A 72,089-nucleotide genomic window follows, 5' to 3' on the forward strand; every position below is an offset into this window, starting at 1 on the left:
TCCTCAACATATTACTCTTGAGCTTTGGTATCCTAGGGCTCCATGGATGAGGTGATGGGTAGACCTCTTGTCTTGATATGTAGGTCCTTACTCCATGAGTTTCACTCATGTTTTCTTCTGATGGTTGCATATGTAGTTCATCATGATTGATGACTAACCATATGTCAGAGCTCATTTTCATGTAGACCTAGAACTCGTGCTATCTAAAGGTGGGAAAATGGGTGACATAGATAAAAAAATCATTTTGAATGACTTTTTATTTTTGGGTTTTACAAGTTTTATTTTTATTTTTTCATGTATCCAAGACTAACTATTGATTTCACATGCAAATATTAGACCTGTTTGACTAGTGGGATCATCCTATCTTCAGTGACGTGAAAAGTTACTACTTGCATAGATTGGAGCACAGTAGATGCAGGAGCAGAGGAGGAGATGTAGGATCTCAACGTAGCTGAGACTCTTGCAGAATTTGAGCATCACGTTGAGGGATTAACCCATAGCATATTAGATACTAGTGTTAATCAGATTTCGATGAGCTTGATGTGCTACACCATTGGAGTGCTAGACCGCATTAGTCAGTTATTGTACAATATTTCTTGAGCGGTTGTTTGTTACCATGATCACCATCTAGACTAGTCTATTAGGAGGCCTTAGACCCATATTTTGACTAGATGTATTTTTTCTATGGTAGTTCATGTGGCCATATGTGTCTCAAACACATATTTTTATAAAACCAAACCTTATATACAATTATCTATCTCTTGGTGTTAGTTATTTTCTCTATTATCTTGTTCAATCAATGTATGATATGGATTGAATTTTATTTACATGTGTCAAAAATGTTTGTCTAAAACATGATTCACTAATGCATCAGGTAATGTGTTTAGACTTCTAGGAATGTGTTGATATTAGATGTAATCAAAATTTATTTCCAGAAGGAAAAAATTTAAAAACATATGAAGCATGGTTGGACTTCTTACTGAATAGACTTTTCTCAAATGTAATACTACAAGTTGTGATTCAAGTCTGACTACCATATTATGTATGCCACAAGAAATAACATTAGACAATAGCTCGATCACTGTGCTATACTGAACGATGTTATCGGTAGAGCAACCAATACAAATCCCTCGCAGACTCACTAACTCACCACTTGGAGCATAAATAGCCCATACTGCAGAAGAAAGGTTCCAAGTACTGTGACTACTACCATCAACATAAGCAACATATGGTTGAGGGAACATTGAGATCTACAAACCATATATAAAGCAAGATTAAAAAACACAGTAGGAAACTTCAAACACAATGCAAACATACTCAACACACATATAGACATTATGTACACAGTGACCATGTAGATATGACCTAAGCATATTATTTTTTGGGGTACAACCCATTTTTTGGCTGTAAGTGAATTGGACTTGTTTGCATTATGGTATAGGTGTTGTCCTTGATGGAAACTCATATATATGATACCCAAAAATGATTCAATGATGTATGATAGTAGTTCATAGTGCAACATGTCAATTCATAGGTAACAATGTTTTAAGAAGTATACAATGTTTATCCTAGGCCAAGTCGTCTATACACATGGGTACACAAAACAAAAGAAGCGTATATGTATGCACATGCTTCCACAAGAGGGAAAGCACGTATGGAATGAAAATTAAGGTTAAATAATACCAAGGGTCCATACCATGGTATTAGTCCACAATACTGAGTGGAGTAACAGTGACTTGATCTCGTCTAAGAATACCACAAGTTCTAAGCGTTGTTTTGGTCCGAGGTATTGAAAAAGGCTCTAAGTATATAAGGAATAGAAGATCAAAGGGCTAAATGTGAAAGTGAAAGGGTTTTTCATGAATACTTCTATTTGAAGTATATTTTTGGTTGTAATGGCTGTGGTTATGATATAGATTTGAAATATATTGTGCACCCTTGTATACAATGTTGGATCAAGATCATGAGACCTGAAATGACTTATCATTGTATGATCTGATAATGGATAGTCTAGATCTGATTGCTAACACATGTTTTATCCTTTACATGATATGATCTGGGTATATCTAAAGTCTGGAATAGTTGCGAAGTTAAAATTTATTATCTGCAGATCTATATGCTGGTTCGCCTTAGTGAAGGTATGTAAACACACTGGTTAGACACTTCTAAGTAGCGTATACATTCTGGCATATGAATTTTGAAGTGCAGTTGGTTTTGGTTGTTGATGCAGAGTTCTAGGTTCATCTTTGTGTTCTAGTGACAATGATCTCATTATTCAGATAGTTTGATTGTGATTTTCTTTAGAGTTGATGGATTTAAGTGATTGGTTGTATTGCAGTGGTGATTAGTTTTGAGCTTCAATGTTATTGATGGCTCTAGTATGAAAATTTGATGAAACATGGCCTACATATTGTGGTGTTGTGTACCAGGAGTATTTAGTCTAAAACTTTATGAAATGTGGTCATTGGAGGAAGAGTGAAGGTTGTAGCCTTCTATAGGCCAGCGCCTACATACTGGTAAGCATAACAACTAGTAAAAGATCTACGGGGTTGTAGCTCCTTTCCAGTAGCAGCTGGAGCACAAGTGAAGGTTGTAGCCTTTTGTAGTGTTTTGGGAAGTTTTAGTGTCTATGGATAAACGCCTAAACCCCTAGACTAGTAGCTAAGTCTAGAACAATAGTGCAAAGCATTCTCTACTTTTTGTATAACCAATAGATTAAATAAGATGGTAAAGAAGCCTGCCTGAAGCTTTAGCTTACTCCTTATCTCCCTTGACCAATTCTGTCGCTCCTTTCTGTACTAAATCTGCTTGAAAAGTACCTGCACACAGACAAAAGACAAATACCGATCAAAGCGTATGATAATGATCTATTGATTAAACATAAAATTGAATCATGTGCATAATACACATATGAAAGCATCAATAAACAATACAAACATATGGAAAAAGCTTTGAACACTTTATTAGTAAAAGGAAGAGTTACAACCCAATTTTCTTGATTCAGTGCCACTCCTCCAGTTCAATCCCATCCTCTCCTCATAACAAACAAGACATTTCAACATCATTAAAATACTTGAAACCAACACAAGTCTCATATTATCAACATCTCCATATAATTCAATGAATCCCAACCCCTGATCATTTAGATGAGTGGTATTTTTATAGGTGAATGAATGAAGTTATGCCATAAATGGTGAAAATTAATGCCCTCCCAAACTTAGGATTTAGTTCCAAGGATGAAGGGATAAAGGGATTGATGTTCCTTAACTTCCTCCCTCATATAATTTTGAACCCAAAGGAGTGGATAGCCTAGAGAAACTTTTAGAAGCATACTATGGATAAGAATATTCCAAACCCCAACGCATATTTCGCTCAAATTTGCCCAGCGTAGGCCAAAACGGGCTCAAGTGTGCTGCAATGCACCCTAGCAATGTACTGGGCTGCACTGTAGTGCACCCTGATAAAGGCCTGCCTGCGCTGATCTTCTTAGAGGTAGTTTTTGGATGATTTCAATCATGGAATCTCTTGGGAAGGAGGCATTCTGATGGTTGACTTCATTAGGGCATGTAACAACTGAATTAGGGTTTGATGGGCCCTAATAGTATTGATCTGTAAGTCAGGGTTGATGTGCCCAAATGGATCTGTAACAGTTGCCCCCTAAAGCATGAAGTCATAAATATGTATGTCGAGTGAAATACTTTACTATGTGGAGAGGAGGTTTCGAAGTGGAAGGTGACCTGCATCAATTACAATACATATATCATGATAATTTGATTTTTTCTCATGAACTTGCTGAGGGAAGGCATACCCATGCTCAGCTTATAAACTTTCATTACATGTACAAATATAGTCATCTATAGATATAGACCCATGAATGGATGACCATGAATGTAAGGCCATTGTACATTTGATTTAGTACTTCTAAAAATATCACAACCCGGATGGATGAAACTAGATCCAGGGTCTTCAATCTCGTTCAAGCATTCGGTCAAGTACAAGTCTAACCATATGACTAGATGATTTGAAGTTGAACATGGGAAGACATCATCTGATTACCAGCCAATGATGTAAGCCATTAACAGACACGAGAGGAATCACTGATAATGATAATGACCCTCAAGGTACTATAGTACATTTTGCATGGTGTGAATAAATGATTTGATGTCGAACACCATAAAAGGTCTTTTGGTTGAAGGTTAGTGATGTCAACCTATTGCCGGAAGCAAGAAATCTTCCATTGATGTATGCAAGCCTCAAGGTACTGAAGGGGTGTTTCTAATTCAACTTCTTGGATAATGTACTGATGTCGAAAAGAAGCGACTCATCACAAGAGGGCCTTTATGTATCGCACATCAATGACACGAAACAAGGTAAATGATTTTTGAGATGAAAATCGACTAACGACAGAACGTTCAGGAATGACGGTCATGAAAATGAAGGTTTACGATATTGCAAAAGATGAAGTTTGAATAGAACAACTTCTGTTGAACATGTCGGCGACACTAAAATGAATTGGTAGCATTGACCCAAAACAAAGTAATGGATGGTATGATAGATCAACGGTGTGATAACCATCAAGCTGAATGACCCAGACCACATAGTCACAGTGATGAGGTGAAAGTGTCATGTTCAAGAGCGACTTGCTACCATAAAGTGTTCTCCCTTTTTCCCATTTTCCCCAGTCATTTCTGACCAGTACCTCTTTATTTTTATCAAGCTTGAGGAGAATAACATATGCTTGTTGTATAATTTGACCCTTAGGGTGAATCCATCGCTATTTGATGCTTTAACAAGTATAGCGAAGGTGAAACTCTGTCTTGTCTAGATGGACAAGTTTGTCACTATTTGATGTTTTGAACGAGTCTAACAACAAAGATAACTTGGTCCTTTTCATGTTTAGAGAGTTTGAAAAGGGATGAAAAGGAAACTCCAAAACTTCTTTTTCGTAAAATTGTCTCTCAAGTCCGAAAAAGCATTAAACAATACGAGAGAGAACCTATTGACCATGTTTGATCAACGTATTCCTTTTCATAGTTAATCTATCTCAGCCCGAAAAAAGGTTAAACTTATACTGAGTAGATATAAATTCCAAGTCATTAACGATTTGGAAATGACAAGCGATCAACAATCTTTTCATGTTTAGAGAGTCTGAAAAGAGCTTAAAGAGGACTCCATTTTGACGAACGAGTGGTGTCTAGAGTAGAAATTGGTTTTGGTGGCGTTGGAGCTTCTAAAAACATGTTAATTTATGTGAAGAGGCTGGCCAATAAGACCACTCATTGCAATTGTTCCTCAAAAAGGTAAAATAACCAAGACGTATGGTCAGCCAAAGAAATGGTGGCGATGGGATGAAAACAACCAAGGCTCATATGATAAAAAAGGCTGATAGAATGGAAATCATGAGGGTTAAAAATGGGAATGGGTTCATTTTTACACAAGCTTGAACCATAGGGAACTATGCTTGGATTCAGTTTCATGTTTAACAAGCTTGAAACAAAAAACTATGCTTGAATTCAGTTTCATTTTTACACAAGCTTGAAACGAAAACTATGCTTGGGATTGGTTTACATGCCCCCCAACATGATGAAAGGGAGAGTCTCTTGTAACTAGATGGAAGTCACTGCGGTGAAGTAGGATGGTTATCCAACACCTTTTTGGCTTCGTCCAGATAGGGACAAAGGTGAATGGGGTGATTCCCTTTACATAACCTATAGGAAAACTTAACTTTACCATTAGGTGCATGCCCCACAAGCTTCATTATATTCACCTAAGTAGACTACTCGTGGCTATCAGGTGGATGGAATAAAGGTTCTTTTATGAGACCAAGTGAAATATCTACTCAAAGACTGGGATTTTACGAGATCTACTCAAAGTCCGGACTTGGAACTTTGCTCCAGGGGACCTTGTTTCATTTTTTAACAAGGTTGACATAAGACAAGGAACTATCATCCAGGACCTGTTTCATTTTTTTAACAAGGTTGACATAGTACAAGAACTATCCTAATGTCCTTGGTTTCATTTTTTAACGAGGTTGACACAAGACAACGAACTATCCTCGTGGACCTGTTTCATTTTTTAATGAGGTTGACACAGTAAAAGAACTATCCTCATTCCCTTTGTTTCATTTTTTAACGAGGTTGACACAAGACAGGGAACTATCCTCATAGACCCTTATTTCATTTTTTAATGAGGTTGACACAAGACCAAGAACTATCCTCATGGGAGCTGTTTCATTTTTTAACGAGGTTGACATAGTAAAAGAACTATCCTCATTGGCTTGTTTTATTTTTAACGAGGTTGACACAGTAAAAAAACTATCCTCATAGAGTTGTTTCATTTTTTAATGAGGTTGACACAATAAAAGAACTATCCTCATGTTCCTTGGATCACAACTCATAAGAGGTCACGAAGGAGAGATCTCATTCCAATGCCCCTAGTACATGATGTACAACATCATTGAATTGATCGTCAGTTGATGTAGGTATGGAACAGTTTGCCACATAATTAACCCGTGGCTGGGATGATACCATTGGTACAAAAGGACCATTTAGGGAAGATGGTTGACTGGGAGCCATATTTGGACTGAGAAATGAAAGCTAGTCAACAGTGACAATTCTACCTTCATGCAGGAAACAAATCACTCGAAAGAGTGTTGAAACAATAGCTCCCATGTCATAAACATAGCTTCGCCCAGGAAGTTATAATCTAAAGTGCCTAGGACTACCATCATGATTAGATAAACTTTTTCCTCCCAATATAATAGGTAACTGAGGGAGGATCCATAATGGTTGACTGGTTCTTCTATTAAAAGCCAACAGATTCTGGGTAACTGGCACAAGTGGCCATGAACCGAGTTCTTGCTAAGCAGTTGAGGAAAGGATGCTCATTGATGCACCTTCATCTATAATAGTGCCAGATACAATCATATTACAAACATGTACTATGATCTCGAAAGGAACATAAGAAGGAAGACAGAAACCTGCCAATCAATTCCAATCAAAGGAAGTGGCGAGAATACTTGGAGGGGGTCCTGTAGAAACGAGAGAATTAACCCCTTGAGTTATGAGAGTGGGAGGATTTTCCTCCTGACTTGATGGAATAAGAGGATTTCCCCCGAGCTCATTTGAATCTGAAGAAACAAAAAGAACTTGAGTGGCACCATATTCACTCTCTTCGAGAAAGGTATGATTTATAGAAGGTGAAATCGTGTCAACTGTTACCTTGACCTATATAGACTCATAGGATTCACTTTCAGAGAGAGTGGGTTTTACCGATGGTTGATTTTGGTCATTCAATTCATCAACTAGTGAAGGATTTATGGAGAGTTTCCTCTAACCAGATGGAAATCGCTACGGTGAAGCAGGATGGTTATCCAACACTCTTTTGGCTTCATCTAGATAGGGACAAAGGTGAATGGGATGATTCCCTTCACATAACCTACATGGAAACTTAACTTTACCCTTTTTTCCATGAACTTTACTACCACTTGTTGATGGTGTGTCACAAGCATGATCTCCAAACGTTGATGACATTGGATGATGTGAATGAGAAGCCCATTCTTCTAAGATTTGAGGAATATTAGGAAAATTTTGAAGAAGATGGTCTCCCGCACAAATTTTGCATGGATATCGAACTTTGTCAGGCTTGATGGACAGTTTCTCATTAGATGTTGCATTCAAAGCAATGGTTGCTTGATTGCCCTTATGCTGAATTTGCTTCTTCTTCTTCTTCTTCCCTTTATTTTTCTTCTTAGCCACCTAGTTACTAGTGCCAATACTTTCACCAGGTGAAGAGGAAGAAGGGGAGGAAGAAACAACCAAAGAAGAAGGAAAAGATCAACTTTAGGGTCAACTGGAGGTTGATTTTGTCCAACTGGAGGTGTACTCGATTGTTCACGACATTTTGAACCAAGGAGGTTGAAAAAAACCATACTGGCAACCCAATGGTAAATCCCAGAAGGGACAATGTAGCCATATAAGGAGCACCAATATTTTTGAAAGAAGTTAAAGGACTAGGATTCCCATCAAAAGGAATTCCTTGATTGGTGGACTCTAGATTTGTCCTGATATGTTTCAACCTAATATCAAATAAGGAGTGACCATGGAGGATGCTATCTGCGGTCAATTAATTTTATTTTAATCATAGTAACATAACAAAACAAAAGAGGGATAATCTAGGCAAAAGTTTTACCAAGCAACTGTGAACTGTAGAATACCTCCTGGCAAACCAAGAAGTATGGGCAAGCAATCTCCCCGAATGCCGTGTTCGGTGTATCACAGTGTACAAGGTGGCCAAATCGGTTACATAAGGATGGATATCAACCTAGGGTTATCCTCCCATATATACTAGTAAGTATGTGGAGGCCCAGTCCATATAAGTGCTATCTAATGCAAAACGCACAGTGAGAGCATTCCCATATACTTTACATATTGTAACACTGCCCTATATACCCGATGGTACGTGGATGGGATATGATATAATCACATACCTGGAATGAGGTATACCCTTGGGATGTATTGTAGACAAGTTAGCAATAGCTGCTTTGTTTTACGACATCGGAACACGTCTCTATCCTAGGCCTCTAAATGTTTTTCGTTAGGTAACAATGCTCCATTAGGTAAATTTAGATAAATTTTAAGTTGATCTTCTTTAGAATTTTCCTTTCAAGTTTCACCACATGATGTATGTTTGCAATTCATAAAATGAAATTAATATGATAATCATGCTTTCCATTCAATTTAACAATGAAAATCCTTAGCTAGTAGGGATAGATCAATCAGATCTTTGACAAAGAGCAAAGAGCACAACTAATGTAATTTCCCTAGCTATTCCTTTCAGGCATTCACAAACTACCAATGAAAAATGCAAGTTTTTCTTTTCGAATCTCTTAATGTTATGATGAACAAAAAGAAATATTAATGCACAATCGATCAATAAACTCTTTTCATAAAAATGACATTTTTGAGACAATTTATTTTCAAGGAAAGGAAGACTTTACGACACTTTCGTTTTCAAAGAAATGAGGAATTACAAAAAAGAATAATCATATGCACACATCAATCAATCAATCTTTCATGAATCAAGACTTTACGACATTTCAATTTTTGAAGGAAAAGATGGTTTTACAACACTTTTTTTCGACAAAGATCAATTGATGATATTCTAACTTTGACTATAGATTGATAATGACAAAAAAAAGATTAAAGAAACATTAATCAATCAAATCAAAGTAGGGCTAGCTAAGGATATGAAAAACTATTTTCAGAGACAATACATCATTGACATTCAAAAAATCATTCAAACATGAGAAAATTGGTAAAAAACTTCAGCTCCTAGATGGGAAACTGACCCTCAAGGGATCAACGCAGGCTGCAATGAGAGATAGTGCACTTCAGTGCACTAGCTCTATGCAGGAAGTGCATTGTAGTGCACTGTGTCCCTCACTGGGCTACATTGGTGACAATAAGCCATTTTTGAAGGAAATTTGACACAGTTTTGACTCAATTTTCAATAAAATAAGATTGGAATTCAATCAACAACCAAAAGTACAGTATGTAAAAATATCTTAAGAGGCTAGTAAGCTACTAAGATGGATAATCGATCCCCAGCGGAGTCACCAATTTGTTTTGGGAAGTTTTAGTGTCTATGGATAAACGCCTAAACCCCTAGACTAGTAGCTAAGTCTAGAACAATAGTGCAAAGCATTCTCTACTTTTTCTATAACCAATAGATTAAATAAGATAGTAAAGAAGCCTACCTAAAGCTTTTGCTTACTCCTTATCTCCCTTGACCAATTCTGTTGCTCCTTTCCGTACTTAATCCGCTTGAAAAGCACCTACACATAGACAAAAGAGAAATACTAATCAAAGCATATGATAATGATCTATTGATTAAACATAAAATGGAATCAAGTGCATAATAAACATATGAAAGCATCAATAAACAATACAAACATATTGAAAAATCTTTGAACACTTTATTAGTAAAAGGAAGAGTTACAACCCAATTTGGTTGATTCAGTGCCACTCCTCCAGTTCAATCCCATCCTCTCCTCATAACAAGCAAGACATTTCCACATCAATATAATACTTGAAACCAACTCAAGTCTCATACTAAAAACATCTCCCTATAGTTCAATGATTTCTAGCCCCTGATCACATATATGAGTGATCTTTTTATAGGTTAATGAATGAAGTTATGCCATAAATGGTGATAATGAATGCCCTCCCAAAGTTAGGATTTAGTTCCATGGAGGAAGGGATAAAGGGATTGATGTTCCTTAACTTCCTCCCTCATCCAATTTTGAGCCCAAAGGAGTGGATAGCCTTGGGAAACTTATAGAAGCATCCTATGGATAAGAATATTCCAAACCGCAATGCATATTTCACTCAAATTCGCCCAGCATAGGCCAAAGAGGGCTCAAGTGCACTACAATGCACCCTGGCAGTGTACTGGGCTGCACTGCAGTGCACCCTGATAAAGGCCTACTTGCGCTGATCTTCTTAGAGGCAGGTTTTGGATGATTCCAATCGTGGAATCTCTTGGGAAGGAGGCATTCTGATGGTTGACTTCATTAGGGCATGTAACAATTGAACTAGGGTTTGATGGGCCCTAATAGTACTAATCTGTAAGTCAACGTTGATGTGCGCAAATGGATCTATAACATGTAGGTGGGCACCTATGTATTTATAAACATATTAGCCAGTACAAGAGTGAGGGAGTTGTATCTCCCTTCCAGTAGAAGTTGGAGAATGAGAGAAGGTTGTAGCCTTCTGCAGGTGGGTTCCTACATACTAGTATTAGTATGCACCAATCCAAGATTGTAATTTTTTTTTCTTTATATTAAAAGAAGATACTGATGATAGGGGCAAGTGGTTTTTCTCCTGCATTGGGTTTCCACCTTAAACTTGGTGTTCATGTGTGCTACTTATGTGTGTTGATTTATTCTATTCTTACTGCATCTGTTTATTTCCTAGTAAAAGCATCACACTCTAGTTTAAGATCAACATAAAATGAATTGACTATTTTATAAGTTTATTATCTATATGCTGGTTTCATTCATTGTAGTCGCAGATATATGCTATTTGGATTATGTAAAATAGTGTATATAGTTTGAAAAAGAAAAAGTTAAAATACTGATTCGCCCCCCTCGCTCTTAGTATTTTTCCCAACAATTGGTATCAGAGCAGGTCCTTCAGAAGAGGCTGGTCGCTTGAAGGAAGATCTATCAAGATGAGCAATCACAATGGAATGGCATCTATTAGACCACCTGGCTTCAACATAGATAACTTAGTATATTGGAAACCAAGAATTAGAGCCTATCTTCAGTCACTTGGAGCTGATGTTTGGGAAATTGTTGAAAGAGGAACCAATATCTAACAGCAGTCCCCATGGGTCTAGCAGAAAATAAATCATATGAAACAAATGCCAAAACCATCAATGCTTTATTGTGAAGTCTATCAGAATCAGAATTCGTCAAAGTCATGCAGTTCAACACAGCCATAGAAATATGGGACAGAATCATTCAGAGCTATGAAGGAGACTCCAAAGTAAAACATGTTAAACTAAAAACTCTCAGAATTCAGTATGAAACTCTCAAGATGCATAGTGATGAAAGTATTGCTAGTTATTTTTTACGAGTAGATGAGATTGCAAATCATATGAGGAATCTGGGTTAAGAAATAAAGGAGGCTACTATAGTTGAGAAAATTTTTAGATCTCTATCTTCTAAATTTGAGTCAAAAGTATTTTCCATTGAAGAAAAGCAACATCTACAATATGTTACTATTGTTCAACTTCATGGAATTTTAACTGCCTTTGAAGTGAGGAAGGTCCATTAGAAATCAGAGAAGCCACCTTCAAATCTTCTACAAAATGAAAAGGAAAGGAAGATCTCAAAGAATCAGGATATATATCAGAAGAAGATGAGGTAAACTTTGTGAAGAAACTTTAGCGGGGTTCCGGAAGCTTCAGAGGTATGCTTCCCTTAAAATGTTTTTCTTGTGGAAGAGTTGGTAATTTTGCTACTAAATGTCCACATAAATACAACCATGACAAAGGAAAGATTTATGCATAAGGTAATAAAAGAAGTTATTAAACTCATGAAGATAGTGATGGTCTGTCTAATAGTGATGAATATGATCAAGATTTTAAACTTCTCATGGCATATTAAAATGATACCTTAGAAGAAGAAGATTCTCTTAAAGAAATCACTCATCTCAAAATCTGTTTGAAAGGAAAGGATATAGTCATAGGTACAGTGACACATCAAATCATGGAAAAGGACAAGCAAAATGAAAAATTAGAGTGTGAAGTAGTAAGTCTAAGAAAAGAACTTGAGAAGACAAGAACTTTGAATCTTAGAGTTTCTAAAGGATTAGAAACCTTAGATGAAATCATCAAAGTTCAGCGTTCTCCACTTATAAAGATTGGTCTTGGTTTTCATGAAACTATTAAAGGTGAATTTGGCTCACAAACTGAGGCAAGGAATTCTAATGCAAAATTTGAAATGCTCAACAAGGAGATAAGAGGTCAACCCCGTCAACAAGCAAGGAAGGAAAGTCTTCAAAGAAAATCATTTACTCCTAACTATGGAAGTGATAATCAATTCTTTCCTCAGATGAATAATGTCGAATGTTATATCTGTCATAATTTTGGACTTGTTGCAGTCATGTGCAGAAGTAAAACGTTTCAAGCTAATAACTGTCACACAGAAAGATCATCAACTTCCAGGTACTTTAAGGGATATTTTTTTTCTTGAAATATGTTTGGTCACAAAGCCATTGATTTCTATAGAAGGAATATGAAACATATAAGATGTTATGCTTGTAACAAGTTTGGGAATGTAGAAAAAGAATGCAGGAACAAGTCTATGCATCATCGTAGACAATATGGTAAGCAATTAAATAAGCATATTCATATCATAAAATCAGAAAAATATGAATCCAACAAGAATCAAGAAAAGGAAGATTAGATAAGGTGTGATATGATGAAGAAATATCATGGGAATGATGTTCTAGTTCAGTATACAGACATAATAGACTTAGAGGGAGATGAAAGTGTGAAACCTTAGTATTCCAATTCTCACATGCAATTATTATGAATATAGGTCGCATATATACGCGAGTTAGAAACTCCATGTTGGGCTAATTTATTAACACAAATTAACACAAGTATTTATTATCAATCTAGGTTCGTAAAACTTGGAGGCAAGTCCATAGTGTATGGATATCAGATGTAGCCAAGCTTAGAAGATAAAATTTGAAGAGTTAAGGAAGTACATATTACAAATATAAACCTATTTTAAGAATTTCTAATTCACTTATGTAATATGTGAGGGATGAGGCTTCTAACTTAGGAGAACCAGGTTGTCCTTCCCTACAACACTACTTTCATGAAGATAAGTCCAAATTACTAATTAACAATGGTTTATGATGCAGAAGATGTAAAAGAAGAGGCCCCTAATTAAGAAGGACCAGATTGTCCTCCTTCACAATTCTACTATATCATAATCACCATTTCTTCAAACCAGAAATGCAGAAATAACTTCAAATAAGAAAAGGAGAATGAAATTCAGTTTTAGTCCAAGATCAAATAGAAGGGGAATTTAACTTAAATTCCTGTGTGTCCATTCATATGTAGATTAGAATTAAACCAATATTCATTCAGCAATCATCACATATCTAAATACATTTGAAACAAGAACTAATTTATGAAAACTATGAAAATTGAACCAAGAAGTGCACTTAGCTTGGTGTGGGGGTCCTCCACCCTTGCCTTGCACACTTGAAGAAATCTCAGCTATAGTAACATGAGTAGATCAACCAGGCATGAACAAAAAAATGAAATGGAACAAGTTCTTCAATTATCTTTGAGTCTGTAAAGAGTCTCAAAATCAAATTACATAAATTCTACATAAATTCTACATTACATAAACCTTAAAAGTTTTGGCTTAAATAGAAGATCATGAAACAAACTAATCTAAAGTATCTCTAACAACTATATCTATCCATATCCACCTATCCAAGTCGAATCCATCCAATCTATCACTAAAAATATGGAAAATCCCATGAACTCATAAAACTGCCCTATTTCCTAGGGATTTTCTAGATGACTAGTCATGTTTGACCAACCTTGACCAAGCCTGATTTAGCTTGCTTTGACTGAATCAATTGGAAGTAGTTTAGTCCTAGTTCCCAAGCTTTCCATTCATGTATCTAGCTTGAGCCCAAGTGTCCTACAAATATGTCATCCACATAGCCATTACGGGAATTTTTGATTCTGTCCAAAAATACTCTTAAAACCCAATTTTTGCAAAAATATCTAAAAATTGAAAAACATAATTTTTTTGCTTGAATATGCATAATAAGGTCAAAATAAGGTGTATATGGATTGTATAGGGTGGAAAATGATGGAAATTCGGTGGATTTTAATAAGCAAAATTTGATCAAATACGAGGGCCAACACTCCACAGTCGCATATATGTTAGTTTGATGAAGAAGCAGTGGAAGAGAATCAAGAAAAGGTGTCTGATATGGTTCAGTTAATTATCAATTGTCTTTTATGTTCTCATTGATGATGATTACAGTTTTTTGATGATATAGAAGTGCTTTTGGCCCTCATAAGTTGTTGATGACTTGATGAATAACTGGTTGATGATGATGCTTTGATGATTCTTACTGATGAATGAAATGATCAGATTTGATAGTGAACAATTGGCATAGGTCCAGGAGGATCATATGTTATGCTTCTAATAATGCATTGTTGGCATTATGTTTTTGCTTTAGAAGACCTTGGTACATAATGCTACTTATGTTGCTGAAATGATGCATCATACGATGCTGCAGGCATAGGTGGCATATGATGAAATCTTAGATAATGCTTATATTGCTTGAGCCACATAGTTGGTTTGATTCAGATGACTCTTTTGATGATGGACATATACAGGTTGTTGTTCTTGATGCTTATGGTGCAAATCATATATGATGAGCCCAGGAGTCATACAGGAGTCTTTGCCGAGGATAGCCTATGCTGGGAGGAGTCGTTGCCACGGGGTCACCGCCATACAGACAACTGCCAGTCATACCGGGAATGGGCTCAAAGGCAAGTCCCACAGATACAGCCTTCTTACGTTGATATGCAATGAGAGGATCATAGTGCTGCTAATGCTGATGGTGCAACATGATAAGTCGCTTAGCTTATTGTCTCGTATAATTACGTATATAACGCAAGCTTAGAGATATATTCTCAGATATTGATTTTTCAACAGCCTACCGGGATCGGTCCAGATGATAATTGTTGATAACTATCATGGTCTTGTCTAAGTCCTTGGTATTTGATGTCATGAATATCATTTTATGTAAATGTCATGTAAAGACCTATGATGTAATTTGTAACCCAACTATGCATGGGAAGGATAATCTAATAATTGTCATATTCAATCATGTATGGACATTTAAGATCATGTCAAATATGTAATCCCACTTGGTTGGGTTGTTGAGTCAAATATTTATCCCCACTTGATTGGGTGATTGATGTATGTATGAGTCATTGATGTTAGGAAGGTCATAATCACATAGTTGAGTTATAGAGTCATATTATTCCTTTTCAAAAAATATTTCTCCAGACTCTGCATGTGATCAGGGGAGCATGGACAACATAGTGTATCTCTAAGGGGGAGAATACCTTTGTCCGCCCTTTGCCCTTGATGTCAAAGGGGGAGAGTATCTTGGTGTGTTTGATATATCTAACAGGTTCTACAACTTGATGTAATAAACACCAATATGTTTGCCATCAAGGCCTCAAGGGGAGATTGTTGGAATTATGGTACAAGTGTTGTCCTTGATGGAAACTCACATATATGACACGCAAAAATGATTCAGTGATGTATGATAGAAGTTCATAGTGCAACATGTCAATTCATAGGTAACTATGTTTTAAGAAGTATACATTGTTTATCCTAGGCCAAGTCACATATACATGCGGGTACATAGAACAAAAGAAGCGTATACATATGCATGCACTTTTGCAAGAGGGAAAGTGCATAAGGGATGAAAATTAAGGTTAAATAATACCAAGGGTCCATACTGTTATCACCAAAATATGACCTTGATAGGCTGCTCATTAAGTCAATCTCAGTGTAACTATATCAAACCAATATTTTGGCTGAAGCTTAGCCTCCTCAGCCTGAGAGGGCTCTCTCAAGGGTTAGTGATATTGATTAAAGATATAGATAGATGGCTAACTATATGGTTTGTGATTTTATATGTTTATAGGTTGAAAGATGGAGACTTGCTACCATTGGTTATTCATGCTACCATTGGGCTATGGAGTCAGTGACAGAGATAAAGATAACAAATAGCTCTTCTTATGAAACTAAGGCTTGTATATACTTCAATGAAAGAGTAACACATTCAGGAAAGTCTCAATAACTTGAAGTTCATAGAAGTTAGAGCATGTGGGCATGAATTCTGAGTAATGATACATCAAGGTATTCAAAAGGAAAGTATTAAAAGTTATCCCTCAAAGTTTAATACTTAAAGGAAGTCAGAGCATGAATAACCATGAATTCTGAGTAATAAGTATTAAAACATTGAAGAAAAACATCCAAAGATAGGACCCAAGAACTCAATTCACCATAGTTTAACACTTAAAGGAAGTCAGAGCATGTTCCTCCATGAATTCTGAGTAATAAGCATTAATACTATGGAAGTAAAACATATCAAAGATAAAAGATAAAGCTCACTGAAGTACACTAAGAATCTCAGCTTCAAAAAAGTTAAACTACCTTTGTATATATCAGTCTCTTCCTAGAATTTACATAAAAAAGGACACAAATGTATAACTGGTTGAATTATAGATTAGCAAACATCTATTGGGCCATGGAGTCAAACTAGTCTTCAAAAAAACATCATAATCAGCTAAACATGGAAGTCAAGGCACTTGGAGTTTAGGTTTATAAGTGAAATAGTAACATAATGAATAAACACAGTCTACAAGCATGTGAAAGAAGTTAGAGCATTTTCCAATGAATTCTAAGTAACACATGCTCATACTACTACAAATAAGTAATTGGAAAAGGCCATAGAAACATCTAACACATAAACCCCTTGTGAATATTGAGTAGTAAAACTGATCTCTGTATTAAGTTGAAAAACACACAATCTGCTCCCATAACACAGCTTCTTTTGCTAATACAAATGCCAACCTTGAGAAATTCGACCTCATGATTCATATGGAGTCTTTACAACCTTGGATTTTATGATCCATCCTTAGGAGAATCCAAATTTCTAAAATTTTCACCTATCTACTCATAAAACAAACTCTTAATTACAAAATGACAGCTAACTGTCTTTTAGGAGTCCTAATACAAATAGGCGTGAAACTCCTAAAACATGTTTCAACAACCTTATCTAAGAATTAAATACATTATTTGATAGCTGCTAATCCATGTCTTCGACCTTTATGATGCCTCCAACATTGTTACCAACCTTGTTGATCCATGACTTAACTATCCAGAAACTGTCTTTGAACAACATGTGTAAAACTGGAAAATTCTGATTTCTGAAAATATGGCTTCAAAGAAAGACTTGTTTCTCTCAACTGGTAACACTTTTGAGGAAAGTGAGAGAGGTTATTGTAGCTGGAGATTTTATGAAGAGAAACCTATTTCATAATTCTAATAGACGTTTTAATTTGGCCAGAAAGTGATCATGAAGTGAACTACTAAAAGCAGACAAGAAAGTTTTTCTCTCAATGACTTTCAACAGTTTCGTAGCACAAGTGGGGTCATCAATTTCTCCCACATCATAATGAATTTAAAGAAATTGAGAGAGGTTTTTGAGTATTTTAGGAAGAAAAAACTCTTTCAGTTTTCAAAGATGAGTTTTCAATTGCTCAAGAACCCCCTTGGAAGTTGACTACTAAAAACAAAAAAAATAGGGTTTTTGCCTCATAGTGCTCTATGAAATTAGCTTGTTTTCGTAGCACAAATCACCCTTTTTTTTGAACTAGATGTGCTATGAAACTATGGATTTTTGTATGATTGCAAAAATTTAACGCTAAAATTAAAGGAATGACTTCTAAATGGAAAATGTGACCTATTTGACCATGAAGTGAACCTAAAGGACTTTACTTGGAAATGAAAGATGACATTTTAAGACTTCAAACCCTATCACTTACCCTTTTATCAAGACTAAAATGACCTTTAGACCTCCTTGAAATCATGACCAAAATCAGAGTTGACACAATGATGTTTTGAGAATTTTTGAGTGATAACAGTGGCTCCACTAGGGATAGTGTGCCCCAGTGGTACACTAAGAACCGGTAGCTCCAGTGCTGCTATCCATCCTTTAGAATAAAACTTTGAAATTTTGCCAAGCTTCTCCTTAAGATTTAATGGCCTTCACCTCGGGCTCAAGCTTGATGATCATTGCAGAAGAAACAAATCTATATCTAATAAAAAGATGCACAGTCAACTTTGAGCTTATTCACACACTCCTACCTACCCTATGAGCTGCAATCTCCATTTGTAGCTCAAGGAACATGAAACTTCCAATGAAGTTAGTCATTGATCTGATTTGACACTTGAATCTCTTGACTATGCTTGAAGCAAAAGAAAACATGATACTGAAATAACCAAGGTAGCATAAGATGTAACTGATCTTCAAGATGAAAATATAACTAGAAATCTGAATAGTAAATCTTTTCCATGTAATCAGCTATAGGGTCAAAAAACACATTATTAGTTTGATGATTCTCATAACATTCTAGCTATTCAAACTAATCTTCAAAAACAATGTATTCTTCCTCAATCACAAAAGAGAAAGGAAACAACACCCTCTCTTTGTGTTCTGCCATAGAAAGCTTTTGAAAAGAATGATCATGATCATGAAGACTATATGATTGAATTTGACCTTGTAAACCTTCAATGTCTTTCTCAATGTTCTTAGCAACTTCATCCAAAAATTTCATTTTATCTTCTGTCTTGCACTCAAATGTTTTTAGATAAGAAGATAATGACAAAGAAAAATTTTCATCTATTTTCTCATTAATATGATCATCATTCCATTGTTCGAAACCTTGAATTGAAGGAGAGATTGCCACCAACTCTGTTATGTCTATCCATTCCTCCAAAAACATAAGCCAAAAGTCTGCAAATGATTTAATAGATTTGACAGGAAAACTTTCAATCCACTATTTACATTTCCCTTGAAATGAATCATAGAACAAAATAATGCAAACATCCTCATGTTTTACTCTAAGAAGCTCGGTAAATTCACAGAAATATGATATGTGCTTCAAAGTTAAACTCAAATCTTCTCCATTGAATTTTGGACCATTCCTTAAAAAATATGCATCCTTGGAAAATGATTTGGGAAACCATGAATTTCTGAAAAATTTATACATGCATACCTTGAAACAATAATAGCAACATCTGAGTTCTTCATAAGTTCAGTAGAATCACCATAAATGTATGAAATTTGAATTCTTCAACAATAGAGTCGCCAAGGTAGTTTTGTAGCCTTGAAAAGATTCCTGAGCTCCTGCTACCTTCAGAAGTTCAACTTCTTGATTTCTGGAATGAGTAATCTTCAGAATCCTGGCAGACGCACCAAAATAAGACCCTGATAGGCTGCTCATCAAGTCAATCTCAGTGTAATTATTTCAAACCAATCTTTTGGGTGAAGCTTAGCCTCCTCAGCTTGAGAGGGCTCTCTCAAGGTTTAATGATATTGATTAAAGATATAGATAGATGGCTAATTCTATGGTTTGTGATTTTATATGTTTATAGGTTGAAAGATGGAGACTTTCTACCATTGGTTATTCATGCTACCATTGGGCTATGGAGTCAGTGACAGAGATAAAGATAATAAATAGCTCTTCTTATAAAACTGAGGCTTGTATATACTTCAATGAAAGAGTAACACATTAAGGAAAGTCTCAATAACTTGAATTTCATAGAAGTCAGAGCATGTGTGCATGAATTCTGAGTAATGATACATCAAGGTATTCAAAAGGAAAGTATTAAAGGTGATTCATCAAATTTTAATACTTAAAGGAAGTCAGAGCATGAATAACCATGAATTCTGACTAATAAGTATTAAAACATTGAAGAAAAACATCCAAAGATAGGACCCAAGAACTCAATTCACCATAGTTTAACACTTAAAGGAAGTCAGAGCATGTTCCTCCATGAATTCTAAGTAATAAGAGTTAAGACTATGGGAGTAAAACATATCAAAGAAAAAAGATAAAGCTCACTGAAGTACACTAAGAATCTCAACTTCAAAAAAGTTAAGCCGCCTCTGTATATATCAGTCTCTTCCTAGCATTTACATCAAAATGGACAAAAATATATAACTAGTTGAATTACAGATTAGAAAACATCTATTGGGCCATGGAGTCAAAGTAGTCTTCAACAAAACATCATACTCAGCTAAACATGGAAGTCAAGGCACTTGGAGTTTAGGTTTGTAAGTGAAACAATAACACAGTGAGTAAACACAGTCTACAAGCATGTGAAGGAAGTTATAGCATTTTCCAATGAATTCTAAGTAACACATGCTCATGCCACTACAAGTAAGTAATTGGAAAAGGCCATAGAAACATCTAACACATAAACCCCTTATGAATCTTGAGTAGTAAAACTAATCTCTGTATTAAGTTGAAAAACACGCAGTCTGCTCCAATAACACAACTTCTTTTGCTAATACAAATGAAAACCTTGAGAAATTCAACCTCATGCTTCATATAGAGTCTTTACAACCTTGGATTCTATGGTCCATCCTTAGGAGAATTTGAATTTCTAAAATTGACACCTATCTACTCATAAAACAAACTCTTAATTACAAATTGACAGCTAACTATCTTTTAGGAGTCCTAATACAAATAGGAGTGAAACTCCTAAAACATGTTTTAACAACCTTATATAAGAATTAAATACATTCTTTGACAGCTGTTAATCCATGTCTTCGACCTTTATGATGCCTCCAACACTGTTACCAACCCTGGTGATCGATGACCTAACTGTCCAGAAACTGTCTTTGAACAACATGTCTAAAACTGGAAAATTCTGATTTATGAAAATATGGCTTCAAAGAAAGCCTTGTTTCTCTCAACTGGTAACACGTTTGAGGAAAGTGAGAGAGTTTATTGTAGTGAGATATCTTTTGAAGAGAAACCTCTTTCCGAATTCTAAAATTATTTTGCATTTGGCCAGAAATAGATCATGAAGTAAACTACTAAAACCAGAAAACATAGTTTTTCTCTCATAATGACTTTTAGCAGTTTCGTAGTGCAAGTTGGGTCATTAATTTCTCCCACCTCATATTGAATTTAAAGAAATAGAGAGAGGTGTTTGTAGTTAGGTATGTTATGAAGAAAAACCTCTTTCAATTTTCAAGAATTAGTTTTCAATTGCTCAAGAACCCCCTTGGAACTTGACTATTAAAAACAAGAAAAAACAGGGTTTTTGCCTCATAGTGCTCTACGAAATTAGCTTATTTTCATAGCACAAAGCACCCTTTTTTGTTTGAACTAGCTGCGCTACGAAACTGTGTATTTATGTATGATTGCAAAAATTTAACCCTAAAATTAAAGGAATGACTTCTAAATGGAAAATGTGACCTATTTGACCATGAAGTGAACCTAAAAGACTTTATTTGGAAATGAAAGATGACATTTTAAGACTTCAAACCCTATCACTTACCCTTTTATCAAGACTAAAATGACCATTAGACCTACTTGAAATCATTACCAAAATTAGAGTTGACACAATGATGTTTTGAGAATTTTTGGGTGATAACACATACCATGGTATTAGCCCACAATATTGAGCGGAGTAACGGTTACTTGATCCCGTCTAAGAATACCACAGGTTCTAAGTGTTGTTTTGGTCTGAGGTAGTGAAAAAGGCTCTAAGTATATAAGGAGGAGAAGATCAAAGGGCTACATGTGTAAGTGAAAGGGTTTTTCATGAATACTTCTATCTGAAGTATGTTTTGGGTTGAAAGGGCTACGGTTATGATATAGATCTGAAATATCTTATGTGCCTTGGATATAATGTTGGATTAGGATCATGAGAACTGAAATGAATTATCATTGTATGATCTGATAATGGATAGTCTAGATCTAATTGCTAACACATGTTTTATCCTTTATATGATGTGATTTGGGTATATATGAAGTCTGGAATAGTTGCAAAGTTAAAAGTTATTATCTGCAGATCTATATGCTAGTTCACGTTGGTGAAGGTGTGTATACACGCTGGTTGGGCACTTCTAAGTAGCGTATACATTCTGACATATGAATTTTGAAGTGTATTTGGTTCTGGTTGTTGATGCAGAGTTTTGGGTTCAGCTCTGTGTTCTGGTGACACTAATTTGATTGTTTAGATTGATTGATTGTGATTTTGTTCAGAGTTGATGGGTTTCAATGATTGGTTGCATGGCATTGGTGATTGATTTTGAGCTTCAACATTACTAATGGGTCCAGTATAAAAATTTCATGAAACATGGCCTACATATTGTGTTGCTGTGTACCGGGAGTACCCAGTCTAAAAATTTATGAAATGTGGTCCTTGGAGCAAGAGTGAAGGTTGTAGCCTTCTATAGGTCAGTGCCTACATGGTGGTAAACATAGCAGCCAGTACAAGAGCTAGGGGGTTGTAGCTCCCTTCCAGAAGTAGTTGGAGAACGAGTGAAGGTTGAAGCCTTTTGTAGGCTGATGCCTACGTATTGGTAAGCATATCCAGTACAAGAGCCAGGGGTTTTAGCTCCCTTTCAGTAGAAGTTGGAGAATGAGAGAAGGTTGTAGCCTTCTTTAGTTGGGTGCCTGCATACTAGTATGAGTCTGTACCAATATAAGATTGTATACAATTTTTGTTTATATTAAAAGAAGACAAAGATGACAACAATAGGTGGTTTTTCTATCGTATTGGGTTTCCACCTTAAATCTTGGTGTTCATGTGTGCTACTTATGTGTGTTGATTTATTCTATTCTTACTGCATCTATTGACTTCCTAGTAAAAGTATGACACTCTGGTTTAAGATCAACAGATAATGAATTAACTATTTTATAAGTTTATTATCTATACACTAGTTTCATTCATTATAGTCACGGTTATACGCTGGTTGGCTTCTGTAAAACAGAATGTGCAGTTTGAAAAATAAAAAGTTAAAATACTGATTCAGTCCCCCTTCAATATTTTTCCCAACACCATCAAAATCAAACTTTCCAGACCCTAACTTATCAAATTCCTGATCATATAATAGGACTAGGTCACCTTCCAAGAAGGCACGAGGTTTAACATTCTTGTCATATTGTGCTTTAACATGTTACTTGTGGGACTCATTGATTATTGTGACATCGTGTTGAGTTTCATCTGAGTGTGCTATATATAAGAGACATTCTTCTCACATGGAAGTGATCGAGAGAAGATCGATGAAAAGCTTCGACAATGGAATCTCACATTTGATTGGAAGTGTTGCCTCTAGACCACACACAAATAAAAAGGGTGTGAATCTAGTTGTAGTTTGGACAAAGGTTTGATACTCCCAAAAAGCTACATAAAGGATGAGATGCGAATATGTTTTGTGAATCCATATCATGTGATGTGGCATTTTTTCAAAACTTTGTTAATAAATTCTACTTGCCCATTTTCCTATGGGTAATAGGGAGTTGAGCTTTCATGTTGAAGACCCAACTTGGAAGTAAGCTTAGACATCTTGTGATTTCAAAAATGTTTCCCATGGTTTGTAAATATAACTTGCCGTACACCAAACATAGCAATGAAAAGATTAAAGAGGAACAAAGAAGCTATTTCACTAGTGTTATTATATGTAGACATCGCTTCGGTTCACTTGGTAAAATAATATACTGCCACAATAATGTAGCCTTGCCCCTCAGCCGAATGAGGGTTGTAACATGTCATAATGTCAAAGCCCCATTTTACCGAGGGTCCAACAATGATAACATGATGTAAAAGAGAAGGTGGAGCACGATTTTTACGATCATAAATCTAGCAAGTGTGATACTTTTGGACAACGAGGATGTAATTGTGAAACATAATATGGAAAAGGTAACAACCACTAAAATATTTTGTGTTGTGGAATAGCCAGATATATGTCCACCATATGCTCTAGCATGGAATTTGTTTTGAGCTTTCTTGTCCTCGTCATGTGTGAGGCACCATCTAAATATGGTATAGATATCGCGATGATAAAGTGTGTCACCAACTATAATATAATTTTTAACTTGATATTGAATACGTCTCTGGTTAGAGGGAGAGGTATTGGGATGGAAATTCTATTTTTGGAGATAGATGATGATATATCCATACCACGAATCATATGAATTGATTAGAAACAGTGACTCATTAGGAATGGAATCATTAGATGTAGACTCAATTTCAGATGAGGGAAGGTCGCAGATCAGTACGAGAAAGACTAAGGATTTCTTGGATTTGAACTTCATGAATTCCAAATCGAACTCTAGGAGAATAATAGGCCAGTTGGAGTACTTCCCCACCAATAATTTTCGTGACAAATGTATGTCATGGGGTTGCAAATAGAAACAATCATCGTCTTATTAAGCGAAATGTAGTGGCTAAAGTTTTGGACAACTTGCACAACTTCCAAAGCTAATTTTTCAACGTGAGTATATTTTATTTCTATTTCATTCAAATTTTGACTCAAATAATAAATGGGATGTTTGTCCCCAACATCATCCTCTTGGACTGATACCACAGAAATTATAGTAACTATAGTAGCAAGATACAAGAAATAATCACGTTGATAAACGGGGGGATACAACAATGATGCTCAAACTAGAACATCTTTCAAAGCATAAAACACCTTTTGGGAAATGTCATCTGAATGGAAGGGAACCTATTTCTTCAATAATCAAGTAAATCCTTTGGTTAATTCAACATAGTTGGGAACAAATCTCTGTAGCAAGTTAGCCTTCCCTTGGAGGTGTTGTAATTGAACAAGTGAGGAAGGAGCATATAGATTTCAGATCGCATGGACATTAAATGAATCAATACAAATTCCTTGCTTCAACACAAAGTCGATAAGTATACTAGATTGAATGCAAAACACACATTTTTATGGATTTACCTTGACATTATAATGTCAACAATGTAAGAAAATAACCCTGAGATGCATGGGATGATCTGAAAAATGTTTCAAGTGGGCGGGTAAGTCATCCAAATAAGTTTTTACAATGTGCTTAATGTCGTGAAAGGCATAATTCATAGCCATCTAAAAAGTTTCCCAACATTTTTGAAACTGAAAGGGGGCTTTTTATAGGAAAACATGCCCCATGGACAAATAAATGTGGTTTTATGTTGGTCTCATGACAGGATTTTGATTTGGTTGTAGCTGGAAGAACCATCCATAAATGAAAAAACTTCGTTTTTATCACAATCATCAAAAATATGGTTGATGAATAGGGTGTAGTAGTTGTCCTTGGGGCAAGCACAGTTGATATCCCAATAATCGACATAGACATGAATCAGGCCTTATTTTTTCATTATAGGAAAAATGTTTAGAACCAAATTAGTAAGAGGAATTGGGTAAATGAAACCATCACGTAGATTTTTTTCAACCTCTCCCTTAATAGAAACATCTTTCTTAGCATGGAGCAGATGTAAGTGATACCGAACATTCTTAGAATCCATATACATTTTGATATCATGTACAATAAAATTTGGATCAATACCTAACATTGTTTCACTTTACCAAACAAAAACATCTCAGATTTCTTGGAAAAGGGATTTGTAGATCTTTACTTCGTTGGGAGAGCAAGATGCACCAATATGCACATTCTTGACAATTCTGGGTTTAATAAAAATATCAAGAGGAATAGTCTCTTCAGTATTCAATAAATTATTCTCAGAATCAATGTCATGAATATATAGGGAATTTATAGATATCTCAATGATATTGGGTGAATAAATATCACTAAGATTATCCTCAGAGGTATCAGGTAAGGAGGAAAGATGATGATTAAGTTCCCATGGTGCATCACCTGACATCATGATTTCCATGATACTTTCATTAGTAGAGAATGTACTAGAGAAAGGATCAAAATATGAACCATAATCTTCAGAATGATCAACAAAATCTATCGTGGAGGAGAAATTAAAATGTGCCAAACAGGCTGAATAGATGACTTCATATTGAAGCCAAAGAGGATAGAGTAACATGCGGTCACCTAATATATCAATATTATAAGTGTCTAGTATTATCTAGGGATCATATGGAATAGTACAAGACAAGACCATGTTAATAAAGGAAATTGGGTAAGGGTTGTTAAGAGGAGGAAGGGAAAAAGTTCCCATCAAAGTGGAATCCTTAAGTTATCCAAGTCCAACATGTTGATAATGTGGGGATTTTCCCACAAGAGGGATGCTTCCACTAACTTGAGAATTATTGGAAAAAAAAGGTGAACTGATTAATGGCCATGATGCCCCCTAGGTGAGGGAAAGTGATAATTCTAAAATAGGCTGAAAAAATAAGGGGCCATGGCGTAAATCTATGTACGAACTAGTAAAGGGTTATAATTCAATGGTTCGTTTATAAATTAATCTTCTACTGAAACCAGTTTTCCAACTAATTCTATGTGTAATGAACTCAAAATTCTATAAGGGTTGAAGACTCTATCAAAGGCTTTGAAAGTATTAGGTGATTGATTGAGTTGAGGAGAACCAATAGCCTTCCAACAAGAAACTGACATGATACAAGTCAAAGCTCCCTAATCCATAATATTCTGATGGATGGTATTACTTCGAACAACAACCTGAATCATAAAGGCTAGTTGTGGTGGAATATTGCATTTATGATTATCATGATTAAAGACTACAAGACTAGAATCTAAAGGAACGATGCCCCTAGTTATGACAAGTAAACCCTTCTTTCAGCAAGGACATTTCTAAAAAACCTCGAGAGTTGACATAACTGAAGAAGCTTGAAATAGGTCCTCAACTATGTTATATTTCTGTGCAACTCTCACACGAGGATTGAATGATGATTTTTGAATAATGCCATTGGGAGGTTTAATATATAATTTATTTGGAACCATATTTGGAGAAGAATATAAAGTGGATGAATTAGAGCTGGTAGGTTGATCAGTATCCTTACGAGCAGAGGGATTCAAATTACATTAATCCTTATTTCTTGTAGCCACCATAACTTCATTTTTTAGTTTGGTGGAGGAAAGCATCATAACCGAGGAAGAGGAAGCTCGATCCCATGCAACTATGTTTCTTTCCTCGTTAGGAAAGGGATTTCTTAATATAGAAGGTGTGGGAGATGACTTAAGGAATTGATTTACTTCTCCCTAATGTTGACAATCCCGAGTAACATGTTCCTCATTATAAATTAAGCAAGGATAACTAGGTTTCCATTTTTCATCAGGAGACTGATTATTTTGTTTGTCCTGTGAAGGATTATATTTCTTCTTCTTTCCTTTTCCTTTATTCTTACTTCCTGGTTCCTAATATTTTCCTTTCTTGGAATGGATGAAATTAATTTTAGATGTAGTCACATGAGTAGTGGAGGATGAGTTTTGGTCAGCCAAAATAGGAGACGAACTATATAGGTTACCCATTGAATGTTTGGCTAGTAGAACCAATCATGCCATCAACGACATGTGATTATTTATCGGGAGGTGGGGGAATAGTTTGCTGAGGTCTCAGAGAATTAGGTATTTTATTGTAGAGTGTGCAAGATTCTGCATAAATGAGAAGATATTGTGCATGAGAAATTACTAGCTCCTCAGTAACGACTCCACCTTTAGCAACATCTTTAGTTATGGGTACTAACAAATATACACCGACGTTGCCACTCATGAATATGATCTGATATATGGGTGGAGTCAGATTGTTTAAAATAGGTCAAAAGTTAGGTTCCAATTTTGTAACGAACAAGAAATTCAAGGTGAGTTAGAAATGTATTTTCTAAGATGCTAAAGTTGTTAAAAGAAGCTTGTGGAAACTCAATATACCACTCTTCTTTTGTACCAGTAAGGGTCCATTGGAAAATACCTTAACAGATAGAATCAACATTTAAAGAGTTCGATGAACACCATAAATGATATGTCATAACATGCATAGATGGGTCTTCTCCAGGATTTCCATTGAATTTTGGGATATCGCTCGACAATTTTGTAGGAATGACTAACCACCAAGGAGAGTGACAAATGGGATCATTTGTAAGCCAGGTTAGATCTAGCAATTCAAGGGTTGCTACAAATGGAAACTGCCTATTAAAGTCTAGTGGAGGGTATCTTGGATAAGATGGAATAACTTGAGAAACAAGTATTTGCACTCTCAGATAAGGAGGATTTTGGTAGCCTGGACAAATGTAACCCTATTTCCTAGTTCCATGATATCCTGGAAGGGGTTGAAATGTCTAGGTTTGAATTTGTTGACCTTAGTAAGGAATTTGAGGAATACCTTGATATGGTTTCCTAGAGGGATTTTATATCATCCCTACATAAGGTTGGCCAGTTTGTGCCTATTCCCTGCCATGTACAATTTGATTCATTTGCATTTGAGGAAACATTTGATCAATCAATGGAGATTCCATGCCACCTTGAAGAGGTTGGGTAAGTGGGACTTGAGAGGTTTAGGGTACTGGTGGAATAGGTGGAGTTAGAGGTGCATCTTGCATAGGTTGACTTACTTGAGGTAAAGCTTGAGAAGGTTGATAAATAGGTTGGCAAGTAGGAACCTGGGATATAGGTGGAACAATTTGAGAAGTTTGAAATTTGATTCACAAGCAAGCTAGGTTGTACGAGCAACATAAGATACAAAGGATTGGCATGCATCCCTGGAAGTGGGGGACTTGAATAGGGTAGTGAACCAACTTGTAGTATATGGTCAAGAGATTGGAACACTCCAGCAACAGGTTTCGCCCCTGCTGAAAGATAAGGCGAATACAAAGGCAACTGCCCTCCTATAGGACGGTACCTAGTTTAAGGTAGAGTGGGATGTTGCAGATGTCCATATCCACTAACATAGGGACCATATTGCTACTCCACTAAATGTTTGGATGGAGGAGAAGGAGAAAATTATGTGCCACTCATAAACAAAGTACCAGATGGAATTCTAGAAGAGGATGACATTGGAGAAGTCCATGGATTGGTGGATCCACTTGAAAAGGTATTAGATAATGATTGATAACTAGGTGGAATGGACATACCACCATAAAAATGTGTTTTTGGTGATGTTATAAACATGGAAGTGACTACAACATTGGTTGTCTTGATCATATTGGAAGATATGGGCTAAGAAACCATAGCAGCGTTGAAAAATGGCAACAAGATATGCTAAAAATAGAAGTGCTAAAAATAGCACTGCTGAAAATAGTAGTTTGAGTACCAGTGCTGGATTGGGCAATAGGGAACGTAGAATGGAAGTGCTAAAAATAACATTCTATTTTTAGTAGTTATTTATGGATTTCTATTTTAGTCAGTCCCTAAACTAAAATAGTGAGGTAAAATTCGAATTTGAACTTAATAGTTGTTTAAAAATAAATTAATTAATTCACCATGAGTTAATTAGTTGTGAAGAATCAAACATGAAGTCTATTTGAGGACATGCAATAGTTTCTCCATTAATTGAGGAATTTATCCATCAGTTAAAGAGATAAGGATGAGTTCTAATTTGAGTTGTAATTAGTTGCCTCAGTTAACCGAGTCAAGTCCAGCTAGATTGGTTTAAACAATTTGTTTAAATTAAGTAAGTTTAGTTAGTTAATGCATGCTAGCATTAAACTATTGTACTTCAGATAACTGAAGATTCTCTCATGAATACCTCATGCATGTCAGTTCAGATAGAGACCCATTTGAGATCAAAGAAGGGACAATGTACTATCAGTTGGATGAATATTTTCCCTATAAAGGAAGCTCATCCATGACGAGGATTTATCTCCTTCAGGACTGCATAGTTGGATCAGAGGTTAGTGATTGTGTGAAGAGGCCAATTCACACAAGTGGCTGCACTGGACCCCAATAAAAATTGTACAAAGGAATAGGAGGCTTGGAGGGTAGAGCAGAGGTTGGATAGAGGCTTTGATTGTCTATGAGTAGCAGAGGTATTACAGAGAGAGAATGATAGCTTTTGAGCTGATTCTTTTTGTAATACTGGTTATATTTCCACTTGTATGATATACAGAGATTGGGATTTTTAGCTGAGGCTTTCCCCAAGATTATTCTTCTGTGTTCATGCGTGTTTGCGTTCTCTTCATTAGTTATATGTGTTCTTATTGATCTTTCTCATATTTGATTAAGCTTCCACATAATTTTTTGTAGAAGTAGATCAAGTACTTTTCTTTAGTATATTGCATTATCAAGTGATCTACAGTGGGAATTTCTACATGGCATCAGAGCAAAGGTGATCAAAGGAGAGAACAGTATACTAAGAGGAGATTTCAAAGTTTTGGGTTTTGGGCTGAGAGTTTGCAGAGAAGATATGAAAATTTTCGTACAAAATTTTCAAAAGAAAATAGTATATTTGGATTCCTTGCAGAAAAGGACACAAATCCAAAAAAAGAATTGGCTGAATCGGAGTTTGGATGAGGGAGATATCACTAATTTAAATTAAGCTCTTTTTCCAGAAAATTTTATGATGGCAAGAAATATGAAACAGATTGGTGTGCTAGCTAAGAACCTGTATGCACTTGAGGTACAATATGAATGCAAAGCCTTGAGGAGCAAGGAAGAGGTTAGGTACTTGGTGATTGAGAGGGTGAGTAAATTACCTCTCAACATGCAGCACCAGAAGACGTCTCAGACAACTGTGGAGGAGCCACAATTGGTGAAGTAGCTTCAAGAGGTTGTGGAGCAGCCACAACTGGAGAAGCCGAGAGGAGACCAAGTGGAGGCATCCACTCATGCAGAGACCTATAGTAGGGGTAAATTTCGAGCTAGGTGGGCAAAGGGATCACATGCATCCATACCTCTAGGTCAGAGGTGGGGCGATGTGGAGTGATAGTCCCAAGAAAGCTGGAATTGGGGCAGGATCCTTGAGGTACCCAACCTCTTTGATTCGACCTTGCTACGGGAGCCTCGATGAGGAGTAGCAAGGCTCACTGAGTCAATAGAGAGAAATGTAGATGGAGTGGTAGAGAGAGCTACAGTGCAGGAATCCTAAGACTATGTAGAGCTATCAAGCTGCAACAATGCGAGAGGCACAGGAGTGTTGCACCAGTGTAGGATGGCATAGAGAGATGTACAATGGTGAAGATGCATGGAGTGTTGCAGCAGCTCAGAGGGCAGAGAGGGAACCCTTGTCAGTAGCAGGTAGAGCTTCAACATCAAAGTATGTTTCTAGCCCAACAGAGAGGTCAGTTGGGATTTTTTTTGTTTCTAGAGTTGCTGGAGGAACCACACTTGGTAGAAGTGTTGCATGTACAAAATTCCAAAGGTACAGGATCGAGTTCGAGTTGAAGCCTTTCTTGTTGAGAGGGAGTGATGAAAAATGGCAACAAGAAATGCTAAAAATGGAAGCACTAAAAATAGCACTGCTAAAAATAGCAGTTTGAGTACCAGTGATGGATTGGGCAATAGAGAATGAAAAATGGAAGTGCTAAAAATAACATTGTATTTTTAGCAATTCGAGATGGATTTCTATTTTAGTCAGTCCCTAAACTAAATAGTGAAGTAAAATTTGAATTTGAAATTAACACTTGTTTGAATTAAATTAATTAATTCACCATGAGTTAATTAGTTGTGAAAGCTCAAACATGAATTCTATGTGAGGACATGCAATAGTTTCTCCATTAATTGAGGAATTTATCCATCAGTTAAAGAGATAAGGGATGAGTTCTAATTTGAGTTGTAATTAGTTTCCTTAGTTAACTGAGTCAAGTCTAGTTAGATTGATTTAAACAATTTGTTTAAATTAAGTAAGTTCAGTTAGTTAATGCATGCTAGCATATAACTGCTATACTTCAGATAACTAAAGATTCTCTCATGAATAACTCATGCATGACAGTTCAGATAGAGACCTAGTTGAGATCAGAGAAGGGACAGTGTACTATCAGTTGGATGAATATTTTTCCTATAAAGGAAGCTCATCCATGATGTGGATTTATCTCCTTCTGGACTGCGTAGTTGGATAAGAGGTTAGTGAGTGTGTGAAGAGGCCAATTTACACAAGTGGCTGCACTGGACCCCAATAAAAATTGTGCAAAGAAATAGTAGGCTTGGAGGGTAGACTAGAGGTTGGATAGAGGCCTTTGACTGTCTATGACTAGCAGAGGTATTTCAGAGAGAGCAAGATAGCTTTTGAGCTGATTCTTTTTGTAATACTGGTTATATTTCCACTTGTATGATATACAGAGATTGGGGTTTTTAGCTGAGGCTTTCCCCAGGATTATTCTTCTGTGTTCATGTGTGTTTGCTTTCTCTTCATCAGTTATATGTGTTCTTATGATCTTGCTCATATTTGATTAAGCTTTTGCATAATTGTTTGTAGAAGTAGATCAAGTATTTTGCTTTAGTATATTGCATTATCAGGTGATCTACAGTGGGAATTTCTACAAGCAGACTCAGTCATGGTTAAATCCCCCAAAGAGGATTACTGAGGGAAACTCAAGAATGAGTTGAAAAGAGGAGAATGAGACAAAGGAGCTTGTATTGGATTATGTGAAGGAGGGACTAAATAGAGATGAAGCCCTCTTAAATTAACAAGAGAAGAAGGCTGAGACTCTTCTTGAGGAATTTCCTCAATACACAGAAGACTAGGTGGACATTTTTCATCATCATTTCCAAGATATATAGGTTGTGGTTGAGTCAAAGTCTAAGGAAGAGAAGAGGAAGAGAGTAAATTAATAGGTGTACTTAACTAAGGTTCCTCTGGTTAGAATTTGCCTGAATCAAGAAAATTAGGTTCAATAACCTCAGGTAATAAAGTTTCAGGTACTTTTGTTTCAGTTGTCTCAGATTCACCAGTTAGTAGAGAAGTGATCTTGGGTTCATTATTTAGGGGAAGCGATGATTCTGGTTGGTTAATTTCAGATGTAGGTCCAGAAGGGGTAGTTTTTGAAGTACCAGATTCAATAGTTTGCATTTATTTGTTCTTTCAAAGACAAAGAGTTGCCTCTAGAGCAAGAGGAGGAAATATTTTCATCCTACACAAACTATGGGCTTTTTGGGGTTGTTCTTCCATTATGGTTTAATATATTTTAGGAATTAACAACAAAAATAAATCAAAAAGAGGTAACTAGGAAAAAGGGTTTACCAAGTCACTGTGAACTGTGATATACCACCTTGGTGAACCAAGAATTTACGTAAGGGTAGGAAATCTCCCCGGATTCTTTTTTTCTGTGTATCACATTGTGCAAGGTAGTAGACTTGGTTACCTATGGTAGGATAACAATCTAGTGGGGACTTCTAAAATATTCTCAGAGGTACGTGGAAGTGTAGTCTGTAGTAGTGTTTTCTAATACATAGTTTTTTGATGAGTGTTCCCATATACTTATCATGCATGGAACACCATCCTATATACCCGAAGATACATGGAGAATGATCTTATAAACTTATGTACGTGGAACAAGATATCAACCCCGGAATGTGACACTGACAAAAAATGACAACTCCTACTTTTAAAGACACCAGAACACATCTCTAGCCTAGACATCTATATGTTTATGTTAATGTTCCAAATGATCCTTAAGATTGATTCAGTAAATTTTAGAATTTATAATGAATTAAATTTCAGTTTTCAAGGCTCACCATGAGTTCAACTAAATTCCCTATAATGCAATCTAGCATGATAATAATAAGTCTTTTATGTTCAATGAAAAACTATCTATGAGAAGGAAGAGATTCAAATAATAATGCAACAAGAAACCCTTCCTAATCAAATTTTTTCAAATGCAACTGCTCCAATTTCCAAATTTCACTTAAAATCGTAAATACAAATAATGAAAAAAATATTTCTTTCCTCTAAATCGTCAAATGCAATGAAAGATAATATTTACCTAGATCACTAATAAGAGAAATGACACATAATGTCACTATAATATGAATTTATTCAGACCAATCAATGATCAAGAAACAAATTTTCAAATGCCTAACTGACAAGAACAAAGAAAAATCCAAAGAAAATCCCATCAAAGGCTAATAAAACCAAAATAAAACATAATGAAGGATTTTTAGAGATAGGGATAGACTCAAAGACACAATGAAAACTTGCTAGACAAAATAAAATCAAAGAGAACGACAAAGGAATACAATTTTTTCATCTTATAGGAATCAGCGTAGGTGCAAAATGGACACCAATGCACTGCAGTGCAGTCACAAAGGAAGAAGATGTGTCTTAAAGCACTATGTCTCAAAATAAGAAAAGTGTTGGAGATATTTTGGTCGAAGCACAACACAAAAAACCAAAGTAGGCTCAAAATGGTGTTTTCCTAAGCTCAATCAATGTCTAAGTGAGTCAACCAAGATCACTTTAAGAGGTGAAAAAGATGCTAAGGTCAAGGAAACCACTAAGGAAAGAATCATTCCCCAGTGGAGTCACCAATTTGATATGCAATTTTTTCACAATTGCAGACGAAGGAAAATTCGCTATATCTAGTGGTCTGATCTAGAATAACAAAACACAAAAAATTTTGATTTTTCCTTAGAGAAATTAGAAAATGGGAAAGTAGCCTACCTAGATCTTGGAGTAAGATTTCATTTCCTCCTTGCTTGTAAGCTCCAATTCTAGCTCCAAGTCCTATAATTAGAACCTACACACATGACTAAAACAAGAAAAGGATCCACAATATCAATGTAGCATAATCTAAAATATCTACTCAATGAATCAACATGGCATTGAAATCATGAGTGCAAACATAACACAACAAATATAGAAAGACATGATACTCTTTGTATTAAGAGATATAGCTGAGAGTTTACAACCATAAATAGTAGATGACTTTGTAGATGTCTCCCCAAGTTTACTTGTCCTTCCTTATCACAGAGAACACCTGAACATCAACCCTACTACATTAATATTATGACTCCTTTAGGCTCAAAGCAATAGCATGAGGGAACTATCAATCTCCAAAAGCTAACCTTGATGTTATGGAAGGTAGTAAATATATAGGGTAAGAGTGGTAGTTTATGATTTACCATTCTAGGTTTGAGATCCAGATATGATGGGAGGATTATCTCACGAGATAAGAGATAAGGTCTCCAAGAGAGGATCGGATAGGAATTCGAGCTCTCTATCAGTGGTAAATAGTTAAAACTACCTTAGAAGCTTTTGGAAGAGGAAACTTCAGAGATATTTTTTATTTTCTCGAATTTCTAGAATCAATGCACTTTTAGAAGGGAGAAACATGTGTTCACCCATGATGGTGCTCAAGTATGCAACATGCAATGAACACATGTTTCTAGAAGTGCAATGTGCATTGGGGCTAAAAAAAATGTTTTTGAGCAATTTGTCCTAGAAACTCAAACTTTTTTGAGAAGTTAAGCTTAGGTCTTTGTGAAGAGATTATGAAGAAATGTTCAAGGATATTGATTGATCCCATTTGCAGGCCTTTTTGGCTGATGTGACAAAATGGCCTATAACAAACCCTATAGGGAAGCCATTACTCTCACTGAATTTTCTAGAGAATGATTTTCCATTCATAATAATAAAAAAGACTTTTTAGTCAAGCTAATCAATTTCTTAGCTTGGTTGGTAGTTACTAATAAAAATTTTGACTTTCCCTTGTGCATGTTGATGATGAATTATTTTCCAACCTTGATGATGCAATACTAGCTAGGTATCTGCATGAAGATTACATTCTTCATATACATGTAGGGACTCTCAAACAAAACTCCACATGCATCAAGTGCAATTGCATCCAATTATACTTCATCCATAAAATCAACACTCATAGAAAATCTAATTTTGCACTATTTGGTTACATTTATTTTTGCCTCCTTGTTGATCCATCCAAATGGATATTAGGTAGGATGGTCATAAAACTCTGATCTAATTTTTTCTTACATGTGAACTTGAGTTGAATAGAGCATTAATATTTTCTTCTTAATGTATATCTTTATGACAAAGAATTTTGTTAACTCCTTCTATTTTGGTTGACGAAAGCTACTTAGATTCAGTTCCTTCTGCATTGATGTGGATAAATTATTCTCACCCACGTCAGAGATACTCTATACCTATTTTCTCAAATATATCATCATGATATTTTTCTACTTCATATCCTTATTATAGTTCTTCCAGTTGAATTCTAGATGCGACTTATAGTACTTCTCCTCTATATGATCATCAACATTGTAATGATTACTAAGATATTTCCACTAGTGTGTTGTGGCTATTTTCTTCTTGTCCTTCCCTACTTTACATTTATTATTCCCCTCCATGGAAGCCTCCTAGAGTTCGTTTTTCTTTGAATCACCTGACTATCCTTTCTTTCGACCTATATTTTCTATGTATTGTTCCTGTACACAAGCCTTGTCTACCATTTTGGGTTTAAAAAACAACATTTTATTTCATATATGGTTGTGTAGACCCCCAAGATACTTAAGGAGTACATTTGGGTTGTTGCGAGAGATCATCAAAATTATTTCCATCTTTCATGACTCTATAGTGTACTCCTATACACTCTACCCCTGTCTTTACCTGAGGTAATGCCATCATATTGACTAGTTATCTACATACCACATAGGGTAGAATTAGGAATTTTTGAGGGCTTTCAAATCCTCCCACTTATTTACGTGAGGAAGCCCCTCCATCCTAAGGTATTTTTTGGGGATTTCCCACTAGGTTAGGGCATGAACCTCTAATTTCAAACAAGCACATGAAAATTTATGTTCCTCAACTATGTAGTGAACACTAAAGTAAACCTCTAAGTGTTGCAGCTAGTGATTCAATTTGAAATAATTAACCTAACATTGATACAATTTGATGTCGAGCTTTTCTTCAATATTGAAGAGGAAACATAAATGGTTCAGAATGCTTAAACCTGACTACTCTTTTTTGGGTTCTTTCTTCGACTCCTTCTCTAGTTCTTCTTGATCCCATGATTTTCCTTACAATAGTACCTCTTAGTTGGAACTTAAATCATTTCTAATTCCAAACTTTTCTGCTAGAAATTCCATAATGAGGTTCATATTGTGGCCAATATCCAGAACTTTCACTTGAGAATCTCTCCTGTACTAGATCTTGATGGTTATTATAGACATATTCATCATCCATTGCTAGGGTTTTATGAATTTATTCTCAAGCCATATCTTGAATCTTATGCAAATCCCCACAACTACCCAAGAAATTTTTTTATCGTACTAATATGATCTATAAAATATCATGGGTATTCCACTCCACAGTTCACTACAATAGATCTATTAAAATAAACTAAAATATATACTATGAATGATCAATTAGTTTAGGTTCCAGATATATTATTACTAATTTTGTTGTTTATGCATGCTATATATAAAATGCGGAAAATAAAGAACACTTAAATAAAAACCCATTCCCATCGCAATGGACACCAGTATATGCTTTAGGAGAATGAAACCCATTCCTCCTAGTGGCCCAGTTATGATGCCACTCGATATCCAACTATGGGTTAAGTTTGACTCCTTTAAGTATCAAATAGAGTTACAAATTTGACCCTTCTATGATATAATTTTTTCTCTCCAAATGGCTATCCCCTATTTCATTATTAAGGGGCTTCATATGGCATCCTCTTGAATCATGGACGAAAAAACAAAAAGGTCAGCTTCTAGGTGGTATAATTTTTTCATCTGAATTCTTATTGACATCTCTTTTAGACCATTGGAAAGGTATCTAAGTGTATAATAGATTTGTAGGGTCTAGCACTTTGGTGGGAAATATTACACAAATAAAATGTCATTTAAGGCCTTAAATTCACCATGGAGGATTTGAGACCCCAATTATAAAAATTGGGCCCGGCCAATAAGACTACTCTGATAATCTCATTCCTTGAAATTTTCCACTCTAAAAGAAGTGAGATGGATGACAAATTTTATATTGACCCAATCCAGATCACTGGTTAGGAAAATGTAACTCATTAATCTCCTAATTGGGAAAAACGTATTGGGTCTATCTTATTACTATTTTATGAGCATGTTCTATGCAAAATTCTAAGAGTGGAATGCAACCTCTTGTAATTATTTTGATTACAGGAATATCTATAATTTATGGGAAATTTATTCCTATGGGTTTGATGTTTTTGCCCTCTTTTTCCCTATTACATTTCTTTGGTACTTGTCACACATAGTTATCTCTTATTCTTCCTTACACTTGGACTCTACAACTACTTTCTCTCATTAGGAAAACTCTCACCTTCAATAGCATTTTCCAAACTTCCTCTTGCCATTTTCGTTTATCCTCTCCTTCTTCTCATATTTTCTCATCCTTTTCATCCTTTTTGTTTTTTGTTTCTTTGATTCTCTTTGTCCTCTAACCTTAGAACCTTATGCTTATTTATTTCTATGTTCTTTCTCTATAGCCTTGTCCCTAGATTTTCTTATGTACTTTGTTGTTTTTCTCCTCCCCTTTGTACCTTGCCTTCGAGGCCTATTCTTGCCCATATTTCTTTAGCCCTTTTGTAGGTTTCTTCTTCTTACTAGGTTTCATGTTTTTATAGCCATGTGATATAAGCATAACCCTACGTCTAGCTACTATATCGATATGATCATGTCCCTTAAAAATTTCTTCAATGAAGTGATAAGATGCTAGAGATTCACCTTCTCTTTTGCTATATTTAAAGTTTCCTATCTCATATGATCCTATGTATGGAATAAAAGGAAGTCATTGATATTTCTTAGATTTATGTAGAAATTTTGTGAATCCATGTAGGTATGTTTGGTAAGATATCTTTTAAACTTGTAGTTTTCCTAGAATAAAATTATGTAATAAAATTTAATATTTGATAACCAGAAATAAGTTGATATTTGTGCCATCTATTGAAAACGTAACAAGGTTGGCTATTCATAATAGTATCAAAATGTAAAAGAAAAAGAAAAAAAGATTATAATTTTTATTATTATCCAAGCATGCATTTCATGCTTCTAGGATTTGTGAGGTCAAAAGAAAAATTACCATTATTCCAAGTCCCATTTGGAGTATTTGTAAAAGAAAAAGAAATATTTTATTTTGTAAAAGTAGTCAAATTGTCCCCAAGACCAAGTCAACCATCTAGATAATCAAGTCATCCCAAAGGATGTGACTTTTCAGACACAAAAACTAATATATATTGGCCAACGTTCTCCTCCATTTGGACAAGTTCTTCCTGGATGTTTTGTTGCCAGATATGCAAAATTGCAGAGCTAAGGATGCAAGCTTCTTCCATGATATGATTATGAAAGAATGTGGACATCTTGAGAAAAAGATGAAAGTTTCTCAATAACCATTAATTTAAGAAGTTATTTAATGGAAAATTTTCGAAGTTTATGAAGATTCATTGATGAACAATAACATGGAATCTAGTGAACAGAATGGAGGGATGACTTGGTTCTTGTAAGGATATTGTTCCTAGTCTTGGGTCTCGGATATCCCACTTTGATATGATTCTATAAGGAGAGAATTTCATTTCTGGGTTTTCCCATTTGGAAGGAGTTTTGACCTAGCTTCGAGCCTATACTTTCTGTTCATTATTGTTCCATGATCTCCATGATATATGGATTTGATAATTGTTTGATGAAGAAACATAATATACAATAAAAACAATATAATAACATTCACAAACAATTATTATGAAAGAGAAATCACCTTAATTCTAAGCCTTAAATTTCTCGAGATGGTATAAGATCTAAGATATAACAATGCAAACTTTGAAATGGGAACTATAAACTCAAAATGATAACTCTAGCAAAAATGCTCCCAAAAAACATGAAAAACAACCCAAAAACAAAAAGTTTGTATTCCATAACGATGTTTTATTTTTTTTAGGGTTAATTTTCAACATTTAAAAAAAAGTGGGAGTAAAACCAATTTTTTTGTGCAAAATAAATGAAAAAACACACTAATGTTGTTGGTAGAATAACATTTTTCTTTTCTGGGTACAATTTCAACATTTTTTAGTAATGGAGTTAAAGATAAAATAATGGGATCGGAAACACATTAAAATTACAACAATTTTCATCCATGTCATTAAAGATATAATAACATGACACTAAACATTGCTAAAAAATATTAAAGATAATTTTTTTTTTTTTACAAATTTTCAACCATAGAATTAAAAAACTTTAATTTTCAACGTATTTCAACCATGACATTATGAACAAATTATATGACTAAATTAATCAAAATATCAATACTTGTAGATTGAATGAAACACAAATTATTTCTCTAAGTTATTATTTCATTTTGGATATTCTAAACAAATAAATTCATCATAATTAAAACATATAATCCAACAAACACAAAAATGACTCATAACTTCATATAACATCACTTATATAAATTATCTTAGACAATTATTCAAAATCACTCACATGTCCTTGCACACCATCAAAATTCACATCTGCAGATGAATGAATGGATGCATATGAAGATGTTCGATATTCTTCTCTTGCATGAACTAGTGCCCCATCTAAGTCAACATGCATGCCCACCATTTTCAAACATCTTCTAGATCTATGACTGGGTTCAACAGATTGCCATCTCAACATTGTTTCTTCAGGTAGCAACCTCTTTAGAATCTCTATAGTCCTGAAGCTAAGAGTTTCTCTCTTTGTTAAATTGAAATCATAAACAAATATGTAAAATCCTCCAATTCAAAGAAGTCTTTGTGGAGACGATTTGTATTTGTACCCTTTATTTTTCTCTTTCTACCAATTTTTTTATCAACTACCATCTCTGGATTGTACACACCATTGAATGGGTGTGTATTTGTTGCATGTCAATGTACTTCAACACTTGCAACATCTTCATTTTTTGTACTTACCTTTACAACCTTGTCAACCCAAAATGGATATCCATGTGCATCTCCATCTGCTAACATTGCGGTCATGCAGCCCTCCTTAATATCCTGTATTGAACTCCTATAAAGGTCTTTCATGGCTTCACATTGTGCACAAGATATTCTGGAACCAATATACATTTCTCTTTCCTCTACTTGTGAAGAATTAATAATACCTTGATAATATTGTTGTTCAACAATGTTTCTATCCTCATGTTCACTTGACACATTTAGTGGCTAAATAAATGGATTCTTCAAAATTACATCTTCATTTGTTGATATTGAAATGCTATCACTCTGATTATTGAAAAAATTCTTCCACCAGATTGAATAAACAACATCAAAGTACTGATAGGTATATCTAATAGATTTTTTAATTTCTTTCAGGAAATCAGAATAATTTATATCTCTTTTCTTCCTTTGTGCATTATGAACTTCAACAACTAACTGTAATAACGATATATTTGATGCAAATATTGGATGATCTTGAATTAACATAAAAAATGCCAAACTTGATGATGATGCCCATTCTGCAATAGTTGAATACTTCTTGCCCCATATTAGTGTTTTTCAATCAATTTTTTGATACAAAATTGATGTTGGAAGCTAATGTCATTAATTTGTTCAATGCATTTATCCTCACCATGTGATCCCAAAATAAACATTCGAATGTCAACAGTTTCTTCCAATACATGAAAAGTAGGCTTTGACATGTATGATTTCTTAATACATTCAACCAATGATGGCAAGCTCCCAATATCCTTCCTCCTCAACGTAACTCAAAAACGACTGAACATCTTATCAATATGGTGATGAGTGTGCCCAACAAGAGGGAAACCAACCTTTACCTTTTGAAATATTCTCAATTCAACAAGCATGTTTAAATATCCAAAATAAATCTAATTTTTGTTTTCACGACAAGTGTTGTATAATTGTAGATACAAAACTTCGGGAAGATTAATAGACCAATGAGAAAGCACATCATGAATTATGGTTATTGTCAGATCTGCATCATTATTAATATTTGGAGCTATGAAGTAAACCATTGGAAACATTTTCCCATTGAATACCATACAACCGGCCAAGTAAAACTGAGTAAATTTCTCCTCTAAATTTTCGGGTGTAGGAACAAAATGTTGTAGAAGTGTTTTGTTCTGGTCCATACTATCAATTATCAAACCCAAATATTTATTTGGATTATAATAACACTTCTTTTGATTCTTGTACACCTTTTTCCTTTCAATTGTTTACTTTTCGCGATGCTATTTAAGTGCTTTGATAATGGAATATGCACATAACATAAAAGAAAGCTATTAATAAATATATTTTCCTAGTTTTTGACTATAAAATTTAAAAAAATAATGTTATGAATGCTTACATATTTCTACCCCTTGACATTTATCCCCTTTTCTATTTAAGAGAAGCACATCTACTCCAAACCCCATCTTTGTCTTCTTAGGAATACATACATTTTTGAATTATTTCTTCCATATCTTCACAAAATATTGATATGTAATAAAACGACCAATTCCTTTAACACCTTTTGCATATTCTTTGTATAAGTTGTAGATTTCTCATCTTGAGAAATTATCAGGAATATGTATTGTGTCTTTATTTGGCATACACTATCTATGCTGTTTAAAATAAGTCTTGCATCCATGACATTATAGTATTTTCTAATGGCCCAAACTCTCGTTTATGACGTACTTCTGAATAAAATGTGGGATATTTTTCCAAATTTTCTTGGATCCTTGAGAGACAAAAATTACCAATTGAATGAAACATTTTGAAAGCCTTTCTACAGAGAAATAAAGACCCAATATGATAATCATAACCTAGCAATGTAGATTGCATGCTCCCCACTAAATATGAATTTTGCATGCTTTTATTCAATATCTCTTCCTTTTCTTCAATGCAAACTTGAAATCCATATGTTTCAAGCAATCCTTTTGACAACATTCACTCGATATTAGATCACTAATAGAACTTCTTCTTGTGAGATATTCTACTCTACCTCTTGTATAAGTAGAACATCTTGGATTGATACAAAATTGTCTACTCCTACTCCTAGATACAATATTTGCTGGCAATGTCTGCATCATTTCATCATCATCTGCATAAACATTTTCATCATAATTAGGAGGAATATTATCCTCACTATGATCATTTTGAACATATTTAGGAAATTCATCACCATCATTGTTTGAAAAATATTCATTACCATCCTTAGTTGTAGGAATTTTTTCACTACCATCATCTGTGCTTTCGAAACATTGACTTCGAGGATATTCTTCATCATCTTCAACCTGACCTTCATCAATGCCACCCTCATAGTCTTTAGAATTAGGACTAAGTGGAAAATTTGACTCCCTATTTACTATATATTCCTTATCCTGTGCTTTGTTAATGCTGCTCTCATATTCCTTAGGATTAGGACTACGTGCAAAATGTAACTCTTTATTTGCTGGAAATTCTTCATCCTTCCCTTTGTCACTGCTACTCTCGTAGTCATTAGGATTAGGACTAAGTGGAAAATGTGATTCTCTATTTACTAAAAATTTTTCATCCTGCCCTTCGTCATTGTCGCTCTCATAGTCCTTAGGATTAGTACTAAGTAGAAAATGTGACTCTCTAATTACTGGAAATTCTTCATACTTCCCTTCATCATTGCTGCTCTCATAGTCCTTAGAATTAGGACTAAGTGGGAAATGTGACTCTCGATTGATTGGAAATTCTTCATCCTAGCCTTCATTATTGCTACTCTCATAGTTCACAGGATTAGGACTAAGTGAAAAATTTGAATCTCTATTTATTTGAAATTCTTCATCCCGCCCTTTTATAGTGCTTCTCTCATAGTCCTTAGGATTAATACTAAGTGGAAGATTTGACTCTCTATTCATAGTGAGAATTTTCATTATATTCATCAATATGAATATAGTTGTTACACAATGAAGATGTCGATGCTTCACAAAGAGAAACTTCAATATCAAAAGAAGCCATAAATTTAAAATAGAATAGGTTGAATGATACAAATGCACTCCCTCCTAATGATAATATATAGATTAAAGAATGAAAATTTCCCTCTAAACTTCCCCCAAAAATTTTCGCTCAAAATTTTCCCTCCAAAAAAATTGTTTGCAGTATTTCCCTCCAAAATTTTCTTCTACAATTTATTTGAAAAATTTCTACGAAAACTCTCTCTTAAATATTTCGACCCTAATTTCCATTCAAATTTTCCACAGAATTTTTCTTTAATACATTCCTTCAAAATTAAACTAATTTTTTTACTTAAATTAATCTTTTACTTATTATGTAACATTTACTAGACAATTTTTTTTTTTTTAGTTTTTATTATATAATTAATCCCACATGTAACATAAATTAGTGTGTCATAATAATATTAACTACATATTAATTCTATATAATTTTATTTTTAATACCACATTCAGGGAGTGATAGAAAAATTCCATCATTTCCGCTATATAATAAATTTCGTTATCACTATTTCTCACATCACATCAAGGCTTCTTGAGGTTTCTATAAAAAACATGGAGTGATTTTGTGGAGCAACTACATTGTCATCAGAAACAAATTGAATGGGTGATTGCCACATTTCAAAGGTTAGTTTCCATTCTAATTCGACCATTCAACAAGGAATTTCGGGAAAATAGTTTGTTATATGCTTACGATTCATTTTTTTTTTAAATTTATTTTCTTTGTCTTGGGGGGGGGGGGAAGATCAATTTATTACTTCGAAAAGTAGGAAGATTTTGAAACTAGGTAGAGTTAAGTTCAAATCCCACTAATTGCAGGTCTTAAAACCCACATAGGTTTAATAGTAGTTACGTATTAGCTGGGTTGTTATGTTCATGCAGGATACGAGACAAAAAAATCATTCCATTATTATTTTTGTTTTTAACATTTAGTTAATGAAAAATATATTCTTTTTCAAAAAAAAAAATCACATGGGTAAGGCTTTCTCGATGCCCCCCTCGCAGGTAGGGGGCCATTATGCTACCTGTGGGCCCGACCATGGGTGTGCCTTCTCGCTATGCCATAGGTGTTCCATCACACCCACTATGTCACGAGAGGGCATGCCCATGGTCAAGTGCGCCCACCCAAGACACAGTCCTATGCCTTCGGCGTGCCGACCCGCGGCACAATGGGCATGTACTGTGCCTTGGGAAGATGCACTTGGTCATGGACATGCCTCGCATGGGGCACAACAACCTCCTGGTAGGTAGGGGTCTGATTTTGTGCTTACCAAGGGACCACTATGGCCCGGGCAAGCATGTCCACTGACGGCACAACACCCCCCTTGCAAGCAGGGGGATGATTTTGTGACACCTTCATTCTACATCTACCCAAGTAACCCTCCAAGCAAGGTAAATATGTAATGAAAGGCCTGCTAGGTGACCTTAAGGAAGTGGAATCAACGAAAAAACACCACAAGACCTTCCACATCAGCAACAAAACTCCCTGGATCCATCCCAACCACTCAGGTAACCAACCCGTGAGGCTAATTGAAGTTTTAGACCATTAAAACCTTAAACACTCCCTTGATATAGACACACATGCATCCAAGAGGCTCCAGACACTCCCACAATATTGGTATGCATGCATCTAGGGAATTTTATCCTCATACCAATGCATGTGACTCAGGGATTTGTGCCATGTTTTCATGCCCAGAGCCCAGGTCACTGCCCAATACTCAATGGCAATTTCAAAACTGAAAGATAATAGTAGAATAAGGATACAAATGCAATTACTTGAATAAGGACCTGACTGTACCACTAGTAGCCATGCCAGACATTTCGTCAAACATGTCACACATATGTAATCTATAGGTTTAAACAACATATTTGAGCATAGTGGTCTCATACTTATCTGAGAATAATAAGAAGCATTGTTCCCCTATATCATTAGTTGCATTATCAACTATTAGGTCATAGATACATTATTCATTCATTTACAGATCAAAACATGAGGTGAGCCATACATCGTCACTATCATAATACATGCTTATAACCAACATAATAACAACCAAAATATCAAGGATACATCAACCATAGAATCCACATATAAACTAGTACATTTACACATAAGATACCAAGGAAAGAACCTCTTATTAATGAATTCAAAAGCCAACCAAGGATGGGACTACCACATTCTACCCAACGATATATTGGTTGAGCCAAATCTCTCTTCGTCCAATCACCCCTATCCCATATTTCAAGCATGAATGTGGGAATCAAACCAAAAGAACTAACCATGGCATCCTAAGGCTAAACCACCTCATCCTCATCAATAGAAACTAGGTTTTACTGCAATCCACACTGGATGACTAGGGAAAAATAATAAACATGTAATAATAGGCTTTAGCATGATCTCCAGTAGATCACCAGGCCAAAACAATCATGGATGCCACTATATTTTTTCACCTACACCGTGAGGAATTTTCTTATCTATTAGTCTCTCAGGCTTTACCACAATCCATAGTCTAGTTTAGAGATCACTAGGCCATGTGTTATTTCCTTTGGAGATCCACCTCACTCAGCTTCGAATCCATCTGACAATCCATCTCAACCAAAATATGAGAACCCCATCACACCATGGCTATTTAGAAATGGAAAGGTTAGGCTAAAAACACTGTCACACCTGGAAAAACTGATGCCATAACAATAAAGAACCACATGAAACACCATGCATGCCAAATCTAGCAAGGAAAACACACATGGAAATCGATACTTGCAAAGAATCCTATTGTAGCTAATAATCATACTCTTCCTTGCTTTCTCCTTTCTTCCTCTTTCCTCCTTTGACTTTTTTGATCCAATGCCAAAGTGCTCCAAGAAAACTCTAAGTATCCAAGAGTGAGAGAGAGAGAGAATAATGAGATAGCTCCAAAACTAAACTAATAGAAGGTACCAACTAATCCTCATAATTTTTTTTATTAATGAGGTCTCTATTTTCTTCATTTTCCTCCTCACATGAAACCTATGACCTTTCACCTTCCTTTTCTCCTAATTTCCATTATTTCCAAAAATAAATGTGCCAAAAATGCCATTTTACCTTTCCAAATCCTTAACCATTGCCTTTGCCTAACTCCTTAGCCATAATAAACCAAATGAGCACCCACACTAGGATGTTTTTCCCAACATTCAAATTAAAATAATTGTCCCATCAACCATGGTTATTATTTTTCCTTTATTAACTTTTATTACATGGAATTTTCACGAGGGCTATTACAAATTTTCAGAATCAGCCCCCTTCTTGACAGGGGGTCACTCTGTCGCCAGTGGAAGTGGGGGGCTACTATGTCCCGGGTGGGTGTTCCCATCGGTGGCACAGTGCCCCATTGGTAGGAAGGGGGTTGATTCTCAGAATTGGCCCCCTTACTACCAGGGCATTGATGTGCTACTGATGGGTGCAACGGCTCGGGGCACAATGGCCCATTGCCAAGCAGGCGGTTGTTGTGCCCTTGGTGGGCACAATCAGGTGTGGGTGTGCCTTCTTGCAACAAAAGAATTCCTGTGCCTTAGGCGGGCATGGTCAGCTATGGGCGTTCCCTCTCGCGACACAATGGACATGCTAGAAACACCCGCTATGCCATGGGCAGGCGCTCTTGGTCGTGGATGTACTTGCTCGTGGCATAGTGGGCATGTAGGCACACTGGATGTGTCACGTGTGGGTACACTTGCAGCTGGGAGCGCTGCCTGGGGGACAACGACCCCCTAGAAAGCTATGAATTGGATTGCTTGCTAGGGGGGCACTGTTTTTCAAGAGGGCGCGCCCACCAACGACACAAAAGCCCCCTAACAGGTAGGGGAATGATTCTAAGAAGTGGCCCCTTGCCTGCTAGGGAGAATTGGCCCATTGGAAGGCATGGGGTGGGGGGAAAATGTAATTATTTTTTTTAGGTTAATGGATTTTTTTTTGGGTACCCTGGGTGAACTTAATAAGCCACTTGACATGGGGGTTGCTGTGCATATTTATGGAGTTTTTCATTTTTAAATTTTGTTTGTTTACTTAAGTTTTTTTATTTTTGTAATATATATATATGTGTGTGTGTGTGTGTGTGTGTGTGTGTGGAAAATGGCATGAAGGAAGGTTTTTGTGAATCTTTCTGGACCAAAGACGATAATTACATCATTTAGAGAAGAAGTTGGACCCTAGAAAAATACTACTGAATGAACCCGACCTGAGCTAATGACTAAAAATATAGAAAGTTTCTCCTCAAAGGAAAATAAGTTGATTTCTTACTTGAAGAAATCACGGGAAGTGAATCTTACAAAATTTTCATGGTTAGTGAAAGATAAAGAAGGCGAAGAAGATATGCATGTATATCTATATGCTGGTATGATTTATGATGGTGGAAGTTATGAGGTGTTGGGAAAATTACTAGACATATATTTGATGCTGGATACTGAAGTTGTTTATGTAATTACAAAACCGCCCAAGTGACATGACAAGATTAGATATCATTTTTCATTATTGATGTACGACACGATGAATGATTCTACAATGACATGTAAACAAATCATAAATGACATTGCACAAAATATCGTAAGTATTGTTATTTATATTTATGTGTTTTGTGTTATTGTAACTGTATCATTATATTTTTTATAACTTATTATTATTGACATATTATATTTTGTTTGATAGAATTTTACTTAGGGTATTTCAATTATGTTAGGAGGATTTTATTTTATAGAGCGAGATATTATGAATGTTGTCGGCAATTTCTACTTAGGGTCAAAAGGAGATATGACAAGCTAGTAAAGAAAAGTACTTCATGATGCTATAAGACTACGTACAAGGGATCATAAAAGGATGCCTATAGTGGATCAATCTAGTAAATATAGTCATTTTACCTATGAAGATGAGGAAGATGAAGCTGAAGAATATGCTACCATTATTGAGGATGAGATTAGAACTGATGTTAGAGAGGATAAGAGCCATAAAATACCAGAAGAAAAAATTCCGAAGAATGTCTCTCCTTCTAGTTGATGATGAGGATATTTCTTATGTAGAAGAAAATATGATGAACAATAGGAGGAATAAATTAAAATTTGATCAGTCTAAAAAATCATGGCTAGTAGTGAAGATCCTAGTCGAAACTGAAAAGGAAGCAAGGAAATCATTACACTAGGAGCTGATTTAGAGGACGGCATTATTAAAACAAAACAAAATTCCATTCAACATCAATTAACGAAGAAAATATAAAGTGATGGTAGTCGTACATTTCAACATAATGTAAGCCAAATCTATAGCCAAATGAAGGACACTTTAAATATCAAATTAGAAAACCACACCACCCGCATGTTCAAAACTTGAAAACATTGATGAGGTACAATCCACATGCTCATGTGGTTGATTGTGTGCTTCTTGTTGATCCAATTCAAGTTCCCAACAAAGAAGCATTTTATAGGTCAAAATGTTTTAAATACAAATATTATGTTCTTGGGGGAAACCGTTCTCTAGAAAATCAAAGGAAATTGATGGAGGAATATCCCAATAACCCGCGTTTTGAAACAATGAAATGTAACATTTATGTTGGTTTAACAAATACAAAAGCGAAGTTATTGCCATGGGATCATAATACAAGTAATGAGTATACTATGTCTATGAATTTCATCCAAAGGGTTAGATTTATGCATAATGAATTTGAAGAAAAATATGGTGGGGATAAGACAAAGGTTAGTCTAGCCTTACAGAAAGAATGTTGTATGGAAATAGGTTATCAAATTGAGGAAAAAAATAATTCAAAAGGTGGAAAGGTAAATTCTGAAATATCCAGACGTATGGATAAGATTTTTCAATTGAAATTTAGAACTTGAGAGATATGGGAATTGATTAATGAGATTTTCGACATGTGGGAGAACATTGGCATAAAAGCTAGAAGGTCAAAAAGTCTAAATATGTAGCAGCAGTAAATCAGGTCCAGAAATGAAGCTCCTTCTAGAAGACATGACTATCACACCTTGGAGAGAATTGCAAGGAGTGAAGGATGAAAAGCTTGTTGAAATATTATCTCATGTGAATTCAGTGAATTAACATTGGATGAATTGTGTGAAGAATTTCAAAAGTATGTTTGTTGAATTATTTTTACTTATTTCTAGATTATAAGTTTCTTTTAATTATAACATATTGTTGTTGTTAGTATTTGTTATACATATCAATATATTAACATTTATTTACTTTATTTATTTAGTCACAAGGTTTATATGAGAATACAAGAACAAATGGTTAAATTATTGAATGAAGATTATTGGGATGATGTTGTACGCAATTACCCAGATTCAACTTCTACATCGACACTAAATATTTTTATCTTGTATTTAAAAATGTATGTTGATTTATAGATTCATTTTTATTCGTGTGTATACTATTTTTATTTTATAACTTATACATATATTTATTTATTTCATTAAAGATGAAGAAGGATGCAAATGGAACACTAGATAGTTTCATAATCTGTATTGAATAAAATAATATGGAAAGGCCAGGAAAGAAACGTCTTAGTAATGTTGAACTTGATCCTAGTCTTACTCATTTTATTTGGAATGGGCTCGAAACTATCCAATACCAAAGAGTACAAGATGATTGTGAAAACAATATAAAACTCATACCTAAAAGGGATTATTCCCTAGTTATTACAAATATTCCACATGGTTTAAATATCCCAAACATTGAATATGTTAGTGACCCTTATACTTATCAATCTTTTAGTAACATGGATGCGGGATTTGTAGAAGTCACAACATCACCATTTTGAAGATTTGTGACATTTCATTTAGACACACAATTTGCAATGTTATTGATAAGCATCAAGGGAAAAGAAAACTCAAGGATGAAACTTAGATGGTAAGACATTGAAATTGTATGTTTGATTAATGTTAAAAAAATCATTTATGTACAAGTTAATTGAAATTTTACTATTTCATGTTACAGGAAAAAGTAAAATCTTATTAACCACGAAGATCAACCAATTATAAGAGATTGTGAGTTCATCCATGTTGAATGTTGGAAAAAAGATGTTAGCTATAAGCCTATGCTTCTGAATTGGGTAGATGGAAAGAGTCATAGCCAAGTACTGGTTCATGATGTTGTTGTAAAAAAACTAACATATGAAGATAAAGAAGCAAAAGGAGAGATAGTTAACATTTATCAAAAACCATAGTAATTGATTAACTATCTTATAGATTTATGTTCAAATGAAAGAGATTGGGTTTTGGATTTATTCTCAAGCCTAGGTAAGATTTATTATATAAAATTGAATTTCAATATATTCTTGTTTAATTTTTATGTGTTTATACTAATTTACTTAATTATTTCTTTTGTACTTGATGATTAGGTACACCACTAGCATGTTTCCTACAAAAAGGAAGAAATTTCATTGCCATTGTAAAAGACCCAATACAGTGTAAATTTATTCAACAAAGAATTAATGTTGTTCAATTTCTTCCAGTTGCAATGCAAGAAGTTGGTTTTAGGAAAGGGGATTTTAATGAATCATGCATGGAAAAAAAGGCAAAGGAACCTGAACCACTATTAGATGGAATGATTAGAAATACATACATCAGGAGATTCACAGACATCAAAGATCCATCAACAGAGGAAACTAACCAATTTGAAGCAAAGAATATTATGGAAGAAGACAATGATGAAACTCTAGAAGATGAAGAGTATGGATTACATGATATTATTGATTAAATTTAAGTTATGCTTGGAAATGAAGCTCATTTTTTGTAACTATTAATTAGTTATACTTATAATGTTTTGACTTTCAGATTTTATGAGAAGAATAAGTTTGCAGTTATTGTTGTTATATGTTTAATATTTGTATTATGTGATTTTCACTTTAATTTTTATGCGAATCGTTATTTTTTAAAAAAACTTGTGATTATTATTATTTTTTGACATGAAATTCATAAAAAATGTTATTTTATAACCCTTTTTTGTTAAGTTTTTCCAATAAAAATTGTTTATTTGACATGCGATTTTTAGCAAAAAGGTCTCAAAATGTGTAATTTTTTTGTTATATCTATATTCAAAAATGTGTCTTTTTATGTCAACTCTTAAAAAATATTGTTTTTTTAGTGACAATTGTTTGGTGTGCATTGAAATACTAATTAACAATATATAAATATGTAGAAGATCGAAACTTTAAAATATCGACCTTTTTTTTTAAATATGCAAAAAAATAAAGATCTCACTAAAAAAAAAAGATGAAAAAAACGAAAACAAAAAAAATATGAAGAAGACGACTACACAAATTGTTAAATTTAAAAAATAATTATCCACACTTAATATATTAGAAGATTTACAGTGAAAAGATAAGTCTTCTAAAAAAAGGGGTTGACGCTGCATCAACACTTTTCAAAATCGGTTTTTTTTTGCTACCTTAAAAAAATGGTTAATCGGTATAGTTCCCATTTCAAAGTTTACATTGTTGTATGAAGAAGGAGACTAAGGATCACATCTTTATGGCTTATTTCAGTAGCTCTCATTAAATTTTAAAATCTTCTCTGGTGACTGTGTCAACTTCTCATATCATCTAGGGCTCCCTTTGGGAGCTGACACTCGTTTTCTCTCTATTCTATATAATTCATAATGATGGGGACTGACATTATATGGCATTCACACTATTAATCTCTATGATTTACACAATGACTACATTTGTATTCACAATGATCTCCCTATTTCTCTATGATCTCCCCATTTCTTAGTGATCTCACTATTTCTCAGAGGTCTCGCTCTTCATCTATGTAATAATGCGATCTTGTACTCTATTTTCACTATATCCCTGGCTAGATGGCTCACAACTATGGTCTTGCTACTACATGTATGGTCTTGCTATGATATATTGTGACTCACATAGTCCTCACATTGGTTCACATATTTTGAGGATACATTTGATACCTATTGCAATTGGATGGTCCCACACTACTATAATAATCATGTTTTGTTCTATGGATAGTATTGCTATATTATAGCGACTTTACACGCACACCTGTGACTGAGGTTGATTTCTCTAAGTCTCTTGGTTTTCATTCCTTTTGGATAAATATACTGAAGCATGTAAAGAGGCTTGTTCTTTGAAAATGTGGATGTAACCACTATGATGGCTCACATGAATGTTATGTTTCTTTGGTTCATATCAATATATCTCCATGGTGGCATATATATGCAGTATTTCTCAGATGAAATCACATTTCAAAGCTCACACACACACACACACACACACACATATATTTGGCGACTTCCTCTATAGGACATGCATTCCACAGTAGCTCTTGACATCATACACTAATTTTGTGGCATCATGATTCTCGAGGAAGTGTAACTTTAAGACATAATAATTCTTGAATTTGTCTAATTAGAGTCTATCTCATAGTGTGATTTAGTGTCACATTGAATGGAATCAACATAACTCAAAGCTTCATTTTATTTTTTATTTTTTAGGCTCATCGCATAAATTACAGATATTTGTATAAATCTCTCTCTGCTATAAACAATGGCATGGAAATTCATATTTTGTCTATGGCGTGGCAGTGACATCTCATACATAGGGATCTTAATCTATATTCAAATGGTCTATGGCATTAGAAATAAATGTGGCTCTTAGAAGTGAATTGGCATTCCATCATATAATGACTTGTACAATGACATCATTACATAACTCAACATCACTTCTAGAGAATCGTTAGTTGCGTTGACTCTATAACATGACATCAGTGGCATCATCTCTGTGGAAAATATATGACATTACAATATGAAATTGATGTCCAATGATTTGAAGCTGCCATCTATTTCTAGAACACATATTTGCAGTTAGACAATGATTAATATAACTGAATTATGGACAATGTTATATGAAAATTCTGCCAAGAGACTTCTTCTCTATACATATAAAGAAGCTGAAATTCACCATGATGCCGACTTGGAACTTTGAAATAATATGATATATGGCTTGAAAATGATTGATGGATATAAGAATGAAGCATTAAAATATCTATGAATGGATTGGTTTATCCCTGCGCTAAGAATTTGTCTTTTAAATGAAGTTGGTGATGTTAAAATACTAGGTCTCTACAACTCAGGTGATTGCGGATGATATCACTAGTAAATATGTTCCTCCTCATGTCAATATATTTTATAGTCTAGGGGGGATCACACTTACCTGTTTTTTAGTACATGTAGCTACAGGCTTTGCTATGCATTTTCATTATCATCCGACTGTTACATAATCTTTTTCCTTTGTTCAATACCTAATGATCAAATTTAATTTTGGTTGGTTAATTCGATAAATTCATCCATGGTCGACAAGTATGATGGTTCTAATGATGATCTTGCACATATTCCATGTCTATAAAGAGGAAAGGTAAAGTCTAATAGGTACGTATAATTCCTGTGACTTATGTTTATTTCTTATAATGTTTTAAGTCATAATGATGATCATTTGAAAATGGTCTGAAAAGTATCTAGGGTTTTGCAATTGATCCTTTGCATGCTTTTAAGGATATTGAGAATATAGGGTTTGTAGGACTTGAAAATCTATGAACACTTGAAGAATCTTGTTTCTAAACTCTAGCTTAGATTTAATTAACCCTAGAAGTAAAGGATTAAGCTAGAAAACCATTACCCTCACTAATTGTTCCTTGTAAGGAATCCCTAGCTCTTGGGAAATGGTATCAAGGGTTTTCACATTCAGTGTTCTTTGATATTAATAATATATTGAGACCCTAGCATAAAATATTTTTGAGAGAAAGACTCTAGGGTATGTATTAAACCCTAGAAAAAGTTGGATCAAGATAAAACCTAGGCCTTAAAGTAAAAACCATAGGTCTTGTTGTTTTAGCTGAAAGTAAAAACCCTAATAAGGGTTAGGTCAATGAATATCTAGCTTTTGTAACTAGAACCCTAGAAGTACACTTCTGAGTAATCATGGAAACACTATATTGACAGGATTGACATCATGGTCTTGTCGTTGTATATTTCACTTGATTGTACTTGATGCTTGATGATGACTTCCATATAATGATAAACATGATGGAAATAGGGAGTTGTAATGAACCTAATCGATATGCTATTGTAGCTTCTAGTTGATGAGTTCATTCTAGAAACACATTAATGATTAAAAGCATGAAGTAGGACCTTACTGCAATATGAAGATAGAACATGTAAAGAAATGTTGACTTCAAAGGGAGAAAAAAGGAAAATTTGACATGATACTCTGACTATAGGATAATATAAGTGGGTAACTCTGATATTGATGATTTGCATGGATATGAATTGGCTCCCTAATTGGACATATTGCAAAATCATGTGAAGAGGCTAGAAGGAGATCTTGCTTGATGATGTTGTGCCAAAAAATTCCTAATTTTATCTGAAAGCACATGGATTGAGTGAGAAACACTCTTGATGACTTCCAAGATATTGAAAGCAGAATTGAAATTTGGAAACTTTATGTTAATTTTTTATGAATATGAAGAAAAACTTTGTTATGTAATTGGAATGTGCTAGTAGTTGTGAGAAACATTTTAGCTCGTTGAAGATAGTAAATGAACTAATTACTGACAATGTCGCATGAAGATTGTCATGGTTCATGAAACTCGTAGTTTGATATGATAAGCATGTTGTCACAGGGGGCTTCACTTAATGAACCTCTAACATAGCACGTGCGTTCGTGGCATACTAAACAATACCCTTAATTTGACTACATATTGGAAAATACCTCTAAAAATCATATTATTTAACCCCATATCAAAACAAACCCAATAGACCTTCCCAATTTAAAAAACCCCTTACTTTCACTAGATATTGTATGTTTCTATTTTTACATTAACATTTTTGATGCCCCTTTATATATTTTCATTAACTTTGAGCTCCATTTTTTATACCTGCTAATATTAAAGCCCTTTACCCCCTATGATATACTCAATATATTGTGTCATTTTCCATCAATATATATCCCCCAATATGAAACCACGTGGTATGATATTTCTCCCCCAGTGAAGCCCCCATGAATGTTGTTAGAAGCCAAGAAACCCTATCAAGAAGAATGTTTAATATCTAGGAACGAAGAATCTCATGTATGATATGATGATGAAAAAGGAAGGAGGAGCCTTACAACTAATATTAAAGATCTCCATGGACGAAGAAGTAGCTAATGTATTGATGAAGTATGAGACAAGCTAAGACTTGTGGATGTGTCTTCCTAGTTGAGAGGGGGCAAGGATCTATTCCCCAATTGAGAGGGAATAAGGATTATATCCCTAGTTGAGAGGGAGTGATGGTGGACACCGTATTCTCTTCTACCATGTGTCATGCACTAGGTGAGGACTAACAGTCTTACATCTAATGAAGGCCATGGTAGGGAGAATGGAGGATTGGATAAGCATCTAAGACTAATGCTTCTTAAGGATTAGGAATCGAATATAGAATTAGTCTCATGGACCGACACTCTTTGAGGTTTGGATAGGGGATCCAAGACAATAGTGGTTGAAAAGGGCCAATATTCTTTGAGGATTGAGAATCCAAGATAAGAATAGTCCTAAAAGGACATACCTAGTGGAAACCTAGATGGAGTATATGCCTTGAGAGGAAGTATTGTGTATCACGTAAAGCCTCCCAACATTGTGCTCTAATTTTATGGAGAGTTAGAGCTTGTTAGTCAAGGCATTTGTATGTTGACAATGTTGGTTATGAAATTGATGCTTGAAGATGGCTTACCAATCCAACTCTTCTTATGGGAATATTTAAATTTAAGGATATCCTTGTACTAGTTGTGGAATTATAAATACCTCCCTAGTTAAGAGGGAGTGTTGAAAATGTAACTAGGTTTTGTATTCATAATTGTATCAAAATATAAAAGCAAAAGCAAAAGCAATTATTATTTTTATTATTAGCCAAGAATGAATTTCATGCTTCTAGGATTTGTCAAATAAAAAGGAAAATTATCATGCGTCAAAGTCTGAGTCAAATTGTCCCCAAGGCGAAGTCAACCCACTAGATAATCAAGTCAGCCTGCCCAAAGGACACAACTTTTTGGACACACAAACTACTATATATTGGCCAGCGTGCTTCTCCATTTGGACAAGTTCTTCCTTGATGTTCTGTGGCCAAATATGTGAAATTGTAGAGATAAGGATGCAATCTTATTATGTGATATGATTATGAAGGAATGCAAAATTCTTGTGAAAAATATGTGAGTTTCTCAAGAGCTATTGAGAAAGTGAAGAAGATTTTTGATGGAAAATTTTCTTTTTTTTAAGATTCATTGATGAACAAGAACATGGCATCTAGTGAACATAATGGAGGGTTGAATTGGTTCTTGTAAGGATATTTTTCTTGGTCTTGGGTCTTGGATATCTCACTTTTATCAGATTCTATAAGAGGATAAATTTATTTATTTATTTTTTTTTTTTTTAATTAATTAATTTATTTTTATTAAATTTTTCCCCCTTGCGAAGGGGTTTTTCTTTGGATTGGAGCCTATATATTGTGTTGAATATTCTTTTGTGATCTTCATGAAGTATAGTGTTTGATGAAGAAACATAATATACAATAAAAAAGAATCTAATAACATTCACAAGAAATTATGATTGAAATATAAATCACCTTAATGCTAAGAATCAAGATTTCTCAACATTATCTCCCATTAGATACTAGTCCCCCGAAAGAATCTATCACATGCAATTTTCTTTTTCTGTATTTAGGGAGTTATTTCACAAAGGATGGGGTTATAGATGGGAGCTATAATGTAATCACAAACCTACATATAATCATTTTGATGTTTACATGAATTAGATTATCAGTAAATTTCCATTGCAACCTCACTCTTATAAATTTTCTTCCTACACATTTTGTATCCAATAAATACAATGACATGAATGCCTAGTGTATCATATTTTTATTTTAAGATGGCATGCCTCATGATCCTTGATAAGATGGATGACTAGCTGAAAAAATTTCTACCCTTTACCACATGGTATAATAGTGGAATCCAACACTCATTAAATGGTACCACATCTGTTTCACCATTAATATTCTTATTAAGGTAATTTCATATCTACATGGAGGCTCGAGATATGTGGTTGGGTATATATCACATTGGCTTGAATTAAATACGTTTTATATTGTCCAACATAGGTTTAAAATTTCATGGTAGTTCTTGGTTATTATAAACCATATGACTCGATTATTAGTCATATTTCAGACTTTGGAAATATGTAATAAATGTTCAAACTTTAAGGATGAAAGGATGAAACAACATTTTTGTTCTCATTATTAAACAATCTATTTTCAACATTAGCCTATAACAATTATCCATGAGATAATCTCTGTACAAAGCAACAAAGAAGGTCTTGCTAGCACTCTCACATTAGGGTCTTCTTCTTCCAGCTATAGACTATATTGTTGGCATGTTTCTTCCTTGAACATATAATATATCCCTCCAAACTATGGTTTATGATCGAAGAACATATTACCTTTAGTATCCCCTTAGAAATTATTAGTTTTTTGTAATTTAGGTATTTTTAACATTTTTCCTTCTTGGATGACATCTTTAGTTTTCTCCTTCTTCCCTGATTGCATTTTTAGCGCCATGATTATATCCCGTAATTGATTCATAGACACAACATCAAAAAATAGCTCTAATAAAATATATGTATGTATAGGTTGTAGAAATTAATGTGGAGATTCAAAACTTCTCATGGAATTTACTAAATCACAAGACTTGAAACTACTCTACTGATCCACAGAAGTTAATTCACCATATAAAACAAGAATCATTAAAATGAAAAAGAAAATATCACACATAAACAAATATTTATCTAGGGGAAAGGAACTGCTCAAAACCCCGTACTATCTGTATTGCATTAATTAGAGAATAGAGGAGAAATACAATGCTTATTCAAGCCTTAGCACACCCTGCATTAGTATAGTTTATCTCTCTACTTGACTGAATGAACTTCACTCAAAACTTAGCGAATTTCAAACCTTCCCAAGATCCTAATTCCTTTCACTGTTCCCTTAGGAAATTTCCCCTATTATTTAAGAATTTCACAACAAGGAATTGCACAATTGCCATAGACCGATCCTCTTTACTTCATGCACCACATGTAAAACCTAGATTAGTTTACGACTCATAGTACACTACCCTTGAACTCCACTCTCAACTGGATAACTCGAATTATATGCATGAAAAAATTATATAGGGCTGATTGATCATTTAATTGGTTGATAACTTAGTGTGGTTGAAGTTACATACCCACAACTTGACCTCCACTAGTTCTTCTGACAGTTAGAACTAGTTAAACTGACAATAACTCAAATTAACTTAAATAAATTGCTCCAAATTAGCAATCAATCAAGTCTCTCCAACTCGAATCTATTGAATTAAATACATGACAAGAGCCATGTCACCTCAGTTAACTACCTCAAAGTATTGAATTAAAATTGGAATTTTAATTTTAATCTAGTTTAACCAAGGCAAAGTCAAAACTAGATTTTCTTGCTGTATTTTCAACACTCCCTCTTAGCAAGAAAGGGATTATCAGATACCCCAATCTTGCTTCTATGGAACTTGAATTTTCCTCTTAAAAAATCCTTTCCAAAATATTTTCATCTTGTTCCTTTGTGAGAATGTGCTGCAACAACATAATCCGCATCTGCACACAATCGTGTAGATGGTGATATGAGATGTCGATGTGCTTGGATCGATCATGAAATAATGTATTCTCATAGAGTTTGATTCAACTTTGATTTTCATTGTAAATCATAGTAGGATCCATCTTCTGACCAAATAAACCAACAAGAACCTTTCTGATCCAGATAGCCTCACATGTTGGTTTACTTGCAACCATGTACTTTGCTTCTATTGAGATGAGTACCACAAATCTCTATTTCCTGTTGTACTAAGAAACTACTACTAACCCAACACTAAAAAATCCTCTTGAAGTGCTCTTCCTATCTGATGGAATCTTTGACCAATTTGTGTCTGTGAAGCCTTGCAGCTTCACTCCCTCTATCCATTTATATGAAAGACCAAAGTGAGTAGTGCCTCTCAGGTATCTCAACACATGCTTTGTTGCCTTCCAATACAGTTTGGTTGGCTTAACCATTTCTTAACTAGGCTATTTAACTGCATAACACATGTCCAGTCGTGTGTTCACCAAATACATGAGTGAACCCACAAGCTTCATATAAATGGTAGCCTCCACTACTTTAACTAAAGTAGCATCCTCCTTCCTCTAGTTTCCTATCAGAGGAGTATCCATGGGTTTGCACCTATCCATGTGGAACCTTTGAAGTATCTCATTGGAATAGTTTCCATGAGAGACAAACAAATACCTGTCTCCTTTCCATACCTCCAAACTAAGGAAGTAGTGCATGAGACCCATGTCCTTCATATCAAACTTTCTTACAAGGTCCTCCGTGAAAGATCTGATCAACTACTCATCACCAGTAAGGATCAAGTCATTGAAATATAAAACAATAATCAATAATTTACCTTCTATCACAATGTGATAAAGGTTTGCATATGCTACACTTTTGGTGAATCCAAAACTGGTGAGATAGCTATTGATCATGGTATACCAAGCACGTGGTGCTTGCTTGAGTCCATATAATGCTCGCTTGAGTCTCCACACATGCGAATCTCTATCAAAGGTCACCAACTCCTCTATCTTCTCAATATACATCTCCTCCTCAATAAATCCATTTAGGAATGTTGTCTTCATAACCATTTGGTGGATATTCCACCCTATCTACGCTGACAGTGCTAGAATTGACTTGATGGATGAGTACCTTGCTACTAGAGCAAAGGTATCCTCAGAGTCAATTCCCCCACCTAATAGAACCCCTTGGCCACAAATCTGGCCTTGTGTTTCTATATGCTACCATCTACTGTATGATTTACCTTGTAAATCCATCTTGAACCAACCATTGGTTTGTCTGCTGGTCTTTGGACCACTTCCAAAACACTACTTCCGATAATGGAATCATATTCCTCTACCATAGCAATAACCCATAGTAGTTTCTCTACAAATTCCTCGAATGAGGATGGCTTTGTTGATACCAACTAACTCATTAGAGCCATGTGGTAAGTGTACCGATCCGGTGACCTACTCTACCTGCACAGTGATGTGGGTGCTCCCACATTCTCTGTATCATATTGCAATAATATGTCAGCTTCCTTGGTTTGCTTCCTTCCTTCCATGGATGTCTCTGCTTGAGTGGATGTCTCCACTCTCTACTGCTCTTCTTTTGGTTTCTCCACAACCTTCTTTTCTTCCTCTTAGCCACCCTATTCTGTTGTGGGTTATGGATTCCTATCAATTCTTGTCGAATTCCTTCCTTTGAACATAAATTTTTAAACTCGCTAGACATGTACTCACCACCATTATCGACAGTGATCCATAAACTAGTGTGGCTATTCCACTGGATAGTTTGTTACAAAAGATTTGATATTATTATATTAGAAAGTTGAGATTCTACACTATTCCAGTTTTATTTCATTTCTAGATCTGTAGATTTTACTATAATTACTGGATGCATGTAAATGTAAATTATGTATAAAAATAGAGAACGATAAAATTATCACACACACACACACACACATAAGACACATGATATTATCCCTGGGAAACACTTTCTGAGAAAACCCGACTGGAAGGTGAGGTCACTTCGCTCTCTTTCTCTATCTAGAAATATGGCTGCAGGTACAAAGAAGTAATACTTATGGCCCTGGGATGCTACAATGCATAAATCCTCTCTGTGTGCTCTACCTCCTATCTCTCCTAGATACCTTCACTTAGCTATGGAACAAAATTCTCTTAAAAGAGTGGAATGCCTCTTCCTCCTAGTGGCCCGATTATAACACAACCCGATAGCCTAATAGTAGCTAAGTTTGAATACATAAAATCTCAACTAGAGTTAAAAAATAGACTCTTCTAGAGTATTTTGCATCAAAAAAACGTGGCTAGCCTCTTTTCCATGAATAATGGGGGCTGATGTGACATCCTCCCAAACTATCGGTGTGAAAACAAGAAGGTCAACTTCTGAGTGGCATAAATTTTGCATACGAACTCCGATTGATGTGCTTCTTGCACCGTTGGAAAGGTATTTGCATTTAGAATAACATGAAAAGGTGTTGTAATAAGAAAAAAAAGTTTTACCCCTAAAAAAATTTGATTGATTCCTAAAAGCACTCATAGAAGGTTTTAGAATTTGTTTTTCCAAACCGGGTCCCGCCTTTAAAAACGGTCTCATGAGTTGATTCCTCCACTTTTCCCACTCCAAATGCATCAAGCTGGATGAAAAAAATATAATGATGTAATTCAAATCACACATCCCCATTTTGGGAGGCTTTTGGTCCCAAAATATTTTACTAAATGAGGTGAGGAAAATTTTCATCAACCTTCTCTTTGGTGTACCATTTATATTTTCTTAGAATTTATCCTTTCAACCAAATCCGCCAAAGGTCATGTTGCCCCTGTCTTATAGTTCTAGACCTCTTCTGCAAAATTGTATCTTCTGTCAACTCTTCCTGAGAATCTAGTGCCAAATCCTCCATAGAAGGTAAGACCTGTTCCTCTTCCTAATCTGGCATGGAAGGTTAATAGAGTTTCAAATTATCTAAATTCACAACTGAGTATATGGCGGTAAACTAATTCGATAGGAATTATCACCCAACTTTTCCGGTATCTGAAAGGGAGCTTACCTTAGAGCCTTCAATTTCTTACTAGGCCCCTACAACCCCTCCTTGTTCAGTTGTAGCTATACTTTGTCTCCCACCTTGAATGATTTCTCTATTCTGTGTTGATCATGCATGGCCTTATACTTCTCCCATGACTTCTGCAGTGTTTCTTATACCTATAGATGAATCTGCCTAATCTTCTCTATACTTTTTTCAACCCTTAAAGCATCTCCTATATGATCTCCCCTCACTCCTCCTTGCTAATATCCAATGGTGCAGGTGGAAAATATCCAAAACAAGTCTCAAATAGGGACTCTCCTATACAAGTGTGGACTACTATGTTATAAAAATGTTGTATATATACCAGATTTTTATCCTAGGTCTTCGGATGCTTCTGGTTATATCCCCTCAGAAGCTACACCAAAGTCTTGTAAGCTACTTCTACTCACCCATCTTTCTGTGGATGGGATGTTGTAGATCTCTTCAACTTTGTGTCTATCTTCTCCCACAATGTAGTCCAAAATGCACTGAAAAATCTTGTGTCCTTGTCTAAAATGATGCTCCTTGGTATCCCAAAGTGCACCATACCTATCCAACGAAAATGTTTGTTTCTTCTTATCTAATGATGGTCTTTTTATAGGGCATCAAAACAAACATCTTGTTGATTCTGTCAACTACCACAACATGTAGTCATGTCCCTTCTTGGTTTTCGGTAAACCACTCACAAAGTCCATGGAAATTCTTTCCCAAGGATGAGTAGGTACATGTAAGGGATGATACATACCATGTTTCATGTTGCTAGGCTTGCTGGTACAACCAAGCATGTGTCCTCTTATGAACCTAGCTACCTGCTCTTGCATCTTGGGCTAGTACAAGTACCTCTACCAATTATCCACAATCTCCCCTAAACCAAAGTTCCCTGTAACCTTGGAGGCGTGAGCCTCTCTAATCAGCTCGGAATGCTCACAATTAGGAACACATAGCTTATCCGGCCTGTAGAGTAACCCATCCTAGAGATGGTAGTCAACTGTGTTGTCGCTATCACGCACATGAATCTGACTTTGCAACTGCTGATACACCTCCTTGAAGTCTTGATATTATGAATGTGCCTCTTTGTATGCATCATGGGTGAATGGATCCATGTGAATCAGAGTCCCCAAAGCTGTAATATTTGAGATGGGTTAACCGGAAAGGATATCAACCAAGTTTTTTGTACTTCCCTTCTTATACTTAATCCCCAAACGGAACTACTATAAAAACCACATCCACTTGTAATTCCTAGTCTAATATAGCTTACTCTGGGCCTGCAAGTACTCAAACATCTCGTGATCTGTGTGGATTATTGTCTCCTTTCCCATCAAATAGTGCTTCTACTTATTCATAGCTTGCACCATGGCATAGAGCTCCTTATCATACGTAGGGTAGTCAATAAATTCCCCATGGAATACTTTAGAATGGTAGCAAATGTGCCTTCTTCTTTGCATCAGGACAACTCCCATAGTATACCCACTTGCATCTGTCTCCACTTCAAAGGGCCGCTACAACTTTGGTAATGCTAGAATTGGCACTTGACTGATCTTCTTCTTTAACTCCTCGAAAGCCTTCTGTTGACATTTTCCCCACTGGAAACTCTTTCCACATGTTGTTATGGCTTGGAGTGGTGTGGCTAGCGCTAAAAAAGAGGCCATGAATTTCCTTAGGTACTGTGATGCCCCAATGAAACTCCTGACCTTAGAAACTTTAGTAGGCACCGACCATTTCATGTTGGCCTCCATCTTGGAAGGATCTACCTTTAGTTCTCATCCACTGATCACAGACCCCAGATACACCAAAGACTGCTACGTAAACTCACACTTCTTAAGATTTTCTAGCAGCTGGTGCTTATTCAATGTTTCCAACACTTGTGTCAAATGTAAAATATGCTCCTCCGAGGTAGCATTATATACTATTATATCATCCAGATAGACAATAACAAATGAATCTATAAAAGGGCACAATAGATCACTCATTAATCTCATAAATGTAGATGGTTCATTACATAGGCCAAATGGCATAACTAACCACTCATACAAATCTTGGCTCGCTTTGAAGGTGATCTTCCATGTATCTTCTTCTTGGACTCGAACCTCGGGGTATCCAGACTTTAAGTCCACCTTGCTAAAATACTTGCTTGCTGCAACTGATCTATCAGATCGTCTATCCTAGTTAGGGGGTATTTATTCCTGAGCATGATTTTATTCAACCCCCTATAATATATACACATCTACGAAGTCCCATCCTTCTTTGGCACAATGATGATGGGTGACCCACATGATGATGTACTCGGTCAAATGACACCCTGTTCTAGTAGCTGCTACAACTATTTCTTCACGTCACTTTCTTCTATAATAGACTCCCTATACATCTAAATATTTCGAAATGGGGAGTCTGGATATAGTTGGATCTTGTGCTCCACTTATCTCTTAGGTGGTAACCATTTACATTCTCGGAACACATCCTTGTATGCCTGCAACAACTCCTCTAATTGCTGTTTTTGTTTCTTAGTACACCCCTCCAAGGATGTTTTGTGTCTTATTGACTCCTCTTCAAACTCACCTTCTCTTAAAAATAATAAAACATACTTCCTTCTTGAATTGATCAATTTCTTGGCTTGGTTGCAACTTACCAGTGATATTTTTGACTTTCCCTTGTGTGCTTTGAGGATGAAAGATTTTTCATCCTTGATGAGATGGTACTGGTTAGATCTCCTCACAAATATTGCATCGCGCATGTACATGTATGGAATCCAAAACACGACTCCACATACATCAAGGGTATCCACATCTAGATCAAAGTAATCAATAAAATTAACACTGATATTGAATCTAATTTTAAACTATTTTGTTACCTTTAGATATGCATGCTTATTTACCCATCCTAATGGATATGGGTTTGGATGACCATTAAATTCCAGTGCCAACTTCTTGACCAGCTCTGCTGCAATGAGATTTGTCTATGATCTTGAGTCAAACAAATCATCTATCTTTGTCTTCTTCACATGTATCCTTATATGGAAGAGTTTGGTCATTTCTTTCTCTTCTTGTTGCTGAGGGCTACTTAGAATCACCTCCTTTTTCACTGATGTACAAATGCTATTCTCATCCATCTTCGAGCTACCTTCAACTTGGTTGCTCGAATCCATGGCCATGAGATTCTTCTTCTTATTATCTTTCTTCTTGTTCTTCAAGTTTAGCTCTCGATGTAACTTCCATTAGTTCTCCTATGTATGGCCATCAATGTTTAAGTGGTTATAGTGGTTGCTAGGATCTTTGCATTGGTGAGATGTGGTTGCCATATTTTTATCTGCCCCGCCCCTTTTTCTTCTTCTTCCCCTCAAAATATTCATGTTGCTCCTTCTACTTCCATCCACTTGATTCCACTCTTGTCAAGACTATGTTCTCTAAGTACTATGCTTGAACACAAGCCTTGTCCACCAGTTTGGGCTTGAACAACATCACTTGCTCACAAATATGGTGGTGTAGAACCCCCAAATTAATACTTGAGGAGTACATCTAAGTTATTTGGAGAGATATCCATATTTATAGCCATCTTTATGAATTATGTGGTGTAATCCTGCACGCTTTGGCTTGACTTTTGCCTAAAGTAATGCCACTAGATCCATTGGTCCTCCACGTATCCAATGGGATAAAATTGTGACTTAATGAGGGTTTTGAAATCCTCCCACTTAGTCACTAGAGGCTCTCCCTCCAACCTTGGGGTTTATGTATGGCTCTCCCACCAAGTCAGTGCATGGCCCTCAAATTTCCACTGCGTGAATGAGATCTTTTTCCCTTCCTCGATATGATGGATGCTGAAATAAACTTCTAGTCACTGCAACTAGTGGCTTATTTTCAACGCATTGAAAACACCATGGTGTGACTTGACATAGAATTTTTATTCCATTTTGAATAGGGATTGATTCACAACACTCAAACTAGGTTGATCTTTTCTCGGTTCTTTCTTCAGCTAGTTCTCTATGTCTTCCTGATCTCTCGATTCCCCTTCTGATTTTTCCTTAGCATTTGAAGCCCCGTCTTCTCTAAATATCCACAAAATATTGCTTAGGGCCACCATGAAGAGGTTTACATTGCGATTTATATCCTCGAATTTTTGTTTGAGCCACGAGAACCTCACCTCTGCAGGATCACAAGGTTCATTTATAGATTCTTTGCCCATGATTAGGGTTTTACGATTTTCGACCCCACCGATCTATATCATTGTAATATCCACAAAATACCCAAAGAAACCTAATCTGATACCAAATGATCCGTAAACTGCTATGGATATTCCACTGGACAGTTCGTCACAATGTATTTGATATATTACATTAAAAAGACGAGATTATACACTATTATAGTTTTATTTAATTTCTAGATCTGTAGATTTTACTGTAATTAGTGCATGCATGTAAATAGAAATAATGTAGAAAAAATAGAGAATGCTAAAATCATCTCACACACACACATAATACACAAGATATGGTCTTTGGGAAAACTTTTTGGAAGAAAAACTAGTTGGGTGAGGCTGCTTCACACTCTTTCTCTGTCTGGAAATATGGTTGCAGGTACAAAGAAGTAATGTTTGTGGCCTGTGGGCTACTACAATGCACAAATCCTCTCTGTTTTCTCTAACTCTAGGGGAAATTTTAAGGATGGAAATTTATCTTAAAGTTTAGAAATCTTTGTGAATATCACTAGTCCATAATATGCAGTATGCAAAATATTTGATAATAATTTTGTATAAATATTCAAATTTCTAATAATTTGAATAGTCTCGATATAGAATAATGGTGAATCTTAAGGCAAAATAATTTTAAACCTAAATTTTGGGCAAATCATTTTTAGAAAGAAATAGATATTAACGAACTTTTTTTTGGAAAAAGCATAGAAATTTAGCTCACCTACAAATATTAGCTCCTAAAATTTTCCCTGTCTAGCTCCTATCTCTCCTCACTATATTTTCTCAGCTATGGAACAAAGTTCTCTTGAAAGAATGGAATGCCTCTTCCTCCTAGTGGCCTGGTTATAACACAACCCAATAGCCTACTAGTGGTTAACTTTAACTATATCGACTCTCAACTAGTGTTAAAAAATAGAATCTTCTAGATTATTTTACATCAAAAACACATGGGTAGACCCTTTTCTATGAATGATGGGGGATGGTGCGGCATCCTCCCAAGCAACAGGTGTGAAAAGGGGAAGTTCAACTTTTGAGTGGCATAAGTTTTGCATACAGACTCTGATTGACATGCTTCTTGTGCCATTGGAAAGGTCTATGTGTTTAGAATCACATGAAGATATGCTATGATAAAACAACAAATTTTAACCCCAAAAAATGTCATTTGATGTCTCAAAATTCTCCCGAAAGGTTTTATACCCTCTTCTGCCAAACTCGGTACCTCTAGTAAAAATGGTCCCATGAGCTGATTCCTCCACTTTTTCCACTCCTAATGCATCAAGATGGATGAAAAGCAATACAATGATTCAATTTAGATCATTGACAACCTTCAATTTCCTGCCAGCTTCTTTCTCAACAAGTGCTTTCAACTCAACAAATTTGGAGACTATTTGATCTTTCTTCTCCATCAGGTAAATCCAACTCTTTTGTGAGAGATCGTCGACAAATATAACATAATCCATGTGCTTGGAAGTGGAGGTTGTCGAGAAAGGTCCACAAACATTAGAGTGGATATGCTCAAGGATTTCATGCACCCTACTCTCTCGATCATTGTAGGCGGACTTAGTGTACTTCCCCAATTTGTATGTATCCCACTGCTCTAGTTCTCCTTTGGGAATGCCTGTAGAAATCTGCTGCATGATCTTCAAAGCACCATGATGCAAATGGGCAAGTATTCTATGCCATAATTCACCAACATCTCAACTCTTCACTCTCTCTTCTTTTGTGCTCAATATTGTAGAATCTTCCACATCTAATTTGTAGAGGTTCTTCACTCAAACCTCGATCTACTTCACTTGTCCCATGGTGATATGTATCACGAAAGCCTTCCCTTTTATAAATACAACATCGTAGCCATACTCCTCCAACACCGCTATAGAAACTAGATTCTTCTTTAGACCCAGTACAAACATCACATCCTTGACCCTAAGAGGGGAGCAAGACTCCCTCTGAAAATTATCTGTACCAATACCGATCATGCTACAACTTCCATTATCTCCCATCTTGATGTGCATCTCAGGGTCCTTCTCCTCCCAGTCACTGAAAAATTATTTGTTTCTCATCATGTATAATGAGGCACCTCTATTGAGATACCACACAATACCCATCAATGTGCTTAACATGCATGTAATGAGGGTAAAATCAAGTTCAAACTATGAAGCCAAGGCTTCACCCAATACTACTCCTACGGTTTTCTTGCCATCTTTCTTTTGTGGTCACTTCATTGCATAGTGCCTGAATTCATGACAGTGAAAGAACTTGATTCTGGGCAAGTCTTTCTTCTTACCCCCTTGACTCAAATCTGCTTTGGATTGTGATTTCTTCCCTTTCCCTTTCTTTTACTTTCTAGCTAAGGCCTACGTTTCTTCATCCTCGCCCTTAGATGAGGTCCCGTCTTTGGTGCTCTGCCTTATCTCCTCTTGTACCAAATCAGGCCACAAGCATTCCCAATTTGGTAGCTTCTCCCTCCCGTTCAATTAATCTTGGTAGTTGTGCCATCTCTTAGGAAGGCTTAGAAGGGCTAGGCTCACCAAATCATCCTCTGCTATAGTAACACCAAGTTGACCAAGTTCATCACAACACTATGTGAACCTGCTCAGGTACTATGGAATGGTATCGTTCCTCTACATCTTGATATTTCAAAACTTGTTCTTGAGAGCCAATTTCCTGTGGTCACTACTATTTTGGAACAAATTTGTCAGTGCTTGCCACATTGCACACATAGTCTCTTTCCCATGGAGATTAGAGAAAATATGGTCTCATACTCCCTCCAATAAGATCCTCCTCCCCTTGGAAATACACTTCTTCCAATCTACTAGATTCTAAGCATCAACTCATGTTGGTTTCAAAATATCATTATTAATGAATTCCTTCAATCGATTATCCTCTAGTACTGCCTCCATGTGGTGATTCCATGCAAGATAATTCTAGCTTCCCTCAAGGGCATACTCGAGCCTTAGTCCATTGAAAGCCATCTTCTGAGTCTTGAAGAAAACCTGCAACCTGATCTACAACCTCGAACCTCTTGCAATGGAAACTTCAAAATATCTGCTCTACAGTGATTATGGCTCTCATACAAGGTAGAAATTAATGTGTAGATTCAAAACTACTCATGAAATTTACTAAATCACAAGATTTGAAGCTACTCTACGATTTGTGGAAGTTAATTCACCGTCTAAAAAAAGAATCATTGACATGCAAAATGAAGCATTACACATACACAAAGATTTATCTAGGGGAAAACAACTTCTCAAAACCCCTTAATATCTGTATTGCATTAATCAGATAATAGAGAAGAAATATAATGCTTGGTCAAGCCTGAGCACACCTTTCAAGTGTATAGTTTATCCCTCTACCTGATTGACTGAACCTAGCTCAACACCTAGCCAATTTCAACCCTTCCCAAGCTCCTATTTCCTTGCACCGTTTCATTGGGAAATTTCCCCTATTGTTTAGGAGTTTCACACCAAGGAATTGCACATTTACCATATGCCAATCCTCTCGCTGCATGCAGCATATGTACATCTTGGATTAATGTACAATTAATAGTACACTACATTTGAACTCCAATCTCAATTGGGTAACTCGAATTATCTTCATGCAACAATTATTTTGGGTTGATTGATCACTTAACTCGTTGATTATTCAGTGTGGTTGAAGTTACACACCCACAACTTAACCTCCACTAGTTCCTCTCACAGTTAGAACTAGTTAAACTAACAATAACTCAAATTAACTGAAATAGATTGCTACAAATTAGCAATCATTGATTTAGAATTGAACTCAAGTGTCTCCAACTCGAATTTACTGAGTTAATTGAGTGACAAGAGTCATGCCACCTTAGTTAATTACATCCAAGTATTTCGTTGAAATTGAAATTCGAATTTTAATCTAGTTTGACCAAGGCAAAATCAAAACTAGATATAGTTTATCATTTGAGTGCTTCTATGAATGGAGATGATAGCATTTCATCAAAATAGGCTTTTGAAAAAGATGTTATTTCAAACATAGCAACTATAGATCACAATTATAGAGTATTGAGTTGAAAAAATCTTCCTAATTTAAATGATTTAAGTGAATAATTGAGTATAAAAAATAAGCCTAACCTTCATTATTTAAACGATTTAAGTGAATAGCTATAAAAAAATAAAAAAATAAAATGCTATTTCAAACCTCGCAAGTCCCTTTCGAATTACCGTGGGTAGGGCACACTAAAAGACTTTTGGCGTTAAACCTATTTATCTTTTACTAAAAATAAACAGAAGATATTACAGAACAATCATTGATATAAAGAAAAATGGCATTAATTTTTGGGCAGCAAGTTGACATTTTTTTTTCAAGGCTTTCATTGTGAAACAAGTTGACTTACGACTAAATGAGTGACAGATGACAATGGAATCAGTAGTTGTAGCCGTTGAAATTTTTTTCTTGGGTTTTTTGTGCGGTATTGACAGTGAACCCGAGTGCATAGTGTTACAAAAGAAATGAGGCTTTTCAGACCCTTTTTGATGAATTAATTTTGGTCCATTTGATAGGGACTTGTCACAATGCAGCAGACGCTTTGCGATGGCTGAGCCCTTTACATAAAAATGATCTTTTGAAATTTGCCAGATAAATGGAAGCATATGGTGGTGGGTGGTTATTACAGAAATAATCATTACACCATTTCGTCACTTGGTTGTCATTGCCAACCCATTGCTATGAAGTTTGTTTGCTACACACAACATTTAATTAATAAATATGATTTATTGAAGACCCTTTGGTGTATTCGTAGAGTATAATATTTTTATCTTAGAGATGGCATCCCTTATGGTCCTCACTAAGATGGATGATTGAAAATATTTCCATCCTTTACTGCTTAGTAGAGCGAAAATCAAGAGCATTTAACTTAAAGTGAAAATCAAGAGCATTTAACTTATATTTTAGTGTTAAAATTTTTGTTAAAGGAATTGTATAATTGTATCAAGATTTGACAGGGTTAGTAAATATTTTTTTGGGTTGACTTGAATGCTTTTTCATTGTTCTTTATTTTTCCAAATTTTATGGTGATTCTTGTTTATTGTGAAATATATGACCTAATTACTAGTTGTGTTAACTTCAGATATTGTAAAAATGTAATAAATAATTATTAGTAGTGTTAATTTCAGGCATTGTAAAAATGTAATAAATATAGAAACTTGAACACTCAAATATGTAACAATATTGTCATTTTCATCCTTAATTAA

Source organism: Pinus tabuliformis, chromosome 4_2 (genome assembly GCF_031772625.1).
Source record: "Pinus tabuliformis cultivar Carrire ecotype Pingquan chromosome 4_2, CPIR1, whole genome shotgun sequence".
In the NCBI taxonomy this organism is placed as follows: Eukaryota; Viridiplantae; Streptophyta; class Pinopsida; order Pinales; family Pinaceae; genus Pinus; species Pinus tabuliformis.